At 38.2% G+C, this 69450-nt stretch overlaps 10 protein-coding genes and 1 pseudogene across 13 annotated transcripts; 8 read left to right on the plus strand and 3 right to left on the minus strand.

Annotated features, from left to right (window-relative positions):
* Positions 1 to 8375: 8375 nt before the first annotated feature.
* Positions 8376 to 10733, plus strand: LOC126595236 (uncharacterized; the record flags this gene model as incomplete). Its single annotated transcript, XM_050261602.1, has 1 exon — positions 8376 to 10733. A coding segment is annotated over one exon (2262 nt), but the record flags the coding sequence as incomplete, so codon positions are not given.
* Positions 10734 to 11533: 800 nt separating this feature from the next.
* Positions 11534 to 13109, plus strand: LOC126594739 (F-box protein At5g49610-like). The gene has a single exon (XM_050260997.1). It carries the CDS (start codon positions 11856 to 11858, stop codon positions 12933 to 12935), a length of 1080 nt encoding a protein of 359 aa, XP_050116954.1. The 5' UTR covers positions 11534 to 11855; the 3' UTR covers positions 12936 to 13109.
* A 660-nt stretch (positions 13110 to 13769) lies between these two features.
* LOC126596457 (uncharacterized) lies at positions 13770 to 19742 on the plus strand. Of its 3 annotated transcripts, XM_050263046.1 has the most exons (11): positions 13770 to 14007; positions 15269 to 16178; positions 16501 to 16630; positions 16729 to 17180; positions 17455 to 17535; positions 17634 to 17732; positions 18072 to 18230; positions 18381 to 18467; positions 18675 to 18746; positions 18888 to 19204; positions 19329 to 19742. In XM_050263046.1, coding segments are annotated over exons 2-11 (2223 nt in total). In that variant the 5' UTR covers positions 13770 to 14007; positions 15269 to 15353; the 3' UTR covers positions 19330 to 19742. The 3 variants fall into 3 exon arrangements, with proteins under 3 accessions (XP_050119003.1, XP_050119001.1, XP_050119002.1); XM_050263044.1 differs by having other exon boundaries at positions 18888 to 19475; XM_050263045.1 differs by having other exon boundaries at positions 15333 to 16178; positions 18888 to 19475.
* Positions 19743 to 20944: 1202 nt separating this feature from the next.
* Positions 20945 to 23359, plus strand: LOC126596459 (protein REGULATOR OF FATTY ACID COMPOSITION 3, chloroplastic-like). Its single transcript, XM_050263047.1, has 5 exons — positions 20945 to 21296; positions 21686 to 21740; positions 21861 to 21917; positions 22092 to 22169; positions 22857 to 23359. The coding sequence occupies exons 1-5, from the start codon at positions 20991 to 20993 to the stop codon at positions 23240 to 23242; spliced, it is 882 nt and encodes a 293-aa protein (XP_050119004.1). The 5' UTR covers positions 20945 to 20990; the 3' UTR covers positions 23243 to 23359.
* Positions 23360 to 24940: 1581 nt separating this feature from the next.
* On the plus strand, positions 24941 to 29840 carry LOC126597192 (desiccation-related protein PCC13-62-like; annotated as a pseudogene).
* LOC126597191 (desiccation-related protein PCC13-62-like) lies at positions 28465 to 29913 on the plus strand. The gene is made up of 3 exons (XM_050263960.1): positions 28465 to 28790; positions 29048 to 29273; positions 29517 to 29913. Exons 1-3 carry the CDS (start codon positions 28465 to 28467, stop codon positions 29892 to 29894), a joined length of 930 nt encoding a protein of 309 aa, XP_050119917.1. The 3' UTR covers positions 29895 to 29913.
* A 191-nt stretch (positions 29914 to 30104) lies between these two features.
* Positions 30105 to 32840, minus strand: LOC126596426 (pentatricopeptide repeat-containing protein At3g48810). Its single transcript, XM_050263014.1, has one exon. It carries the CDS (start codon positions 32620 to 32622, stop codon positions 30619 to 30621), a length of 2004 nt encoding a protein of 667 aa, XP_050118971.1. The 5' UTR covers positions 32623 to 32840; the 3' UTR covers positions 30105 to 30618.
* Positions 32841 to 32896: 56 nt separating this feature from the next.
* Positions 32897 to 35115, plus strand: LOC126596428 (uncharacterized). The gene is made up of 3 exons (XM_050263017.1): positions 32897 to 33054; positions 34085 to 34215; positions 34555 to 35115. The coding sequence occupies exons 2-3, from the start codon at positions 34118 to 34120 to the stop codon at positions 34799 to 34801; spliced, it is 345 nt and encodes a 114-aa protein (XP_050118974.1). The 5' UTR covers positions 32897 to 33054; positions 34085 to 34117; the 3' UTR covers positions 34802 to 35115.
* A 432-nt stretch (positions 35116 to 35547) lies between these two features.
* On the minus strand, positions 35548 to 39916 carry LOC126596427 (protein REDUCED WALL ACETYLATION 2-like). 2 transcript variants are annotated; one of them, XM_050263016.1, is made up of 16 exons: positions 39632 to 39916; positions 39387 to 39478; positions 39077 to 39214; positions 38938 to 38994; positions 38771 to 38843; positions 38365 to 38523; positions 38029 to 38178; positions 37683 to 37938; positions 37482 to 37597; positions 37231 to 37317; positions 37072 to 37160; positions 36919 to 36981; positions 36640 to 36696; positions 36341 to 36437; positions 36108 to 36266; positions 35548 to 35953 (listed from the first exon to the last, which is right to left on the minus strand). In XM_050263016.1, the coding sequence occupies exons 1-16, from the start codon at positions 39662 to 39664 to the stop codon at positions 35948 to 35950; spliced, it is 1632 nt and encodes a 543-aa protein (XP_050118973.1). In that variant the 5' UTR covers positions 39665 to 39916; the 3' UTR covers positions 35548 to 35947. The 2 variants fall into 2 exon arrangements, with proteins under 2 accessions (XP_050118973.1, XP_050118972.1); XM_050263015.1 differs by having other exon boundaries at positions 39077 to 39217.
* Positions 39917 to 42738: 2822 nt separating this feature from the next.
* On the minus strand, positions 42739 to 45254 carry LOC126597085 (acidic leucine-rich nuclear phosphoprotein 32-related protein 1-like). The gene is made up of 2 exons (XM_050263851.1): positions 44653 to 45254; positions 42739 to 43437 (listed from the first exon to the last, which is right to left on the minus strand). Exons 1-2 carry the CDS (start codon positions 45040 to 45042, stop codon positions 43198 to 43200), a joined length of 630 nt encoding a protein of 209 aa, XP_050119808.1. The 5' UTR covers positions 45043 to 45254; the 3' UTR covers positions 42739 to 43197.
* Positions 45255 to 64864: 19610 nt separating this feature from the next.
* On the plus strand, positions 64865 to 65314 carry LOC126595237 (cell wall / vacuolar inhibitor of fructosidase 1-like). Its single transcript, XM_050261603.1, has one exon. The coding sequence runs from the start codon at positions 64865 to 64867 to the stop codon at positions 65312 to 65314; it is 450 nt and encodes a 149-aa protein (XP_050117560.1).
* Positions 65315 to 69450: the final 4136 nt, after the last annotated feature.

Below are 69450 nucleotides of genomic sequence, written 5' to 3' on the forward strand. Positions count from 1 at the left end.
GAACTTTCATATAAATTTCTGTATCAAGATCCCCTTAGAGATACGCGGTTACTACGTCCATCAACTGCATATCCAGTTTTTCGGAAACTACCAAACTGATAAGGTATCGAAAAGTAATCACATCCATAACGGGTGAGTAAGTTTCGTCATAGTCAATCCCGGGGCGTTGTGAGAAACCTTTTGCTACAAGACGAGCTTTGCAACGCATAATTTCGTTCTTCTCATTACGCTTCCAAACGAAAACCCACTTGTAGCCAACGGGCTTCACATGTGGACGAGTAGGAACTACAGGTCCAAACACCTTACGTTTCGCAAGTGAATCAAGTTCGACTTGGATTGTTTGTTTCCAGTTTGACCAATCAGCTCTACGTCGACATTCATCAACGGAATGCGGTTCAATGTCATCGCTCAACATGATCTCAGTAGCTACTGCAAATGCTAATGCATCGTCGACAATCATCTCATTTCTACGCCACACATCATCTAAGCTAGCATAATAGACCGAAATCTCACGATTCTCGGGAGGAGGATTCGTCTCTTCAAGGACGCTTCCATAATCTAGAATTTCCTCATGAGTTGGGTAAAATGAGTAAGCGATAGTCGGATTCACGGTAGGCTCTTCAGGAACTTGTGCCGTGGTTTTCCCCTTCCGGGGGTGTGAATCCTTTGAACCAATGGGTCTGCCACGCTTTTGTGTAGGGGCAGATGATTGGCTAGCCGCTAATGTACGTGGATCACCAGAATTGGCGTCCCAGGCTTCCAGGAGGGTAGTCCGTCGTACATTTGGTACATCTATCTTTGCAGGCGTATTCACAGCTGGAATATGTGATCTTGTCACGCGCGCTAGATCGGTGAAAGCATCTGGCATGCTCTGAGCTATGCTTTGGAGATCTAATATGCGCTGCACTTCAGCTTCAGACTGAGCGGTGCGGGGATCTAAATGAGACAAAGTGGGAGTCGTCCACGATAATTCGCGTCGTTCATTCGGAACGTTGACGTTCTTATCTCCCCCTAACGGCGGGAAGACTGTCTCATAGAAGTGACAATCCGCGAAACGAGCGGTAAACAGATCGCCTGTTAAAGGTTCTAAGTAACGAATAATTGAAGGAGAATCATATCCGAAATAGATTCCCATCCTTCGCTGAGGCCCCATTTTTGTACGTAAAGGCGGCGAAATAGGCACATAGACCGCACAACCAAAAACGCGCAGATGCGATATGTCGGGTTCGCATCCCGTGACCAACTGAAGGGCACTAAATGGTTGTGTCGCAACAGGCCTTAGGCGGACCAACTTTGCTGCGTGCAATATTGCATGGCCCTAAGCAGCGATCGGGAGCTTGGTACGTATGACCAATGATCGAGCAATCATTTGTAAACGCTTAATGAAAGCCTCTACCAGGCCGTTCTGGGTGTGAACATGGGGTACAAAATGTTCAACTTCAACCCCAACCGACATGCAATAGTCATCAAAAGTTTTAGATGTGAATTCTCCATCATTATCCAATCGAATAGATTTGATAGGATAATCAGGGTGGTGAGCCCTGAGCTTGATAACCTGAGCCAACAGTTTGGAGAATGCAGCATTCCTTGTGGACAACAAGCACACGTGTGACCAACGTGTAGAAGCGTCAACCAAAACCATAAAATATCTAAATGGTCCGCATAGAGGTTGAATCGGTCCACAAATGTCCCCCTGAATCCGTTGTAGAAAAATGGGAGGATTCAAACGAATCTTGTCATAAGAAGGCTTAGTAATAAGCTTTCCCATAGAACATGTTTGACATGCGATTTCATGGATCGAACCTAAGATTCGGGTTAGTGGATGCCCGTGTGAAGTTTTGAGGATACGACGCATCGCTATTCGTCCAGGATGTCCCAAACGATCATGCCAAAGTGTAATTTCGTGCGCGGTCCCTGTGGTAGGGCCGGCCACATAGTGGCATTCGATGGGGCATATGGTCGTAGTATACAGACCACTCGGGTTACGCTTCATCTTCTCTAGAATACGCTTCTGGCCATATTCGTAGGAAGTTACGCACATAAATTCAACTCCGTTTTCTACGTGGGTTTCAGCGTGGTAATTGTTATCTCTAATGTCCTTGAAACTTAGTAACGTTCTTCCGGAACGTGGAGAATAGAGTGCCTCAGCAATGGTCAAGATTGTACCATTGGACCACATTATACATGCCTTACCGTATCCTTCTATCAGGTTGGATGGGCCTGAGAGGGTTGTCAGAGGTGCATTCTTAGGTACGAAGTTAGTGAAATAGATGCATTCACGCAAAACAGTATGCGTGGTTGCACTATCTGCCAGACAACTAACTTTCCCACTAGTCATACCTAGAATGAAAAATTAATTTGAATTGGTCACATGCATAAAAGTTTATAAAAACAAGTATCAATTCAAAATAATTTCATTTATTCAAGGATTAAAACTGAATATCCAAAATAAATCGCCAACTAAGAATCCAAAACATGAAGGAAAGTTGTTCAAAATCAACCAAAAAACAAGGTGGGGTGCGGCCACTATGTGGAATTCGGCCCCAATTGTCTTATTTCAACTAAAAAAAAGTCTATGTCTAAGATTCTAATCTTCCATAGGAGTGGTATCCTCCTGAAAGTCAGAAACCTCCATCTTTGTAGTCTCCGGTTCGTCCACTTGCATGAAGTTTGATTCAAACTTTTTACGACGAGAATGATATTCATCTACAACCTTCTTGGGAGCACGGCAAATACGGGACCAATGGTCCTTTGAACCACAACAATAGCACATATCGTCATTCATTGTGGCAAGTACTTTGCCTTTATTCTTGAAGTTCGGGGCCTTATGAGCGAGGTTTGGGCGCTTCTAGGCTTTGTTTCCTCCCTTGGATAAGCCTTGACTCTGTTGACCTTGATGGGATGGCTTCTGGCCGCCCTTACCATGCCTCTTTTGGCGTTTTGGGTGCTGATTAGTGCTATAATGTGCTTCAGGCACAGCAGTAGCCCTAGTAGGTCGAGCTTGATGATTCTTCATCAACAGCTGGTTCTGCTTTTCAGCAAGAAGTTAAACAGAGATCAAATCCGAGAACTTAGTGAACTTCTAAGCTCTATATTGTTGCTGCAGGACAATATTAGAAGCAGAGAAGGTCGAGTAGGTATTCTCCAGGAGATCCTCTTCAGTCAAAGTTTCATTGCAAAACTTGAGAAGTGATCGGATTCGACAAACTTCAGAATTATATTCATTCACATACTTAAAGTCTTGGAAGCACAAGTGCTGCCAGTCGTGTCTTGCTTCAGGCAAGAATATGTCCTTTTGGTGATTTAAACGATCAGCCAAAGCGACCCATAATGCACGTGGATCCTCCTCAGCAAGGTACTCAGTTTGCAGAGCGTCATGAATATGTCTTCGGATGAAGATAATAGCAGTGGCTTTTTCAGCTTCGCCAACAGGTTCAGTTGTTGCTTCTTCAATAGCAGGACGCAAGTTCTTGGCAGTGAAGTGGAGCTTCACATCTTGAACCCACTTGAGGTAGTTCCTTCCAGAGACCTCCAAAGCGGTGAAGTCGAGTTTGTTCAAATTCGACATGTTCCTATCACAAATAGATGGATAAGATGTGGTTAGTGTAATGGAGAAAAATCAATCCATTCACATAGGAGTAGAACATACAGGTTCTAATAGACATGTATTGGTTTAATTTTGCATGAAAAACTTCGGGTTTTCATGGGTGATATGTGTAAGAGAAAACTTCAGGTTTTCAAACAAGGCATGTTTATAAGAAACTTCGGGTTTCAAAGTAATTATGAAATTCAGGTTCATATATTCCTGCAGGCAAACACAAATATATATGCAAACAAATATGCAACAAATATATGCAAAAATATTGTATAATGATAATTGAATTAATTTATTTGGTCTTCAGGGCCAAATTAAAGTGTGGGTGAAAATATAAAAACCCATATTATTTAAAAATATTAAATAATAAAATCTCGGGGCCTAAAAATATAGGCAAAGGCCACAAGTGGCACATGGAGCTCACAGGGAGACATGGGTAAGGGGAATGGGCTGCTGTGTGCAGCCCCAAAAAAAAATTTCTTTTTTTTTCTCACGGGTCGCTTCAGGCGAGCCAAAAAAAATTTGTTTTTTTTTTCTTTTCCCGCACGGGCTGGGCCGTGACATCTCAGAGCAGCAGCAAGCCCAAAGGGCGCTGATGCAGGCCGAGGGACAGGAGCCCACTAGGGCTCGGGTTTTTGGGATCAAACACCCCAGCGAGTGCTGGGTGTGTGTCGCCGGAGAAGAACACCAGACCTGGCGCTTCTGGCGTCGGTCGGGGTGTTGTTTAAGACTCGATTTGAGTCATGGTGACCATGGGGGTGAACGGAGATTTGAAAAAATCTCAATATTCATTGTAAAACCCTAGAAATTCGATTGTAATTTAAAAAAAAAATCGAATTTTCAGACAAAAATTCGTCGGGGACGACTGCAGGTCGTCAGGGGTAACTGGGCATGGCTGCAGGCCATGTTGGTTGACGATTTCATGGGTGGCGACGCCTTCTGGGCGTCGGGTCTGGGTGTTGGACCTGGAGCCGTGGCTCCAGGATTGATTCTCGGCTCGGGAAAGCATGGGGGATGAGTTGGGCCATCGCAAGATGCGGGCTTGGTGGCTTGTGGCTTGCATGGTGCAAGTGCACGGGTTCAAACAGAACCCTAATTCCCCAATCGCAAAAAAAAAAAAAAAAAAAATTATTTTATTTTTAATTCAATTATATTATATGCATGTATAATTCTAATGAATCACATATTTACGTTGATGCATATGCAAATAATAGTTTCAATGCATGTACATATGTAAGATTCAATTCATGGCAAATATCAAATTCACATAATTGTAGCAATTTTGGTTATGAAGCATACACAATTTATGTAGAATCTAAAATACGTTAAACGTAAAGTTGGGTCATGCATCATGGTGAATGTTCATGCTATCAGGGCTTGCAAAATATCGAGTTAAAAGCCGTTGTTTGGAAAGAACCTGATTGCGTGATGATATGGATGAACTGGTCTGATGCAGAAAAAAATCTCCAACGTCAGATTCCTAAGCGCAGCGGTAGGAGCGTGCTGATAACGTGTTGTGGTCTATTTTTATCTAACAAAATAGAAACGGCCGGTGGCAGTGGGAGAGAGAAGAGAGATTTGTGTTTGTAGAATTGTAGGGGAATGTGTGTGTGTTGTTATCCCTCCTACATTGTGTCTTTATTTATAGTAGTAAAAGGAGAGAAGATATTCCTTCTCCTCCAAGTAATACAAGTTGTAATAGGAAAGGATAACTAGAATTAAATCTAATCTAGGATTTACACAATCATACTTATTCTAGGAATGTTTACAACAATTTTTGTAGTTTCTGTGGAATTTTAGTTGTTATTTCTGTGCATGTAGTATAATTCCTATAGTGAAATTTCCAAATTCTATTTTCTCAAACAAATTAGGTTATAATGCAATTATCTATTAGGAGAAAATGGCAGACTAAACTATGATGATATGGGAGAAGAAAATGACTCCAATGCATAAAAAATTGAAATATTTGTCAATATCCAAAAGAGTTCAAATCAGGTGATTTGACCAAGTAACCAACTCCATATAAGATGTTAAATCCTAAGTGAGATGTCATGTAATTAAATTTAAAGGCAGAAATGAATTCTAACCAATATGTCAATCCTATGTGAATTGATATATGAGAAAATGTCATGTCAAATAATTTTTTAATTATATTATTGTGTGGGTTTCATTAATGCACCTATAGATCTTGAAATTTTATTTTAATTGATTTAAAAAAAAATTTGGTCCTACAAATATCATTTAAAACAATATAACATATGGGTTGGAGGAGGAGAAAATTTGACATTGCCACATCAGCCATCAAATTAATATTTGACTTTTTTTTTTTTGACATCTCCATTGGAAATGCTCTAACTAAAGGTATGAAAGATTTTCTCTATCTAATATTAAAGGAATATCTCTAGTTTGAATTTTCATTTTACTTCTCTTGTCAATTAAATCATGATCTAGTTAGCAGTATTTCTCATTCTAGTATCAAAAGAATTTTCAAGTTCGGATTCTCTATATGTTGAAAAAGACATAGCACTTCTCAATTCTCACAACTCATTTTGAGTTTAATTTGCAATCTTGCATAAGAGAGAAATCAATAATCAGAAAGTATGAGGAACATTCTTAATTCTACTTCTTGCTCAATTCAATTCCAAACTCCTATTCAATCACTCTTACTTCTTTTGACTATGATTCTAAATACGCAAACACGCCCTTATGGTTTATTTACGTTTCTTTGCATGTAGTCTAATATCTTATAGGGTGTTGTGTTTCTACCTATGTATCCCGGGTTTAAAACTCTCCCCCTCCTCTAAATTATTATAATAGTTTCGAACTCTTCTCCTCCCTCTAATAATAGTAAATTTAAAAGAAGGATTACGCTTCTTTTAAGTGACATCCAAGCAAATATAAGTAAGAAAAAAGCTAAAAACTAAACAAAAAGTAGTTGAACAAATGAGCATGACATTGACATAACTAAAATGATAAATGAAATTGAATTTGGCCAAGGAAGTGATGCATTTAGATTTGAACAAGCAAATTTGGTAGTAATTGTTGGTTGGCATAGTTTTTTACGTGCTATAAGGAGGGTCAGAGGGATGGTGGAGACTTGTAGTACAAAATGATGGTGTCCACAAGTGGAAATTGAAAAGCTAAATTGCTTTTTAATCTTCTACAGACTTATTAGAGAAGAGTGTGAGTGAGTAAGAAGAAAACTTGGTAGAAGCAAATCTCATCATTTCCTTCATATCCCACTAGAGACTCCCTGTGTTGGTTTTCACCAGCATGGGGTCCATTTCTTTCAAACTTTTTTCCTCCATTGGGTGACATGCTAATTAACATGCATGGCTCTTCCTATCGAGGGTTTTATTTTTTTCCTACTTCCTCTCATATCGTATCTGTGAAGACAAGTGAAAAGTATTACATATCAAGTTAGTCTAGTAGCACTCGGTTTTTATTTGGTTGGAGGTTCTTCTCACATAACTACGTTACTGCAAGAATGTTATATGTTTTTAGTGAATCGACACTAAATTTTGTGCCGATTTATTCTATCTTATTATGCGTGGCTTATACCTAATTTATCATATGTAATGGTCCTCGACCATGATCACTAATGTCATTGTTTGGTTGTCAGGAGCATTCACTGCGTGTCTTGAATCATAAAATGCAGGAAAGTTCAGGTGATTTGTAGCTACACATGTGGTTTATGCAGAGATGAAGATGCAGGAAACTATACCAAAGTCCAGTCGGGTAACAAAGACTTGGGAATGTCTTCAAGAATGGAGCTACCATGGGCTTAGGGGGGCGGATGCCCCCACTGAGATTTTTCTGACGCTGGCATGTTGCTCAAACTGAGCTGGGTTTGCAGCAGCAGAGCCCCCACTGAACTGATTTGGTTCTGCTCCGACCTGGTTCTTATATTTTTTTTTTTAAATCCAGACCAAAACGACGTCGTTTTGGTCCTGGTACAAAAAAAAAAAAAAACGAAACGGCGTCGTTTCGTATATGTTAACAAAAAAAAAGTATGTTAAAGGGGGGACCGCTTGTCCCCAGTCCACCCCCATTCCCTGATTCCCATCTCCCCGTTTCCTTTTTATTTCCCTTGCCAATCAGAGAGCAGCGTGGTGCTGCTCTCTTTCCCCAAATTCCCAACATCTTGAAACGGAACGGAACAGGAGCAAGGTGATGTTCCCAGCCACGCCAACAGCCAGCCACTCCAGCCAGCTACTCTCTAGCCGACATATATATATTTAGGGTAAAATTTTTAATTCCTAAATCTATAATCCATAACCCTAATTAATTATTTAAGACGAATTTTTGTTTAATTGGTATAGAAATATAGAATCATATGGTAATTGGTTATTGATTATTGATATGAATTCTATGATTATTGATGAATGAAATTATGAAATTACGAATTCTATGAATATGGGTATACATTTATTCATATGATTAGTTGAATTAAATGTTTATTTGTTGAAGAATTTGTATGCTTATTGGTATTGCCATATTGGTTAATTGAATTGTTGCCTAGGTTAGGTTGGATATGGATTAGTTATTAGGCATATTAGCATAGTATACTCTAGGACTAAGAGTCTAAGAATTTTATTGAGATTTTTATTCTATAAATTCTACAAATTACGTATGAACCTTATATGTTATTGGTATCAATATGATTGACTTTGCAGACTAAAACATCATGGAGAGGTTTTTCAAAAAAATATCAGTGCCGCCATCCCAAGTTATTGAGAAAAATGATGATACTCAAGGACAACATAGTACATAATTTATTTTATCAAATCTTCCATCAGATCCTGGTAAGCGAATTCAAATTTTGGATTACAATCCTAATATTCGAGATCAAGTACGAAGAGCGTATGTGCTAGCTGGTCCTCAACAACCTAAAACCCATAATTTTCCTTACAAGAAATATGGAGACACGCAAAGACGATTCAACCCTGCTTGGTTTGATGATTTTCCTACTTGGTTGGAATATAGTGTAGAAAAAGATGTTGCCTTTTGTCTGTGTTGCTACCTTTTTAAACCAAACATTGGAGAACAAGCAGGTGGTGATTTCTTTGTTGGAGAAGGATTTTCTAACTGGAAGAAGAAAGAAAGACTTCTAACTCATATTGGAGGCGTCAATAGTGCACACAATCAAGCATGGAGTAATTTTGAAGCTTTAAGGAGTCAAAAGCAACATATCCAATCTTTTTTCTCTAAAACTCATGATGAAGCTCGAATTCAATATAGAGCTCGGTTGAATGCATCAATTGATTGTTGTCGATTTCTTTTGAGACAAGGGCTTGCATTTCGTGGTAATGATGAATCTGAACATTCAAGCAACCATGGAAACTTTCTTGAGCTTCTACAGTTTCTTGCCGACCACAATGAGGATGTGAAAGTCGTTACTTTGAAAAATGCTCCGGAGAATCACAAATTGACATCACCAGATATTCAAAAAGACATTGTAAATGCTTGTGCAACTGAGACCATCAAGACTATTATTAAAGACATTGGCACTTCGTTGTTCTCTATTTTGATTGATGAATCTCGCGACGTATCAACGAAGGAACAAATGGCTATTGTATTGCGTTATGTGGACAAGAATGGGCATGTCGTTGAGCGTTTTATTGGCATTGAGCATGTTACTAGTACTGCTGCTCTTTTACTCAAGGAAACCATTGATGAGGTATTTTCTAGGCATAAATTGAGCATGTCTAGGTTGCGTGGGCAAGGTTACGATGGGGCCAGCAATATGCAAGGTGAGTTCAATGGTCTTAAAGCTCTTATTATGAAAGACAGTGGTTGTGCCTATTATATTCATTGCTTTGCACATCAACTTCAATTAGCTCTTGTAGCTGTGGCAAAGAAGAACATCCAAATTGAGTCTCTTTTTAGTATAGTTACTATTTTGGTAAATGTTGTTGGAGCTTCATCGAAGCGTTGTGATCTTCTTCGAGAGAATCAATCTATTGCAGTTATTGAAGCACTTAACAGTGGTGAGTTTACAAGTGGGAAAGGCAAAAATCAAGAAACTACTTTGAAACGTGCTGGAGAAACACGTTGGGGTTCACACTTTGGTACTTTAGTAAGTATCATGACTATGTTTTCATCCATATTTGATGTACTTGAAGTAATAGCAGATGATGGAGTAAGCTCTCAACAAAGATGTGAAGCGAATAATTTATTGGATTCCATGCAATCATTTAATTTTGTGTTTAATCTACACTTGATGAAAGATATACTAGGAATAACCAATGAATTGTCACAAGCATTGCAAAGGAAGGATCAGGATATTGTAAATGCAATGAAGTTGGTTGGAGTTTGTAAGCAAAGGTTGGAGATAATGAGGAAAAGTGGTTGGGATTCTTTACTTAGTGAAGTCTCAGAATTTTGTCTTAAACATGATATTGATGTGCCTAATATGGATGATATGTTTCTTTCTCGAAGGCGAGGGCAACGAAAAGCACAAGCAGTCACAAATATGCATCATTATTGTGTTGGGATATTTTATGTTGTTTTGGATTGGCAGCTTCAAGAACTAAATAATCGTTTCAATGAGACCAACACTGAGTTACTTCTTTGTTTGGCATGTTTATGTCCAACCGACTCCTTCTCTGCTTTTGATAGCCAAAAGCTATTGCGTCTTGCCCAGTTTTATCCTAAAGACTTCTCTATGAATGAGCTGGTGATACTTAAGATTCAACTTGAGACTTACATTATGGATATGCGGTCTAGCATTGAGTTTTCAGGTTTAAAAGAGATTGGAGATCTTGCAAAAAAAATGGTTCAATGTAAAAAACACAAGGTGTATTCGCTGGTTTACTTGCTTGTGACATTAGCACTAACTCTTCCAGTTGCTACTGCAACCGTTGAAAGAGCATTTTCGGCCATGAAAATTCTGAAGAATCGATTGAGAAATCGAATGGGAGATCAATGGATGAATGATAACATGGTTATTTTTATAGAGAGAGAGATATTTGATGGTATTGGTAATGATGTTGTCATGCAACGCTTTCAGAACATGAAAACGCGTCGAGGGATATTGTAAGGGACTGTTGTATGAAAAACTTTTTGGATTAATATATAAGTATTGTGTTTAGTAAATTCTTGAGCTTTTTAATTATGACTTTGTTGTTTGAAGATGCCCCCATTCACACAAATCTCTGGCTTCGTCCCTTAATGTCTTGTATGCTTGACTGCTTGTAACCCCATGGTAGTACCAAATTTCTTTCCGGCTATTGTAATACGTGGCTGTTATGCTCAACTTACATGTCACGGGTGCTACTGTGGCATCTTGTGTCTTTCATAAAGCATTGTATTATTGACACGAGACATCACGATGGTACTCGTAACATGTAAAGTGTAGGCCTAAGAGGGAAGAACAAAAAAAGTGGAATGCCTAAAGGGATTGAAGGGTCATGTGAGACCCTCATAGACAGTGTGTAGCTCCCTTGCTGGTGAGGTCAGTTGGCAAGAATAACATGCATGTTTTCTTGCACTAAATTTTTTTCGTATACATTAGTGTAGCTTTAAATAATCATAATAAAAATCAGTAACTGTCAGGCTAACATCCACTTAGAAGGAAACTCTCTTACAACTGGTGACACGATGTGATGCGTATAACAATTTTAAAACACATGACAATTATATATTGGAAACTTTAACAAAAAGTTTCTGGTACTGTTCATATTTTTACACTAAAAAATCAATCTTGATACTATTTATTTTAACCTTTATTTTATTCTTATCACTAAAACTCAAAGTTTTGGAATCATTTTCTTTGATTTTCGTTTAGCGGTAACACCACTTAAACAATATATTAGTTGCAAAATTCCGCCGATTGGCGCGAATCTCTTTTTCTCGGATAACTTCCTCAGTGCTCAACATCTGTGGCCCATTCTCATTGGCCGACTTGGTTGGAGCCCACAAAGGCCATCATCCAATCAAATTCGATCAATTCTTTCTTTCCCGATTCTCAAAATCCCTAATTTACAAACAATCCCCATCTTTTTGCCCCAAATTAAGGATCAAAGATGCACCTTTTATCAACCTTTACGTTTCGGTTGCTCGTAACTCCTCTTTGAAAGTAAAAGAATGGCGAACTGTGAAACTCAGAAGTGAAATCCCACTTCATCTCGATGCATCAAACTGCGTTCGATCGAACACCCATCTCGAATTCTTCACCTGGTAAGCGATTTCCACACCCTTTTCGTAATTTAGGCATCTGGGTAATTTGAATTCTGTTCATATTTATTAGAATTTGATAATGGATTCCCAAAGACGTGTTTTTTTCCCGGACGAAGTCGTCCTCCAAATCCTCTCAAAACTGCCCATTAAGTCTCTTTTCAGGAGCAAAACTGTTTGTAAACTTTGGTACAGATTGGTTTCTGATGAGTATTTCATTCAATTGTACAATGAAACTTCTGCCAAGAACCCTATGCTATTGGTTGAGGTTTCCGACTCGTTAGGATCGAAATCTGATTTGATTGTTGTGGACAATCGGAGGGGTGTTTCCGTATTTTCGTTAGATTTCTTGAGGGATAGGGTTAAGGTCAGAGTCTCCTGTAATGGCTTGTTGTGTTGCTCTAGCATTCCTGATAAGGATGTTTACTATCTCTGTAATCCCATGACTCGGGAGTTCAAGTTGCTTCCGAAGAGTAGGGAGCGGCATGTCACCCGATTTTATCCTGATGGTGAGGCAACCCTGGTGGGATTAGCTTGCAATTTGTCTACTCAGAAGTTTAATGTTGTTTTAGCGGGTTATCATCGTACTTTTGGTCATAGGTCAGATGGAACTTTTGTATGTATGATATTTGATTCTGAGTCGAACAAATGGAGGAAGTTTGTTTCGTTTCACGGTGATCAATTCACCCATATGAATAAGAACCAAGTCGTGTTTGTTAATGGTGCACTACATTGGTTGACTGGTAGTTCCTGTATTCTCACGCTCAATTTGGAGTATGATGTTTGGAGGAAGATGTCATTGCCGGAACAAGTGACTTGTGTGTCTGGAAATAGGTTTTACTTGTTGGAGTCGGATGGTTGCCTGTCGGTGATCCAGATTTCAGATGCTTGGATGAAAATTTGGGTGTTGAAAGAGTACGAGAGTGAGGAATGGCATTTGGTGGATACGGTGAGTCTTCGATGTATCAAAGGACTTGTCCCAGGCATCTTCCCCATATGTCAGACTGGTGAATGTGTTTTCTTGGCAACCCACAAGCAGATATTGGTGTTTTATCGGAAGACTCGTGTGTGGAAAGAGATGTACTCTGTGAAGAACAGCTCCACACTCCCATTGTGGTACTCGGCACATGCATTTCGGGGCACAATTTTTTCTTGTCAGTAAGGTGTGAAACTACATGTAATGAACTTCTTCTGTACATAGATTTCTAAAGTTATTTATCTGTATATGTTTTGCCTGATTGGGGCCTGTCAACAGCTATCAACATTTGACTTATGCTGTACAAATTGTAATCTTGTGTTTTTGGCTTTGGAATATATCTGCTACTTCCTTTGCTCACATCAATTACTCTTAAAATGCCTTTTATCATGTAATTCCTAGTTTCTGGATAGTAGAAAGAGGATTGTGGCCGTGACGGCCGCCGTTCCTATCAAAGGAGTGTTGGCCGAGAGCGGGCGGTCCGGCCACACGGCTGGCAGCTCATCTTATCACTTGGTGAATTTGAATCACATTATTGCTAGCTCATTGTGAGGTTAAATCAATCATCTCACCCTTAGTGTAGATTATATCGTTTGTTCCAAAAAAAAAAAAAAAAAACTTCTTTACTGAAGAAACTTGCATTCAATTGGAAATATATTCACATGAAAAGTATATTATTGTGAAAATTAAGAGAAAATTAAGAATTTCCCTTCCCGCTGCCATTGAAAAAACAGACCTCGTTAATCAAACGGTACAAAATGTTAAAAAGAGTTTGTTTGGAATTGCTTTTCCATAAAGCACTTCTCGTAAGAAATTCTGCTAAAAGAAGCTAGAGGTGCTTACTAGGCTCACACCACACCAAAAGAAAACTTTATGGGCTTTTTATTTTTTGGGCTTTAGACAAAAAGAAAATCTGAAGATAAAGGACACGTGGGACCCGGAGCCCTGCGTAGTCCAGCGAAGCGACAATTGTTGTTATTCAGCGGCGAAGCCCAATCCGGAGACGGAACGAGGAAATCCAGTCAGCCAAACAGACCCCATTCAACAGAAAAACTCCTACGGAGCTTCTTCACGAGTGCTTCTCTGACCTTTTCTTGCAGACCCAAATAAAAACTGTGACATTGGGATTGCATGCTGATTGCTGATTGCTCAGCTCCTCCATTTCCAGAACAACTCAATTCGCCGAACAGAGAAATTTGATGCTCTCTGGTTTCTGTTTCTTCTCTCAGTGATCCCTCTGTGTGTCTCCGAGCTCCAGGTATGTCCGCACCAATCGGTCAATGTTAATTACTAATTTTCCTGTGATTTTATGATGTTGGTTCTGCTCAATTTTATTGCTTTCATCGAATTTTTGTTCGGTGTGTTGGAATGCTGAATGATTAAAACTGGGTTCTAATCATTTTTTCTGACATTTGGGGCTTTTAATCTCAAGTGGGGTTTTGCGATTTTTACTTTTATATTGAAATTTATATCGATTCGTGGGTGATAAGTTGATAACAATACAGTGTAATATGTATTTCTTCCTGAGAATTTTGTTTCTTGCGAAATGAACAATGTAAGTTTGTTTTTGCATGAGGTTTTGGTTATTTGTTAGATTGAAATTCTTGGGTTTTTGTTGTACTTCACACCTCAAAAGTTATGCAGGTTGCCCAATATTGATATGGGGTCCATGACCCTTTTTCGATTCCTAAGTCTACTCTTTAGTAATTCTCTAACTAAAGGCCTGTTATCAGTAAAGTTGGGAAGTTTAGAGCCTGTTTGGTATCCTATTTGAAATTTTTTATCATTTCTCAAAACATTTCTTGAAAATAATTTTATTTTAAAACTAAAAAACTTGATTGGTTTGCAATTTAAAACTTTTAAATCTTACGATTTAAACTAGATAAAGATATCTAAAAAGAGGGGGTCGCAGGAGAGGAAGAAAGAGGAGAGAGGAGGAAAGAAAGTAAGAGATGATTGAAGAGAGAAACAAGAGAGGGGATCGAACGAGATAGAGAGGAACGAGTGAGAGAAAGAACCGAGAGAATGAAGAGAGCGGATTGAAGGAGAGACGAAAAAGGTAATAAAAAATAAATTTAAAAAAAAAAAAAAAAAGAGAAGAGAGAAAGAAGAAAAGAGATAGATTTGGAGTGAGAGGGGAGAGGGAGAGAAAAGAAATGAGTGAGTTTGAGTTTAAAAACTCACTTTTTATGTTTTTAGAGAATAGACTATATTCTTGAGTTAGTCTTGAGTTCAGTTTTTGAAAATAGTCAAACCAAACAAGTTTTTAAGGCCTAAAACTTGAAAATTGTTTTTGAGTTTAAAAAGTTGGATTCAAGTAGAGTACCATACAAGTCCTTAGATTTTCACTTATATATGACTGTCATTGGCAATTTTCAGTTCGGTAATCAATTTATCAAAACAAATGCTAGTATGATTTTCGATGATTTATGGATGGTTGTATTTTTGCGGAAGTACTTCATAAAAAGTTTTGATTTTAAGTATACATGCATCCTTGTGACTGTGTTGTTTATTTTCAGATTGTATTTCTGGAATGGCTGCTTTGAATCGATTGTAAGTCATCTTGCTTGACTTAATTTTCAGTACGTCAAGGTCTTTTACCCTATGGCTCGGAAGGGTAATCAACAGAAGAATGCTGTCGATCGGCAGACATCAAGGCACAGAAAGAAGGGTTCGGATTCAGGGTGTACACTGGGAGAAACAAAAGGGAATGGGAAGGCAAGTGAAGTGAAAGTTTTTCCTGGAGAAGAACTGCCAAATGGTGACCAGCCAAGCAGTCCTCTTTCAGCCAGTGGAAGTAAAACCAATCATCCTGAAGATGAGAATAAAAACAGACAAAAGTCTGGAAAGTCTTTGAGGAAAGAGAAGCAAGGTATGGATGCAGGGCAGGGTCCAGAGGAGTCAAGTTCTCTAGGGAGTGATTTAGGAGATCACAATGGGAATAATGAAGCTCCAAGCAGGAGAGAAGAAAACGGAACATTACCTCCGAGCCACTTACGCCGAAAACACACAAAAAGAAAATCTGGTTCCTCCCTGAATAGATGGCATATGAGAACTTTGATGGCTCGATTAGAGTTTTCAGATACCCTATTGTTTAGAAACTTGAAGGCATCAGCATTGCCGCTTTTGAAGATGGCTAGTGAATGGCTACAGAGGCACGAGCCATTCTTTCTTACCATAAAAAGTAAGGGACTGTATGCCCGTGATTATGTCAAAACAAAGTTTGAGCAGGCATATCCATTCGTTTTGAAGTGGCTTATGCAGTTTGGGAGTATATTGTTTCTTTTATCAATGGCCTGGTTGGATTGCACCTTAAGGGGCTTTGATAGCTTAGTTCGGATGGGGACAACTTCCTTCTTTTTAGTTATATGGTGCAGTATTCTCTCAGTAGTTGCTATGGCCGGGATGTTCAAGTTTCTGATTGTGTTGGTAAGCCCTAGTATTACTATGTCGCTACTGAACACTCACTTCATTATAATTTATAGTTGCTGTGGCTGGGATGTTTATTATTATAGTTGGCCTTATTTTTTTCTACTTGTTTTGTTTTCAATAAAATGCCCCTGTTTTGAGTCCCTTGTCCTTTTAAACCTCCCTGGTTCCTTCTGTTTATTTCTCACTTGTTGAACATCCAGACCTTATGAATAATTACTTTTTTTTTTTTTTTGCAATGGGTGAGGCAGATGGGTGAGTTTAAGAGTAACTGTTAAGTTTTGCATTAGTATGCTCTCATACCTATTGAATAAATTCCCAGGTCTTTGCTGCTTTGATTGGACTTTTCATTGGGTTCATGCTCTCGATTTTGGTGGTTTCTTTTTGTGGTGCTCTTTTCTTGTGGTTCTATGGAAGCTTTTGGACAACAGGATTTATAATCTTCTTAGGAGGTGATTATTTTACCTTCTTACAAGTGCAGATCATCTATTTATAGTATGCATATTTCTTCATCACAGCTTGATGAGGTTTGACATTCTTCAACATTCAGGTTTGGCATTCACACTGAGCCATGAGCGTATTGCCCTGTCAATTGCCACTTTGTATTCCATTTATTGTGCTTGGACATCTGTTGGATGGCTGGGTTTGCTTTTGGGGCTGAATTTATCTTTTATCTCAAGTGATTATCTGATATATTTCCTAAAGAACAATGTAAGTCAGCAGAGAAGACCCAACGGATCATCTGAGCAAACATCAGGAATGCCAGGTCAACCAGACTTCTTTAACAGTGAGCAGGCGCATGCTTCATCCTCCGGAAATGGCCCATGGTTTTCTGCTGATCGTAGCCCTGGAGTACCTTCAACCAGTGGCACTGATTCTGAGATAACCTCTGAAGATGAAGTAGTCCGGCTGTTAAACTGTACAGATCACTATTCTGCGTTGGGATTTTCTCGGTACGAGAATGTAGATGTTTCTTTACTGAAGCGGGAGTACAAGAAAAAGGTAAGTGCCATTATTTGTTTGCTCTAATAGGCATGAAAAGGGATCCTTTCCAACTTCTTTGTTTCTTGCTATGTTATTCTCTTGGAAGTTTCAAGATTTGTATGGCCAAACATTGAGTCTGAGATCTAACTTTGTTTTACTATGGTGAATGATGACTTTTATCTTTCCAGAGATTCGGTTACACATATAGAAGTACTGCTCCTGGATGACATGCTATACTGCTCTGTTAAAATGTTTCTTTTTCTTTAAACAAGTTTGTTATATTTCTTATCAGGCAATGTTGGTCCATCCTGATAAAAATATGGGAAATGAAAAAGCTGCTGAAGCTTTCAAGAAACTTCAAAATGCATATGAGGTTATCATTTGATATGCATTGAAATTTTTTCTATGGTCTATTTGATTTTGATTCTGATTCTGATTGTATGTTGGCCCTTTTTGCTCCATCTTTTCTAGATTTTACTTGATTCCCTGAAGCGAAAAACATATGACGACGAATTAAGGAGAGAGGAACTGCTGGACATTTTCTGTAGATTTCAAAGTGCTTCACAAAAGGTAGTATATATCTAATTTGTATGTTTTCTTGTAATTGGTTTTATAATATGATATCTTTTGACTAATTTCTTCCATATCCATGAGGAATGTGACAAGAGGTTGAAGCTTGATAGTGAAACCTGTCAGTCAGTTCCCGAAATTCAATGGGGTCGTATCATTCAACTTTGTGATTAACTTTGGAATTGTTAGTAGAAACTTGTGTTGTTTTGGGTACATACCATTGCCGTGAATTATTTGTTCATTTACTGAATATAGCTCTGAGTGAAGTCACTTATTATGTGTTCTTAGTCTTTTTGTCTATCCACCTTACCTAAGCTTTTATTGCAATATGTTTCTTAGAATGGAGGGCACAGTGTCTTTCCCCGTGGCTTTCCACACCCTGAAGCTGATGGCGAGGACCCATTTGGGGATTCAAGGAGAATCGCCTGCAATAAGTGCAGCAATTTGCATGTTTGGATGCTCACCAGGAAATCAAAATCCCAATCACGATGGTGCCAGGTTTTCATTTACCTTTAAAGCTTTTAATGTTGTTCTATTAGTTTGCATCTGTCAAAGAGTTTACAGGTTTTGCATCCTTAAAGTGTGATGCTGCTAGAGATTTTTGCACCTGGTGCTGCTGTTTTCATTGTGGAATTTCTCTTTTGAAAGGATTGCAAAGATTTTCATCAAGCAAAAGATGGTGATGGGTGGGTTGAACAATCTTCCCAACCCTTCTTCTTTGGAATGTTGCAGAAGGTACGTGCATTTATATATGCTGGAGAAAGGTTGTTTTAGAATTTTGCGTCTTGATAGTTTGCTCATTGTTTGCGAGTAGGAACTGAAAGAAAAGAACCTTAGAGAATGAAAAGAATTATCATCAGTATGACTAAAGGCTTTGTCTATTAGTACCTGAAATGTGTCTAATGAGAGATTATCCCTTTTTAAATAATGTTGTATGTGCAGTTAGATGCTCCATCCGCATTTATTTGTGCCGATAGTAAGATATACAATGCTACCGAGTGGTATATTTGCCAGGTAATTCAGTTTGAATTGTTCTTATAAGTTTATCATGGATATTCTTTTTCCTTTTGAAAAACACGCATGCCGGCTTCAACACCTACACACAATTATTGTCACATTGAAAGCAGATGTGCATGAAGCTAAGTTTTGTTGCAGGGAATGAGATGTCCAGCCAACACTCACAAGCCAAGTTTTCATGTGAACACTAGTGTGACCTCTAATAAGCATAATACCGGAAAGGGAGCAAGTTCAGGGCAAAGAGGAGGTCGTATGCCAACATCGAATATGGAAGAGAACATGACAGAGGAAGAATTCTTCGAGTGGTTACAGAATGCAGTGCAAACTGGCATGTTTGAAAATTCTGGTGCCGGCACCTCCACTGAGAGCCCGTCTGCCAAATCTGGACCTGGTACCAAGAGCGGTGGCAGCACCAGTGGCAGTGCTAACAAGAGAAAGAAAAAGGGAAAGAAATGGTGAGTGTCCAATTTGTCCCCGTTTGTTTCGTACTAATCTTAGTGATACTGATTCCTGATAAGAAAGTTCATATGTTCAATGTCGGCCTGTTGTCTTTTTTTTTTTTTTTTTTTTTTTTATCAGAAGAGAAGGCCTGAGGAAAGTTTGACATCATTAATCATAAGTATAGAATCTAATCACCATTAGCCTGCAATACTACGGAGTTTGTATACCGTCTCATCATTAATCATAAGTTCAAAATGATAAACCCGCGACGGAGTCGATTTAATCCTTGTTATGCTCCCAATAGGATCGCTTTGGTGGTTCAGCTTTGAACTTGTGGTATCGAAATGGTTTCTCAATCTCCAGTGGCTCGATTTGAATTTGATTCTTGACAGGGTACCCTAATTAGGTGCCATTGGGGATTGAAATGTCTTGATACTAATCCACCCTTGTTGCTAGTTAAATTTTGTACAAAAACAACCCATTTTGTACCCCTTTTTGGACATACATAAATTGTGTTAATTCTTATGAAGGAAACTATGGAACTTAAGGTTAGTTTGGGGTTGATGTGCTGTGAAGAAAAAAAATGATGTTTTCGAAAGCAAGGGTAGAGCTGCTTCTACTTTCTCTTTTGGGGCCATGATTTTGACAGAGCTGCTTCTGTCTTTTGTTTGACACATGATTTTGACAAATTTATTTTTCATTTATCGAGCACAATTTTAGCCCTAGTTGCTTTTAAAATAATTTCAGCAAGGCTAAACTAGCCTTTAGCCTATCTCACCAAGCAAAATTAGTTCATTTTATCCAAACAATTAACAACTCTCAAAACAAAGTCACTTAGTCACCTGCATATAATAGAGGTTATCCACACATCCCTCTCAATTTTCTGTTGTCGAGTCGAATGAATTGAAAAAGATTAATAATTAAAATTAACAAGAATTTGTGGTATGTAAAATGGGTGTGTGAATAGCACTATTTTAGTAGACGGAGGAAAAAGAACAATGGAATTGAATACAAAATTTGTTGTTTTTAAACTCTTAATCATAGAAATTGGAAAATGACACCTATTTATATGGAATTTAAACTTGGGAATTGGAGGTTCCAAATTCCAAGTTTTTTTCCATGCGGAAATTCTAAATTTCTATATTTATGAATTCAAACAAGAGAATTGGTGCATGTCAATTTATAAATTCTGTTTTTAATCCAAATTCCAAATTTATTTTCTTCGTCTAAACATAGTGTTACATTCCTCCTCAGTGGAAATTTCAAGTTCCGCCGTTGGGGTTAGTTATGTCATCATGTAATTAGGGTTTCATTTTATTTCAAGATTAATACGATATTTTTATGGCCCATGGTATTTATCGAGCAATAGTCAGTTGGCTAAATCATATGTCAACATATAAATTTTTTTTCAAATAAATTCTATAAATTATAGGAGTTTAGAGTGTCGTTAAAAAAAAAGTAATCGGGAACTCGAACTTTTTTTTTAATACATCGATACTTTTACATTAAGATTCAAAAAATAAAAAAAAATTAAAATAAATTTGATGGCGTAGAAAAACCAGTTAACTAGGAGACCGTTGGATATCTACCACGAAGAACTAGACGGATCAAACGGACGGTGGGCCAGAATCCACTTATAATTAGACGAATCAAACGGACGGTGAGCCAGAATCCACTTATAGACGGACAGGATTTTACCGTTGTGATATAACTCTACGGAAATTACGAAACCACCCCTCCCCCTTTACTGGTACCGCAAATCGGATATCCTCGCCGAGTCTCGGCTCCAAAACTGCTTGAATGGGGGCACTCACATACTCCTTCTCTGGCGTTTCTCTCACTCCAACGGCTCTAAAACCGGTCGGCACAAATGGGTCCTCCTCCAGAAACCAAAATTCGGGCTTGAAATTGTCAAATGGGTACTCGTCGTTTTCTTCTCGCCGGCCATTTCCCGCTCAGAAGCTCTCAGTCGGAGTGAGAAGGTCGGTGATTGTTGGTGCGAGGAAGAACAGCAACAAGGAGAAGAATAAGGAAGACAATCACAGCTTTGCATCGAAACCGGATGAGGCCACTGGGCCTTTCCCTGAATCTGTGCTGCTTAGACAGGTTCCCATTAATTAAATTTCTACACAAACTCTTCTCTCTTTTTTGACTTGTTTATTTTGGGTTTATTGATTTTTTGACTTGTGTAACTTTGGCTTCTGAAAAATTGGGACTTTTGAGTCCGACCCTTTAATTTTTGGCTGCTGTAGAATGCACAAAGTTTGTTATGGGGGATTTAAACTAAGTAAATTATTGTTTCTGATACATTCAAATTGTGGGTTTGTTCTGTTTCTTTGGGTTATTGTCTTTTACCACTCAAGTGTGAGCCTTGCGTCGAAAGAGATTTTATTTTTCTTGAAAAACTAAATGAATGTGGATAAGATAAGATTTTTTTGGGTTGCTTATGTTTAATTATGGTGGATTTTGGGATGAGACTTTGTTATGAATTGCAGAAGAAAGTTCAGGAAGATGGTAATCTTGTCCCCGAGTTTGCTGATGCCGAAGAAGGCGAGTCATCATGATTCAAAAGTGATTGCTGCTTTTAGAAAAAAGGAGTAGCGATTGCCCTTTTTTCGAAGAATGATTTGGGGTGTTGCAGTTATTAATTTTGTTTTCGTCACTATGCAGAGAAGGTGTATGAATTTTTGAAGCTTCAGCTGCAAAGCGATTTGAATGAGGAACGAAGTAAGTGTTATTCATGCTCATTTTTCTTGCTAGTAGGTTTGTCTCTTGGTTTGACTTGTGTGATCTAAATGGTGAAAGAAATTGTCTTTCCGATAATTCATAAAACAAGTGGAAAATGTTATTGAGTTTTAACCGCAATGGGCTGGTTATGACTTACTGTTTCCGTTGTTACAGTGCGCCACTATGAACTGGTTTATCTGATTCATGAGAAGCATGCGAAAGAGGTTGGGAGTGTCAAGGAGAAAATTGAAGGTTAGATTTTTTTTTTTTTCTTCCAACTCTCTTAGTAATGCCTCTGTTAATACTGAATCGTAGATTCACCATGATTTTGATGTATGCAAAATTTTCCCTTCTAACTCTCGTAGTAATGTCTCCGTTATTACTGAACCGAATATGATAGGTTCACCATGATCTATTTAAATTTTTGTCTTCCAAATCTCTTAGTACTGTCTCTACAATAAAGAGACAAACAGAAGTAGAGTTCGAAATAAGGTTACAGTCTTACAGATACTGTGATGATGTCTGGATGTTTCGGTGTAAATGTTTTCCTTGCTGAAAGGTTGATCTCTCACATTTAGCTTGGCCTTGAAATAATGTCAGCGCTGGCCCTTGAAAAATCTGTAGCAATTTAACTTTAAGTATCATATTTGAAGAATTTTTTGAGGAGTGGTGATGAACTTGGATGGATAGCTTTTCTTGTTTTTAACGTTAGAATTTAGCTTTTCACCTAACATGGCAAGTGAGCTTGTAATTGGTATAATTTCATCTACCTATAAGTATTGCTTAGATTGAACATTCATATAGCAACATGCTAACGTTCTACTGAAGGGGCATATACTTATCGGAATTCTTGTAGAATGAAGTTCCCTTACCCTTGTGAGTTGCAGTTGAAATATATCGACAAATGTTTATTGATGTTTATATTTGAATTGCTTGCAGAGTTTCTAGGGCAGAAAAAAGCCAGGATATGGAGAGTGAGTGATTGGGGAATGCGAAGACTAGCATACCAAATAAAGAAAGCGAAGAACGCTTACTATGTTTTGATGAACTTTGAGATGGAAGCCAAATGGATAAATGACTTCAAGACCATGCTAGACAAGGATGAGAGAGTCATTCGGCATCTTGTGATCAAGAGGGACGAGGCAATCACAGAAGACTGCCCTCCTCCTCCTGAGTTTCACACCCTCGGTGGAGGTACAGATTCTGATGAAGAAGAAGAGGATGATATGGAGTATGATGACGAAGAATATGAAGATGAAGATGGGATTATCATTGTCGACGCTGACAATGATGATATAGAAGAAAGGGTAGAACAACTAGTGTAGGAAAAACAGGAATGATAAGAAAACTGAGGGCAGAGAAATTGACAAATGTTTTTGTATAAATTTGTGTAAAACGTTTAAATTTGTAGAAATCTTTTACATTGTGTTTGGATGAGGAAATTTAAGATTACTAAGGAATTTTAAAGTAAGTATATATAGAAATGACAGAATTTTTTTTCTTTCTAAAATTTGTGAATTTTCTTGTTTGGCTAACTAAAATAAAATGGAATTTGAAAACGGATTTTATTTTTAAGCTCTCACTCATAGAAATTTGGAAATGACATCTATTTACATGAAATTTAAACTTGGGAAGAGTTTCCAAACTCCAAGTTTTTTTTTTTTCTAAACAGAAATTCTAAATTTGTATGTTTATGAATCCAAACATGAGAATTAGTGTATGCTAATTTCTAAATTCTGACTTTTGTCAAAATTCTCAAGTTTATTTCCACTTATCATCTATTTGTATCATTTTTCTAATAGAGGTAAGGTCCACTAACACAAGTGGTTAAATTTTTAGGTAAACTGCGATTTGACCCCCCCCCCAAACTATTACTGCAGTTTTACACAACGAACCATTTCACATTGTCATTACACTTTTTTTTAGTACAATAAACTTTATTATGTGTCCACACATCATAATTTTATTGGTAGTTATAAGTGACATGTAAGAATTAATGATAAAAAGACTAATTTGCCCATGAATTTGATAGAATAGTGGACGAAATCTAATGGCAAGGGGAAATTGGCTTGTTTCAAACATCCAGGGGTTAATTACCATTTAGGGGTCAATTTCAACTGGAGTAAGAGTTCAAAAGATCAAACGATAATTTACCCTTAATTTTATGTTTAAGATATGAAAAAGGGATAAATGAAAACATTGTGTACAACTTAAAGATAAAAGATGAATTAATCATAAAAATACCTTTCAATTCCAATTCTCCTCAAATAGTAAAACTAAAACGATAAGTTTCATTATTATCTAATCCACCTATCAAGGGGATATTTGGAAATATAGCCATTTTTTAAATCACTTGTTGAAATATAACCTAAATTTTCCAATTTTATAAAACTAACCAAAATTACAATTAAAAAGACATAATTACCCTTAACCTTCTCTTAACACTCCTGTGCTGTCTTCAGACTCCTCATCTCCATTGAAACACCACCACCAAACTTCTCTTTACCCAAATGTGATTGAACCAAAGTGATCCCGCCAAGCAGTAACTACAATACTAGATGAAGAAACAGTCAAAACTAACAAAAGTTTTCTGAATGAAAAATCAAATATAATGAGTTGTCCATTCTAATCTGATTCTTGAGCCAAAATAACATTACTTGAAATAAACTTATATTTATCTATTTGACTTCCTATTCGTATAAAAACCAAATATTTATATTTGTTAATATTCTATCCATACGATTTCGAACATAAAATATTACTTAAGGAAGTAATTTGTAGCTAATATTTTAACATGAAATCCTTGCTATTTCTTATGGATCATGAATCCCCCCCCCCCCCCGATCATCAGCCACGTACACCCACCATGCAAGCAAAGACAGACGTTCTCATGAGATTTTTCTTTCTTTTTTTTTCTTTTTATTATTAAATGTGCATTGAACTCATGAGCTCAACGGAATGCTATATAAATGAACAAGTCCATCACTTACTGAGACACACTAGGGCTCAAAGCTGTATCAAACATGTCTACATTTGTTTGTGCCACCATCGCCATTGCTGCCTTCCTCATCCTCCTCCCACTATCTTGCTCTTCCGAATCGATATTGGGCCACCACCACCATCACGATCGATAGATCCTCCAGTGTCCCACAATCGGATGTCGATCTTCTGGAGTTTCCATTGAATTTAGAGTATTTGGAAGCTGAGTTCTTTTGTATGGTGCTTTCGGGCAAGGCTTGGATACAGTTGATCCGAGCCCAACCCTAGGAGGTCCAACTCCCATTGGTGCTAAAAGGGCACATTTGGACCAGTTCACCAGGGATGTCATCGAGCAATTTGGATGGCAAGAAGTAGACACTTGAGGTTCAATCTTCTATTCATATTTTCCCCCGTAATTTTCATAATTTACGAGAGAAGTGATTTCCACACACTTCTTTTTAACTTTTGTATATCCAACCATGTTTATTTTTAGCATTTAGATCCGATGGATAAAAAAATAATTAGGAAACAAAAATAACAAAATGTATATAGAAGGAGAAATGAGCGTGCATAAATCATTTTTCTTTTACAAATGCTACATAATTAGAAAGCTTTTCTAACATAATTATATGCTTTTTATTGTGCAGAGCCATTAAGAAAACTGTTGAGGGTTTCCCAAGGCCATTGTTGAATTTAAGTGCAGAATCATTTGCTCATGTGTTTGATTCTGCATTTGGGAGTCCCTTAAATCCACCACTTGACCAATTCAATCAACTATCTCCTTGCATCCTATTTGATTCCTTAAGTTGGTCTCACTGGCTATGTTGGTGCAAGCCCTAAGCTCCAAGGGGCTACTTCCAAAAGGGTAAGCTTCAAACACAATACCATGAATTGAAAGTATTGTGTTAGATAATTATCGTGTTTTTAGAATGTGAATCTCGACCTCACATTATGACAAGAATCAACATGATTCATCCTCCAGATTTATAGTCTTGACATTTGTCCAGAAAAATAAGTCTGGCGAGAGAACATTACCTTAAAAGCATAACCTAATTTGTTACTCTTCACATACTATCGTGAACTGAATGTGCATGTTGGTTCTGTTCATCTAGTTGCAGGTCTTTTGGGCGTGGAATCAGGGCAAGATGCAGTGATTCGAACATTGCTATACGAGCACGCGAACCTGATAGTGAAACCGTATGGTATTACAGTGGCTGAGTTCACAAATCGTATTTCGGTTCTAAGGAATAAGCTAGGACGCACAGGTTTGAAAGATGAAGGCCTTGTGGTTCACGAATACATAGGTGCTGAGGGAAGAAGTAGCGGCAACATTCTCGCCGGAGACAAGTACTCAGTTGCATATGACAGGACTCCAGAGGAGATATTAAGGATTGTATATGGTAGTGGCGATGAAGGTGTCACTGGCGGTATCTACCCTAAGGGAGCTGACGGCCGGATTGCTAAATCTTATTTGAAAAAGGAATAGAACTAGTTTGATTCCCATTCAGTTTACCCTGTTCAGAAAGTTTTTTTTTCCTAGCTAGACAGAATAAATCGTGTTCTTAAATAATTTGATCTAAGGAATTGTTTCAGGCTTCATTTTGTTCGCATAATATCAGATTACAAGGGAACTTGACAAAATAGATACGGCAGAAAACGCAGTAAGAAAACACTCTAAGACGAGAAATTTTTTATTGTGATTGGAACACAGATGATAATAGAGATGTTAAATTTTAAACATAAATTTACAATTTGACACGTTACGTAGTACTTTGACATCTTTTAAAGTTTTGGTCTCTACCCGATATGTCAAATTAAAGTATTATTTTATTACATTGTTTTCTTTTCTTAATTTCTGTTTTATATTTTAAGTTTTAAATATAAATAATCCATTACTAAAACTAATCGCCTTCTATTGATGTCAAGAACACAGTATCCATGATGGACATTCACACCTTTCATCTTGCTTCAAGATGTGATATTAATCCAGATTAAACCAATAAAAATTTAATAAAAATTATTTATTAATTAATTAAAAATTATTTGAAGTAATTTGACAACAACTCTGTCTGCTGCTATTCTACGTCATGCCACATAAGAATTGGCATTTCATTTGAAAAACGTATTTTTTTTTTCAGTTTGTGGGCACCATCCTCCCTATTATTCTTACACAATTAATGCCTTCAACGGAGTGTTACAACTTACAAGTATACACATTTGGCTCCATCCCATCGTTGTTCATATTGCTATATATCGGATTAATCATCTGACAATGATGATAGAGAAGAAGATAGGGAACAAGGAAGGGTAGAACAACCAGTGCAGGAAAAACAGGATGGATAAGAAAACTGTGGGCAGAGAAAGTGAGAAATGCTTTTGTATAAATTTGTGTAATGTTTAAAACCATAGATTAAATGTAAATAGATGGTAGCATATAAAATCTTTGTTTGGATTTGTCTTTTAGGTTATTTTATTTATTCAAAATGTTTTAGCTAAAACTGTTGATTTGATTCCCATTTAAGAGGCTCGCATACAAGCAGATATTGTTTTACTGTAGCAGCGAAAAAAATCATGCTTATGTGCTCTGTGTGGGTTAGATCCTCATTGATTCATCTCCCGCCTAAGAACTAACTATTAAACCTATTAACGCGTGAAAAATAGTCATGTCTATGTACCCTGATATGGGTTCGATGTTGTGACCTAAAACTTAGGTAGAGAAACGATAGAGAGAGATATATTTCTCATGTCTAGTGCCTTTATCACAATCACACTATGTGAAATTTTAATTACAACATGGCATATAATATCACTAACTCTGGATATTAAGTCATTCTACAAATCTTTAAATCCTATTCATAAAATCTTGTTTATTGTGTATCATAAAATATTTTATGATACAACCTCATTAAGTTTAGACACAAAATTAAGCTGACACTCTCTAACTAAGTTTGGTCATACAATATATGTGGAACATACCTGCATTAGTGAATGTCAAAGGTGTGGTTAAATTTTATGTGTATAAGGCTTTGTTTGGTGTCCAGTTGGATTGGAATAGAAAACCTACAATCCTATTACATATAACGTACACCGAAGTGAAAAATGAAAACATTGTGTACAACTGGAAGGAGAAAATAAATTACTCATAAAAAATAAAAATAAAGCCTTTACAATTCCATTTCTCCTAAAAAAGTAGAACTAAAATGATAAGTTTCCTTAATGTCTAATCCACCTTTCAATTTTCTCTAAATAAAAAATCGAATATAATGAATTGTCCATACTAATCATACAAAATCTAAATATTTATATTTGTTAATATTCATTCCAAACGATGTCGAACATAAAATATTGCAACATGAAATCGTTGTTATCTCTTATGGATCATGAATCATCCCCGATCGTCGTCCACGTACACCCAGCAGGCATGCAAAAAAAGACGTTCTCATCAGATTTTTCTTTCTTATTTTTCTTATTGTTTTTAAATGTGCATTAAACTCATGAGCTCGTCAGAATGCTATATAAGATGAACAAGTCCATCACTTGCTAAGACACACTCAAAGCTGTAACAAACATGGCTACATTTGCTTATGCCACAGCCATTGCTGCCTTCCTCATCCTCCTTCCACTATCTTGCTATTCCGAATCGATATTGGACCACCATCACGACTCCTCCTCCATCCCGCAATCGGATGTCGATCTTTTGGAGTTTCCTTTGAATTTAGAGTATTTGGAAGCTGAGTTCTTTTTGTATGGTGCTTTCGGGCATGGATTGGATACAGTTGATCCGAGCTTAACCCTAGGAGGTCCAACTCCCATTGGTGCTAAAAGGGCACAGTTGGACCACTTCACTAGGGATGTCATCGAGCAATTTGGATGGCAAGAAGTTGGACATTTGAGGTTCAATTTTCTATATATTTTTCCTCGTAATTTTCTTAATTTACTAGAGAAGTGATTTCCGCACATTTCATTTTAACTTCTGTATATCCGACATATTTTATTTTTAGCATTTGAATCCAATGAATCAAAGAAGAATTAGGAAACAAAAATGAACATGATGTTTGAAGGAGAAAATGAGCGTGCACAAATCATTTCTTGTTTACAAATGCTACATAATAGAAAGTTTTTCTAACGTAATTATGTGTTTTCTTGTGCAGAGCCATTAAGAAAACAGTGAAGGGTTTCCCAAGGCCATTGTTGAATTTAAGTGCAGAATCATTTGCTCATGTGTTTGATTCTGCATTTGGGAGTCCCTTAAATCCACCATTTGACCCTTATGCCAATTCAATCAACTATCTCCTTGCATCCTATTTGATTCCTTATGTTGGTCTCACTGGCTATGTTGGTGCAAGCCCTAAGCTCCAAGGTGCTACTTCCAAAAGGGTAAGCTTCAAACACAATACCAAGAACTGAAAGTATTATGTTATATAAGTGTTTTAGAATGTGATCAATCTCGACCGCATATTGTGACAAGAATCAACATGATTCATCGTCCAAATTTATAGTCCTGGCATTTATCCAGAAAATAAGTTTGGCGAGAGAACGTTACCTTAAAAGCATAACCAAATTTGTTACTCTCTATCACATACTATTGTGAACCTGAATGTGCATGTTGGTCCTGTTCAGCTAGTTGCAGGTCTTTTGGGCGTGGAATCAGGCCAAGATGCAGTGATTCGAGCACTGCTATACGAGCACGCGAACCTGATAGTGAAACCGTATGGCATTACAGTGGCCGAGTTCACAAATCGTCTTTCGGATCTAAGGAATAAGCTAGGACGCACAGGTTTGAAAGATGAAGGCCTTGTGGTTCACGAATACATAGGCGCTGAGGGAAAAATTAGCGGCAACATTCTCGCCGGAGACAAGTACTCAGTTGCATATGACAGGACTCCAGAGGAGATCCTAAGGATCGTATATGGTAGCGGCGATGAACGTATCACTGGCGGTATCTACCCTAAAGGAGCTGACGGCCGGATTGCTAAATCTTATTTGAAAAAGGAATAGAACATGAACAAATAGGACTTGTTTGGTTGACATTTAATTTACCCTGTTCAGAATGTCTTCTTTTTTTTTAAATAAAAAATAAATCACGTTCTTAAATAATTTGATCTAAGGAATCGTTACAGGTTTCATTTTGTTCGCATAAATTCTTCGATTTTTGTTCGCATAAAAACGGGTTACACGGGAACTTGACAAAGTAGACAGCAGGGAAAATGAAGAAAACACTCTTATGATATGTTGCAATACTTGCATCTGCAGCCAAAATTTTCTATTCACAACTCACGAACATGATTCATACATAAGTGAGCAAAAACACGGATTACATTTTCGACCAAAAAAGAGTACGAAACTATGGAGATTACATGCAGAAAAACACTAGCACATTGCGACAACAAGAGCGCAAAGCGACATGTCATAAGAAAAAGAGTTAAAGATCAGTGACATCTTGCAGCATTTCTGGGGAGCATGGTGCGTTGGCTTTTGCCTCCATCAGGTTCCAAGCAGTGCAATAGTTCCAGTGCAGACCGAAAATTGCTGCTGCATCATTTTTCCATGGCCTCCAAGGTGTACAACTGCACTAACAGCTTGCTCAGACTTCTGGAAGCAAGGGATGAGTGTATGAGCTACTTTAGATATTCACAGGTAACCGGACTTTGATGTGTAAGCATGTCTGTAGGCTCATCGCAGAAATAGATGATTCTCCATAAGAGCATCTAACTCAGTTTTCTTATCGATTGCGAACTATATTGTCCAGCATGTAGATTGGCCCCAAATGACCTAAACTGCTAAAGAAACACCGCACCAACGCATTCCATGTGCCCGTGTTGGGGCAGATCCCTTCACTTACCATCTTATTTAGATAAATCATGGCCTCATCTAAACCTACCCAATTACAAATCCCCCACACAAGACTAGTATAAGCTACTACATCTGGTCGCCACTCCTTTTCTGCACCAATTCTGTCGAAAAGCTGAATCGCAGTGCTTATCGTACCTTCCTTACAATTGGCATATATAATCGTGTTATATGTGATCGCATCAGGGTTCGTTCCCCTTACCAGCATCTTTCCTAAAAGCTGCATAGCCTCCTTGGTCATTCCTGCATGACAAAAACCATTCAAAATGGTATTGTAAGTTACCAAATTCATTATCATCCCTCTTTCTTCTATCTCCCTAACAATTCCATAAGCTTCTTCAAATCTGTTCACCTTGAAGAGACCGTCCAGTAACTCATTATATGTTGTAATGTTAGGCAAACACCCATTTTTCTCCATTTTATCGAGCATGTTGACAGCCCAATCTACCTTTCCATCAGCACATAACCCTTTGATAAATGTGTTAAATGTAACTGTATTCGGAGGACAACCTTCAGCAGCCATATTTTCTACAAGACTACGAGCTTGATGAAACATAAAATTCCTACAGAGAACATCCACCATGCAAGTATATGCTATAACATTAGGGCGGCAACCACGGTTCATCATATTGTTCCAAGTGTCAGATGCACCAACAAGGTCACCAACTTTGGCAAAGCCATCAATCAGAGTGCTATATGTGGTCACATTTGGAGGGCAACCATTTTGGTCCATCTCATGGCAAACAGATACAGCATCCCCCATTTTTCCATTAGTGCAGAGACCATGTACCAGAGTAGTGTATGCAATAATATTTGGCTTAAATTCCTCGAGAATCATCCGATTCCACAAGTCAAGAGCTTCGTGTACTCTCCCTTCCACAAAATAGCCCTTTATCAAGGAAGTAAAGGTGTGAACATTAGGGCTACATCCTCTCACAATCATTTGAGCCAAAACTGCAAGAGCAGACTCAACATTCCTCGTATCAGAAAGTGAATTAATAATCGTTGAGTATGTGATAACATTAGGGTTTATACCCTTATCCACCATTTCAACCAACAACTTCAAAGCCGCCTCAATTTTGTTCTCCTTGCACACCCCATTCACCAAAGCATTATAAACAGGCACAATGGGTTCAAACCTACCAGCAAGCTCCCTAGCTTCCTCTACCTTCCCAAGTCTACATAATGCAGACACTACAGTGGTATAGCTCACTGCGTCCGGCAAACACCCCTTCTTAGACATTTCAACAAGCAGTTTGTGAGCACCATCAACCCTATCATTCTTACACAATGCCTTCAACAGAATGTTATAAGTATATACATTTGGCTCCATCCCATCTTTCTTCATATTGCTATATATCGGGTTAATCATCTGAAACCGATTTTCGCTAAGCAGAGCATCCAAGAGGTGATTGTAAATCTTGACAGTGGATTTGCACCCAAATTCCCTAATCCTATAGAACATCTTCAAGGCCTGCTCAGCCAACCCAGCTCGCCGATACGAGCTGATCACACATATAAACAGCTCCTCAGAGCACCCAACTCCCTCCAATTTCATCTGGTTCAACAAGTACTGCACACCATCCATCTCACATTGCCTCCCAAGCTTCTCAATCATGGCATGGTACGTCAATGGGGTGTGCTCAAAAGCTCTGGAATTGGCAATTGACCTGAAATACTCTAACGCAGAGCCCAAATGGTGCTCGGATTTCAACCTCTTCAACACATCAGACTCTTTGAGAAAGGGTTGATCTTGATTGGGTTCGATTTGGGGTTTAGGGTTTGAACCGAGAATTGGGTTTGTTGTATTGAGCACAAATGGGACTGATGGTTTGTGAACTTTCAGCAGCAAGGAGCGTCCTTCCTTCAAATACATCGGAAAACCAGCTCAAATTTTGCTCATCAAATTAGAGATTTCAAAACCCTAGCTGAAGCAAATTTCAAAACCTAATCAATGAAAGATCAATTTTTTGTGTTCTGGGACGCTTGATATCCAATCAAAGTTGAAGAATTTGAAGGTTTTTTAGGGTTTGTGTTGCAGAGAAATTACAGTCCGAGTAAAAGAAAGTACAGTCCAAGTGAAGAAGGGGAGGACAGAATTGGGTTTTCAGGTTCAGGATAGGGGCAAAAATGTGAAAATAATTAAACTTTCGGGGCGAAATACAAACATTTGGTAAACTGGATCGGCGGGTTGGGTACTTCGACTCGGACTAGGTTTCCTTCTAAGACCCATAAACCCAATTACGCACAAACAAAGCTCATTCGCTCTGCAGACTGGAAGAGCAGAGGCCTCCGATCGCTCCTCACTGTAAGTTCATCCCTGCAATTTCTTCAATTTCTTTGTTTTGGATTTCATCGAGCTTTATGATATATTTCCAAATTACAGATCTTGTACTACTAGATTTCCGATGATTACACTGAATCTGAAATTTGCGGGGCAAGATTTTAATTTTTTTTGTAAATTTTAATTCTTCCAGAAAAGGGGTGTGGTTTTTGAATTTGTAGAAGTTCAGGGTAATGGTTTGGAGTTTGTATAATTCTGTTTGTGTTGGTATGTAATTTTCATGATGTGAGATGTGTTAGTGATAGACTTGTTTGTAGTCAGGTTACTCTACTGTGCCCATACAATGAAAAACCTTAGACCTAGAAATCTTCAGGACACTGATAGCTCGTTTACTAATCCGTAATCACTATAAGGAGGAATTAGGGTGGATCCCGCCCGTGTATCGTTTCCTACCCATTAGTAAACACCTGAATCCGTGAACAGCGTGCTGTTCCATTTTTTACCCATTCCATTCCTCCTTAGTAAACACGCCATTATAAGAACCCAGTTCAGTTTCTGCTGAGTGATAAATATCAAGCGTGTGATTTGGATTTCAGACGCGAAGGTTGGCAATTTGTGTGACTTGTTTTAGCCGGTCATGTGCTGTTTATACATTGAAATCTCGATAATTTAGTTCATCGTAATTTCTTAAAGCAGAAACGAGTCTTCTATGTGATTGTAGAACTTCATGCAAAGTTGCAAACCCATTTGAGTCTTTCACCTTGTACTCTATAGATTTCCCCTCTGGTGGAAATTTCAGATATGCCATATGACTATGAGTCTAGTGAATGCCTAGGAGTTCCATTCACTGTGTTCTGAAAGTTTTGTGTATATTTGCTTCCTCCACAGCTTTACCTGTTTGATTTCCTGTTCTTTTTCCCTATTACGCTATGGTTTGCCTTTTTTTGGACTAGCTGCCTGATTGAACTTGCATTAGTTATTTAGTCCAATGACATTAGGGTGATGTTTTATACAAAACTGAGGGACTGTCGGTTTGTTTTTTCTTTTTCTTCAGGAATTATTTCTCAGCTCATAGAAAGAAAAAGGTATGGGTGTGTCTGAGAAGAAATCTAGCGAGGCCGCATTTGATGTGCCAACCCTCAACGCTGAGAATTTGCAAAGTAACATGAAAGTTATATATTACAGGTTTGTTTTGACAACCTCATGGCCCATCATGAAAACTTATTCTATGTTTCCCATGTGTTCTTATGTGGACTTGTCGATCCTCCTGTAATCGATGATAAATTATCTTGCTAAATGTTGGGAGGGATCACAGTTCCATGTATTTACTCATGTCGGTTACTATATCACACATCAGGCTAGCTTAACTGTCGCGTAATGACCTTTTGGATGAATCATAATATAGCATGCGGGAAGATGTCACACCAAATGATTTGATATCTTCAAAATGTTTTCATGCTAGAAATTACGTTCTTATAACTTTCTGGCTTAATACTAAAATGTCTGCATTTGTCCTTTGTGCAGCCGAACATTCATGTCTATCATCGGTGGTGTCATTGCTGGAATTTTGGGGTTCACTGGCCTCACCGGATTTATTTTTTATTTTCTTATCATGACCGTCACTTCAGTTGGACTCATTGCCAAGACGGGGTTTACAGTTTATTCATATTTTGATAGCTGGAGCCAGATTATACTCGACGGCTTTCTGGGTGGGCTTTTGTCATTCGTGCTGTTCTGGACATTCGCATATGACCTTGTGCATATATTCTGAGGGATTATCTGCTACGTCTCGAATGAAAGGGAGCCTTTGGTGCTGCTAACTATTTACTATTTCAAGAAAGGTCTGAACCCGTTGCTGCTTCCTGCAATGTAGTCTTTTGCTGCCGATTTGAAACCAAACGAATGTCGTCGTTGGCTTTGTCCACCGCTATTTTTTTCCGATGAATACTGCTTAGCTGAAAGGATAACATACATAGGCTTGTTGGCGGTATCCGGAGCTGTTTTGCTCTTTGGATTACTGTCGCACTTGTTTTTTTCTTAACCAATTTGAATGTTGGACAGAGGTAATGAAATCATTTTTTTATATAGTGAGGTTGAGGCAGCGATGTTGAGAGTACAGCAGTAACCTTTCACGGGTGAGATATCGGTGACAGCATGCCAAAGTGCAATTTATGAATTCTTTAGGACTAAGGGTTTGTTTGAGATTTTTGCGCTTTTTGCTAATAAAAAATGTTTTTTACTTCAGCAGAAAAGATGAAAAACTACTTTTATGAGTTATAGAAGTGAGTTCATAAAGCACATGAGTTTTTAATAGAAATTTTGACTTGTTTATAATGAAAGGTAAAAGTGCTTACATAGTTAACGAGGGTTGGTTGAGTTTGGTAAGAATTGTCATCTTCGATAGACTAAGGCTTAGGTTCAAGTTTTGTTGTCGACAATTTATCTTGGTGGACGATCTATAAAAATAAAAAAAAGAAGCTACAACCCCCTATGTAGTCTTCAAAGAAGCTTGTGGTATGCTCTGGTCTTGAGATGGCGTAGCCTCCTCTCTCCATAAACTTTAATAACAAAAAAAAGTACTTACATGAGCAATTCCAAACAGGGCCTAATTAGTTTGCAGTTGTTTAAAATCTTTAAAACACCAAATATTTAGTATGTAATGCTAAGTACCCACCCTTCCCTATACAACGTACGTCCCGACACCTAATGCTAATACAATGTTGACAAAAGAACTAATACAATGATCTACAATTCGATTAATAACCGAGTGATTTGTGATGAGCAGCAGATGATTCGATATCCCAATTGGGTTACGGAGACAAGATTTCTTGCAGTGGAACAGTATTCTCCGGTGTCGCATAAACTTTGACAAGCAACTGGCCTTGTTGTGTTCTATATCTTCTACATATTTGAATTCTCAAGCCTGTGGAGTATTAAGAGTATCGACAAAATTGCAGAGTGAGATGAGAACCATGTGAACAGATGAGGCAGGGAAATGCCCGAAGTCACTACTCATTTTTGAACAATGTGAAACGGACTCGGACTTTAACTAACCAATTCAGATGCATTAAACTTACCATCATTTGGGGGACTTTTAGGAAGACAAAAGAGATGAAGTATAATCCACATGAAACTGCTGTGGCTGTAACTATGTTGGAGACGAGGCGCTTGTTATCTTTACTGGGTACAAATGCTATTTTCAATGTATTTGTCAGGTCGAAAAGCCTGCAAGAGATCTGCAATATAGCAAAGTTTCAACAATGAGAAAAAGAGTATCTTCGGATTACAGCAATTAACGTCCTTTACTTACAGCAACGTATATGGCAGAAGTGAGCATGAAGTTCAACATTGGGTAATCCGGGATCATAGAAAGCAACAACTTCGGCTGAGCATCAGGGGTACTTGACCTGCAAATTCTCACAGAAACCAGAGTAAGAAAGGTATCTGAATACATGTGTAATATGTACGTAATCAGGAAATACGTATACAATGTGCCACCAGTTCTCATTGACCAAATATTTGCTAACAGAAGAAGGTGCTTAAAAAATTTGCAAAGCCGGTCTTATTAGTGAAACCTTAAACGTGCTGCAGGAACAACTATAAGCTTACCTTAACCAGACGTGGAATTGCAAGATGTAAGTCTCCAGTGTGATCTTTCCAAGCCACCTGGTAAACCAAAGACAATGTAAGGAGGGGGAAAAAAATGTTTTCAATATCAAAGAATCTTTAAGAATTACAGATAAAGCATAACTTTTAATCAAAACTAAAACAACTACAGCTACCACAATCTTTCAAAGTTAAACCGAATGCTGTCCGAAGCAAATGATACAACTCTAACATGTGAGATTAGATAGATTAAAACAGAGATATCACAAGACGGCCACTCACGCAAAAAGGGTTAAAGAGTAGCTGCGGAATTGTTGTGTGACATTTCGCAAACATATGTAGACCCTGGTAAACCAGAACAAGATGCTATATTAGTCAATAGGATAAGTTACATACAGTCCAATTTGTTAAAGCATTCAAGGAGAGATACCATACGTTATTGGAATCCATGAGGTATAGGGATGATATTTATTGTAAGTAAGCTTGTCCATCTTGTATATATACTCAAACCATAGATATCCCACCTGGAAATTCAGACTGTCAGAGATCAATGTTTAAGAAGCGGGATTTTCCTGAATATGATAGTCATAATACCGTTAAGGCTATCAAGGAAACTGCTGATTTGATTGATGTTTTACGCTTCCATTCTGATTCCTCAAGTTTCTCCATCCATCTTTCAACCTATAAAGATATATGCCACTTGGTTAGCTACTGACTCAAAAGAATGACAAAACCTAAACAGAAGCTCTCATATTAAATCCACCAGTCAAGTACAAAAAATACACCAAAGACAAAACTGGACTGGAAAATGGATGTAAATGGATGGGATTTTTATCAAGCCTTACAGTTGGATGATAATAAGCATAAATCATTCCAATTATCCATATATATCGATCCAGGCCTGAGCGGAAACGCCATTCATGCAAGAGGGGTAAACCAGGTTTCGCAGGATCTGTGTAGCCTGCAAATTTGTTTAGCAATTTGGCAATTTGGGTCAGTAGTCTGCAATGTTTGACATGGTAAATAAAGCTGTACCAGTTACTTACCAAGGAGGAATGTAAATGGCCACCAAAGCAATTCAAACACTCCAGGTATTTCCCACACCAAGATAACAACCAAGAAGCAACCAGCGATTTTCACAGCTATCACTGACCCAGTTTCATTGTATTTGTTCATAATACCAAGTGCCCCATAAACCATAAGAGTGAATAGAGTGTGCATTGGACAGATGTAGTACAGCACGTAACTGTTGTTAAGGATAACACAGCAAAAAAGTACCAAGAAATTAAGCCGCCACATCATCTACACATAAAAAGGAATGAGTTGAGTTATATATACACTAAATATGGCAAACTTACCCACGCAATCTTAGAGATCTAGGAAACCCCATACCTGTGCAAACCTTGCTAGGCTGAAATCTTTGCGGACATAATAATAAGAAAAGTTTCCAAATCCAGTCATCCAGACATATGCAGCAATAAATACTCGAATTGCATTATAAATTTCTGTTGCAGCAAAATAGTGGTACAACAAAAATAACACCTGTAACATAAAGCAAAGAAGAGTAAGACCTCAATGGAAAGCCAGATGCCTTGTATTATTATTCTTTATGACAGAAGCATGGATTGTGAGCATACTTAAAGACCTAACGGTTTATACATTGAACATTGGTACCAATGAAATGCACATAGACAAGCATACGTCATAAAAGATTGCAAAATGACCAACCTGCATCCAGCCTTTCCACTCCTCAGTTTGATGCCTATTCAAATAAAGTATGGCTTTCCCGGTTAACGGAGACTTCTCATTATGTATCGTGAAAGAAGTCATTGCTGAAACTATGATGAGAAGGAAGTATAGAAATATGAAAAGATCCCGATTGTAACTCTGCACAAACAGATGACGTTCAAGAATATAAGGCTCTCAATATAGAAAGATATAAAAAAAATTAAATGAAAAAATAGATGGACTTCCCTATTACTTTCTTTGTTATTTTGTTTTCGTGTTTTACCATTTAAATTCTAGTGTTTTTCAATCAAATACTTGTGCAGTGACATTGCTTCGTCAAACACTAAACATTGCTAATAATGAAGACCGAAATGTAAATATACTATGACTAAGTTATCAATACCACCTTTGTTGATGCATTGAAGAAATCCGTACGATCGCATAAGTATAAGTACGATAACAGGATACTAAATTCAGATCTGTAAGAGAGACACAAAGAGAGGCAAAGGTCATCATTCTGATACACTAAAAATGAATACACATTTTATTCAACCCATGAAAAAATTCACTTACATTGCCCTAAGCGTCAGCCGATTATCAAGCAAGAAAGACGAATCCATCAACATGAACCTAAACACATATTAACCGTAAGCACATGGCTTAAGCAATCATTAACCAACAACTCAGAGCCCAAAGAGTATCATTTAGAAACCTGAAAATAGGCGAATAGCCAGATGGAATTCGAGCTTTCGGGGAGGCGGATTGTAGACCTCCTCCCTCCAACAAAACAGCTCTATCATCCTCTTTAACCACCTCTTTTTCCAATTCAACCAAATTCACCTCGGAGTACCTGCTAATGTCAAAAACCAATCTCACTCAGCACAAACCCGAACAAGCTCATTTCTATCACTCACATACGCAAATACTTACACATAGATATACATACGAAGTTCGAGCTTTCAGTGTTGCAATGGTTCAATACATATAAATTAACTGAGCTAAAGTGAAATTGTTCAACTCACAATTTGGAAGAAAGTGAATTCTTCTTGTACTCCAAGAACTCGGCATAAATCCAAGCTGCGATTATCGGAATAACTCCGAGCAAGAATGAAACCTGAAACCACAAGGAACTAAATCCTCACTATCTTTCAACAAAATTCACCACTTTATACCAAAATCATTGACAAAATTACACAAATTCGGGAAGCAAGGGCCCGAATTCGAGCAAGATCTGGAAGAAAACAGTAGAAGCTGACGAATCGAGTACCTGGGCGGCAGTTACAGGGCTAAAGATCATCATCTTTGGAAAGCAGCGGATCGGACTGAGAGGAGGGATCAATGAGCAAGCATTTCACAGATCGGATTCGATCAGCTGCTGAATCTGGAGGACGAAATGCAATGTCTGTGTGGTAATATACGCCGCACTGCAGAGTATTCAATTTAGAGAGAGAAAGCGAGAGGAGAGAGGAGAGAGAGAGAGAGAGAGAGAGAGAGAGAGAGCGTCGGAGGGAAGGAGAAGGTAAGGTGGGAAACGAGTGGGGAACAGAGACGCCGTGAGAGAGAGACAACCATATATGGTTAGAATTGTTTTTTTTTTTTTTTTTTTTTCCATTTTTTGTGATAGCGCCATTTCTTTTAACTGTTATTTAAATCGTGTCATTAATTTCAACTTAATGGGGATAGACCTTCGTTTTTTATGGGGCGTTGGATTTGGATCCGACGGTGTGGATGTGGATCCACGGTTCTCAGTTCTGATTTTTATGGATTCTGCCTAAACGTGTAATAATAATGTTAAAAGTGATGGAAGTGTTCATTGTTGTAAGATCATGCGAGAGATGAAAACTCTTATCATGCAAGAAATAAAAACTCTTAAAACAATCATGATATGAAAAACGTCATGCTTCTGTACAAACATTGTACACAAGTATATCATGGCTGCAAATTATCTCACAAACATTGTTTTATAACACAAACATTGTTTAGTAGTAGGTGTACCAAACTCGATCCACTCACCTTCATTACTCTGGTGGAGAACTACCAAATCGACCTCATATTGACCAAACTCACCTAGAATGAGGCCGAACAACTCGTATTGAGCTTCTATAATTCCTGCAAACTACAACAATAACTAAACAACAAACAAAAATTAACAATGCACAACTTAAATCAATAAAATCCACCCCATTAATCTTCGATTATTAAACCACACCAGAAACATACTGGTTGACGTAGTCTATCAAATTTGATCTAGATTTGATTTTAAATTGCATCGAACGAGCTAGGAGAGAATTTTCGAACGGATCAGATTGAAAACAAGATTTTCAAACTCACCCTAAATTTCATTCTTTTGTATTGGTTGTCTTATTTGGAATAAATGAGATAATATATGTCTTCAATTTAAAATAGAGAGAGAGAGAGAGAGAGAGAGAGAGAGATGCAACACCAAACTTGTAACATCCAATCTTGTAAATTGGGCAATATCCATCAAATTCTATTATCTATTTAGTTTGAGAATGACACTTGATGCAAGTAAATGGAATAGTTGTGGGACCTTATTGCTTATAATAAATATTTCCAATTTTGGGGTCTACCCCCACCTATCAATTTTGGGGTCTACGCCCACCTATCAAAATTTTCCTATCATTTTCTTTTTATATAGTCTATCCTATTTTTATACTTTTATAAATCAGAGAGAGGTTTTTTAAGCAATATGATCTAAAATAACATTGTTAAAACACATTTTAATACAAATTTGATTGTATGATTCTCGAAAGGGGTCCTCTTTGGATCCCTTTCTCTTAATCTACCAAATTAGAGGATCCGTGTCGTTGAAATTTGATCCAACGATTACAAACAAGGTTCATTTTAAAAGTTATAATAACTTCAGTCGATTGATCAATTTTCAACGGCACGGATTCCCTGATTTGGTGGATTAGAAAGAAATAATCTGGAGAGAATCCCTTTCCTATGATTCTAACAACTGACCATCCTAAATCTTCGTTTCCATTCGAGAAGTAGTAAGCAATGCTTGTGTAAGCAATAAAAATAATGTGTAGATAACACCGTGTTTTTATTACTTTGCATTTTTCTATTTTATTTGGTCTGATAAATTTTGTCGGCAGATTTTGAAGAGTTTGCTTCGTCCAGAGTTTGCTGATGCAAAGGCCCTCACCACGCCCAACAATTAATCTACCAAAATAAAGTAGAACGTGTTATTGATGCTCCAACAATTTAAATCTGCATTTAAAAATTATTTAGCATTTTGAAATGAGTGGACGAAGAGGTCGCACCAGAGATAGACGCCAGTATTTTCTGTTCATTGATTTTCCATTTTTTTTATTTAAAAGTGAAGTGCAAAAACTTGAGAGTGCATGAATTAGGTGGGGATTGATCCTTCAATTTCACAAAAAAAATTTGGTGCTCTGGAGTATTAAGATAGTTCAGATGTTTTATGTCATATCCTGGTCTGGGCCTCCATCACATTCATGGTCCAACTTCACAGTAGCACGATATTATCTACTTTGGGCCTCAACCATGCTCTTACGGTTTTGTTTCTGGGAACTCACATGAAAACTTCCCAGTGAATCACCCATCCTAGGATTGCTCTCGGACGAACTCACTTAACTTCGGAGTTTCGATAGAACCCGAAGCCAATAAGCTCCCAAAAGGTTTCGTGCTAAATAGAGATGAAAATATATATATAAGGCTTAGAGGATTCACTCCCTTGGACGATGTGGAATGTTACAATATACTCCTCTTATGGGCCTGATATTCTCGTCAGCACATTTCTGACCAGAGATTAGCTCCGATACCAAATTGTCACATCCGACACGGCCCCCCATCACATCCCAGGCCCGACTCCGCTGTAGCACGATATTGTCCGCTTTGGGCCACAACTTTGCCCTGACGGTTTTGTTTCTAGGAACTCACACAAGAACTTCCCAGTGAACCTGATGTTCTCATCAGCATACTTCCCGCTAGGGATTGACTCTGATACCAAACTGTCACATCCCGACCCGAGCCCCCATCACATCCCGAGTCTGATTCTGCTGTAGCACGATATTGTCCGCTTTGGGCAACAACCACGCCCTCACGGTTTTATTTTTGGGAACTCACACAAGAACATCCCAATGGATCACCCATCGTAGGATTGCTCTCGTGAGAACTCACTTAACTCCGAATTCCGATGAAACCCTAAGCCAGTGAACTCCCAAAAGACTTCGTGCTAGGTAGAGATAGGAATATACATATAAAACTTAAAAGATCAACTCCCCTAAACGATGTGGAATGTTACATTTTAACCTTTAAATATTAAATTTTATATTTTTAGAATAATCCAATAGTCAAAATATCCAGAGTCCCGAATACTCCGAGTACCCAAGAAAGTATCTCATTCCATTCCACCATTATATAAAATAGAATCAATCATCATCGGATGTTGATTTACCAAACTTCCGAGTTTTCAACCAACCAAAATTGAATTGTTCAAAGGGTCCTACCCTAGTAATCCTGCAACCAACCCTACCAGATAACCAAAGGAGAATACTGAAAAGGCTACAAGCTTAATCAAGTTCCTTAAAACTTACATTAACTTCTCTAAAACCAACCTCTTTCAAGTTCCTCAACACATTGACTGACTGACATCAACTAAGCATTAACAAGATATGACAAGCTTCTTGTAAACCTACGAAATTTACTCCACCTTCATACTACTACAGCAAGAACAACAGCGCCACAGAATTCCGAAATGATCCTATCCTTCTTTCTACAAACGGGACGATGAGTTTATGAGAAAGCGAATGACCTATTTGTTAATGGTCGGTACTCTAACCCCTATCGTTTGGAGGGTCTCTCGTCATCCTCTCCTCCATCATCATCGTCATCGTCTGAGTCATCTTTGTCCGATCTCTTTCTCTTTGGGGGAGCCTCCACCTTCCCACCAGCGTCATCGCCCTCGTCTTCATCTTCAACATCTTCATCATCTCCATTCTCTTCAGGCTCAAAATCACTCGCATCTTCCTCATCCTCAGCACGACCTACCGGGCGGACAAGGTACTCAGTTCCTAGCTCATCCTACAGATTTTCAAAATATGTCAGCCACGGTTTAACCATCAGATACCATAACAAAACAGAACCATCCACAATGAACAAATGAATTGATAACATAAGCCACCATTCAAACAATCGCAATAAAGGAATAACAATTAAAGAAGACGTAAACACAGCTCAGAGATCCGTAAGGCTTGTCGCTGTCAAATGCAGACACCGGGTAACTACAAAAAGTAGACGTCAGGGGAAACCTCATGGCTATAAGGCTCCTCGCTTTGCAAGGGTCTGGTGAACATCTATTATACGCAACATTACCCTTTTCTTTACAAAGAGACTGTTTCCACGGACCAAGATCCTCTCCTGAGCTAAGGATGAGGATCCTCTTAATCAAGGAATATGGGCCGTTGGATGAAAATCCAACGGCTACAATTATTATAACTTTAAAGGGACCTCCTGTTTGTAGTCATTGGATTTTCATCCAACGGCCCCCACCAATTGATGAGGAGAATGCTCATCCTTAGCTCAGGAGAGGATCCTGGTCCTGTTTCCACGACTCAAACTCATTAACATTTCTGTTACGTTCAACGCTCGCCCTCAACATATGTCAGCGAAGAAAAGTAATCACAGACGGGGTTTAGGCCGAAAATCTTTTCGATTTAAAAGTAAACAGTAGCCACATCAACAAGAAACTACATGCCAAATTTACAGAAGGGAAAAAGGAAAACCTCAAAGCAGCCGGCTTTAATCTAATCAAAATAAAGGATGAAATCAACAAACAACAAAGAAACCAAATTAATAAAAGGTTTAAAGAATAATTTCAAAAAGTTTTATGACAAGTCTAGCAGAGGCATAAATGAAAAAGCTAAAAGAAAATCCGATGGAGGACTTTTCTCTAAATTTTGCTACATGAAAAATAAAAAGTAATAAACACTATAGCTACGTGCTTGACTGCAAATTATAAATGCGAACTGCAAATCTACAGACTAACAGATCACAGAAAAATATTTCAAATCTAATTACAATTAAAAAAAATATAGAAAAAAACCAGAAGAAAATTCAAATCTACCTTGAATTCCGGGACCAGAACGCTAGGAAAATCAGACTAAATAATATCAAAAATTATTTCTTCACATAAACACAACAAAAACATATAAAAATGACCAGATCTGTTGAATCCACACCAAAACTAAATAATAAAAAATAGAAAATCCGGGAAAAGGTAAAGTTTGAGTTGATTACCTCTTCATCAGGCTCGCCCTCATCATCGTCGTCGTCGTCATCTCCCTCGCCATCGTCATCGTCATCACCGCCTTCACCGCCTTCGTCGTCCTCGTCCTCATCGTCTTCGTCGTCTACCGAGTGAATCGGAGGGCCACCAGACGACTGTACGACCTCCTGAACATCGTCGTCGTCGTCCTCTTCTTCGTCATCGTCGTCCTCTTCGTCGTCATCCGCATCGTCGTCGTCGTCGTCGTCCTCATCCTCGTCGGCGTCCTCCTCCTTTTCGTCTACGCTGTCGTCGGACTCGGACTCGGACTCAGACTCGGACTGCGACTCGTAGAGCTCCAATTGCTCGGCGCTCAAAGGCTTAACCTCGTTTTCCTCCACAACTTCCTCCATAGCCTTCATCCTCTCCAAGCTCACACAAATTTGCAGAGAAAATCTCCCCTTTCTGTTCTCAAGGAAACGAATTGGGATTGGATTTGGGAGAGGGAGTGAGATAGAGGGAGGGAGGGACGAGAGAGGAGCTGCTTGGTTCGCTCTAGCAGTAGCTCTGCAACCAGCGATCTGAGCCGCTGAAACGCGGTTTCACGCGGACAGGTGACGTGGCGGAAAATCGGACGGTCCTGGTGAGCCAACTTGTACTTCTGTTCTAATAGGGTTTCCTGCGGCGCTTCATATTCGCTTAGGTAATTAGATGATTTGTCACGTGCAAGGGAGGGCGTAGTCTGAGGTCACTAGGGTTAGGGTTTCTCTTCGGGTTCTCCAGATTCTGGGCCCATGTTATTGGGCCAGGTTGGATCGAGGTTCTTGATTGATGTGTGAAGACCCAAAAATACGGCCCATTATTTTCAGTGGATCATAAGATGTGTAGGCCCCACCTTCTTCTCGTTGTTTCTTTTTAGGGGCCGGAATTGGGGGACTGGCGGAGTGTGTACATTAACCGACATAGGGTAATAATTTTGTTGACCACAACTTCGTAGTTGAGGAAGCTTTTTGGCAGCGGTATTTTATTGATCATCATAAATAAACACAAAGATGTCAATTAGATATATTATTTTAGTGACCAACGTATTGATTTGAAGTGAATTTATACAAATAAGCAACAACAACAACAACAACAAAGCATTTTCCCACTAAGTAGGGTCGGCTATATGAATCCTAGAACGTCATTGCGCCCGGTTTTGTGTCATGTCCTCCGTTAGATCCAAGTACTCAAGTCTTTTCTTAGGGTCTCTTCCCAAGTTTTCCTAGGTCTTCCTCTACCCCTTCGGCCCTGAACCTCTGTCCCGTAGTCACTCGAACCGGAGCGTCAGTAGGCCTTCTTTGCACATGTCCAAACCACTGGAACCGATTTTCTCTCATATTTCCTTCAATTTTGGCTACTCCTACTTTACCTCGGATATCCTCATTCCCAATCTTATCTTTTATCGTGTGCCCATACATCCCACAAAGCATCCTCATATCCGCTACACCCATTTTGTGTACGTGTTGATGCTTCACCGCCCAACATTCTGTGCCATACAACATCGCTGGCCTTATTGCCGTCCTATAAAATTTTCCCTTGAGCTTCAGTGGCCTACGACGGTCACACAACACGCCGGATGCACTCTTACACTTCATCCATCCAGCTTGTATTCTATGGTTGAGATCTCCATCTACTTCTCCGTTCTCTTGCAAGATAGATCCTAGGTAGCAAAAACGGTCACTTTTTGTGATCTTCGCTAGATTGCTCCGGTCATTAGTGTGGATAAGTATATAAATGGATAAAGATAGGAAAGCAAACACAAGATGTACGTGGTTCACCCAGATTGGCTACGTCCACGGAATAGAGGAGTTCTCATTAATTGTGAAGGGTTTACACAAGTACATAGGTTCAAGCTCTCCTTTAGTGAGTACAAGTGAATGATTTAGTACAAATGACATTAGGAAATATTGTGGGAGAATGATCTCGTAACCACGAAACTTCTAAGTACCGGAGTGTGGTATCGTCTTGACTTGCCTTATCTGTCTCATAGGTAGATGTGGCATCTTCTCTGGAAGTACTCTTCCTCCATCCAGGGGTGGTATCTGTAACTGGTGGAGATGCACAAGGTAATGTATCAATTTCACTTGAAGCTTACTTGTAGTTTCAGGCTTGGTCAAACGCGATACAAACCATGTAGTAGGAGTCCCCCAAGTCGTCGGGCTAGGGGATATGCTGAAAGAGGTGACAGACAAGGTAAGCAATCAGAGCTCCGGCTGATTGTTCACATTCTCCCTATCTTGCAGGCAGCATGAAGGATAAAGAGAAGAAAAATGAGAAGAGATGATATGGGATACTTTTGCTTTTGAAGAAGTAACTTTCCACAGGCTTATTCTTGAACCGGGCTGGAGGGTTTTCTGGTTTCCTCCAGAGTATAAGGCCGACTGAAGAATTTGAGGGTCAAAACAAGTCCATCAAATCTAGAGTACGTTCGACCCTGCTGATATGGGATACTTTTGCTTTTGACAGAGTAGTGGATGTATCGGCACGTGTGCTGTTACGCTTGTCTCCACATGCTTCCTTGTATCCTTCTCACTTGCCCTATCTGTTCCTCAGGCAGATACGGTATCTTCCCTGGAAGCATAAGATGTTGAAGATGAGTACTCGAGAGCAATGCCAGGTAAGTAATCAGGTAAGGGGTTCCAGGCAGTCAGTTCCTGGCTGGAAGCTTGATTCTAAGTGCTGATTGATTGCTCTCTTTCTCCTTGTCTTGCAGGTAAGACCAAGGCCAAAGGAAAAGATAGGGAAAAAGCATGATATGAGATACTCTTGCTTTTAACCCTGATGATATGAGATATTCTTGCTCTAGTATAGCTTGTTTACAGAGGTATTATCGGGGGGAAAGAAAGCTGAATATTTCGAAAGGCTTCGTTGGGAGTGCCCTCTCAGATAAGAGAAAGGGTTGAGCATTTTTGCAGGTCTGCATGTCCGTTAGGGATGGAGGTCGACATATATAGGAGTCTCCCTAACATCAAGTAATAATGCTATTCATTTACCCTGCTTGGTCATAGCACGGTAGTGGGAGCTGCCAGCTTCACATGTTTTAACTCTATCAGAGCACTTTGAAAAAGTGGTATGTGGTATCTGGAAAGCTGATGTTGCGTGTGAAGATTACAGACAAGCTTTATCCAAGGAGATCCAGCTCTTGAAGTTGGGAAAGTGGTGCCTCTTCGGTTTTCGAACAAGCAATCCTGTCGGGGGTCTGGCTCTCGAGATTCGGAGAACGATGCCTCTTCGATTTTTGAGAAAGCAATCCTGCTGGGGGTCTGGCTCTCGAGATTCGGAGAGCGGTGTCTCTTCGATTTTTGAGAAAGTAATCATGTTGGGAGTCTGGCTCTCGAGATTCGAAGGGCGGTGCCTCTTCGATTTTGGAGCAAGCAATCTTGTTGGGAGTGTTTTCTCGAATGTGAGTAAAGGTTGGGCATGTTTGCTAGTCTACCTTGCCACGAAGCACAGAGGTTGACACACAGGGACTTTCCAATTATCCAGCAGTGGTACTGTTCCTTTACCTTCTCTTCGATTTTTGAGAAAGTAATCATGTTGGGAGTCTGGCTCTCGAGATTTGGAGGGCGGTGCCTCTTCGATTTTGGAGCAAGCAATCTTGTTGGGAGTGTTTTCTCGAATGTGAGTAAAGGTTGGGCATGTTTGCTAGTCTACCTTGCCACGAAGCACAAAGGTTGACACACAGGGACTTTCCAATTATCCAGCAGTGGTACTGTTCCTTTACCCTCTCTTCGATTTTTGAGAAAGTAATCATGTTGGGAGTCTGGCTCTCGAGATTCGGAGGGCGGTGCCTCTTCGATTTTGGAGCAAGCAATCCTGTTGGGAGTGTTTTCTCGAATGTGAGTAAAGGTTGGGCATGTTTGCTAGTCTACCTTGCCATGAAGCACAGAGGTTGACACACCGGGACTTTCCAATTATCCAGCAGTGGTACTGTTCCTTTACCCTTATGGGTAATAATATGGTAGCTAGACCTTCAAAATTTATGTGTCTAAACTTTGTTAGTGTTGTTTCTTTGCAATTCTTTTACCCTTCTTGGTCAGAGCGATGTAGCGGGAGCTGTAAGCTTCACGTGTCTCAACTTTGTCAGAGAACTTTGGCAAAGTTATATGTGGTACCCATGAGTTACTGTTGCGTATGAGAAGTGGGTGATTGAACAGTACGATTCATGTGCTTTCTACTTCGCCAGAAATCTTCGACAGAATGCCCATAATTTCCGCAAAACTGAGTGTGCGTGTGACAAGTGCTGACAAGGCTGGAAAAGTAGGTGCCTCTTCGATTTCTGAGATCGGCCCTCGTGGTCTCTTAGCAGCCAAGCTTTTGAGAAAGCAAGCCTCTTTGATTTCTGAGATCGGCCTTCGTGGTCTTTGAGCAGCCCAGCTTTTGAGAAAGCAAACGCCTCTTCGATTTCTGAGATCGACCCTCGTGGTCTCTGAGCAGCCCAGCTTTTGAGAAAGCAAACGCCTCTTCGATTTCTGAGCAGGCGCCTCTTCGATTTCTGAAGCTTCGTCGAGTGCAGATTTTTATAGGGGCTGACATTAAGTTCCAAAGCACACTTGAATATCCACCAGTAGAAGCTCCATTCTTGCACTTCTAAGATCTTGATTTGTCCGACCTCTTCTCTCTTCAACACCTTTGAAAATGTCTGGCCCCTCCGACCGTCGTTTTGACTTGAACCTTGTTGAAGAGGCAGCCTCGCCTTCTCCAGACAACATATGGCGCCCATCATTCGTCTCCCCTACTGGTCCTCTTACCGTTGGAGATTCCGTGATGAAGAATGATATGACCGCTGCGGTAGTGGCCAGGAACCTTCTCACTCCCAAAGATAACAGACTACTTTCCAAACGGTCTGATGAGTTGGCTGTTAAGGATTCTCTGGCTCTCAGTGTTCAGTGTGCAGGTTCTGTGTCTAATATGGCCCAACGCCTATTTGCTCGAACCCGCCAAGTTGAATCATTGGCGGCTGAAGTGATGAGTCTCAAACAGGAGATTAGAGGGCTCAAGCATGAGAATAAACAGTTGCACCGGCTCGCACATGACTATGCTACAAACATGAAGAGGAAGCTTGACCAGATGAAAGAATCTGATGGTCAGATTTTACTTGATCATCAGAGATTTGTGGGTTTGTTCCAAAGGCATTTATTGCCTTCGTCTTCTGGGGCTGTACCGCGTAATGAAGCTCCAAATGATCAACCTCTGATGCCTCCTCCTTCTAGGGTTTTGTCCAGTAATGAGGCTCCGAATGATCCCCCTCTGGTGCCTTCTCTTTCTGGGGCTCTACCGACTGCTGAGACTTCTCCTAAGCAACATTTGTGAAGGCTCCCTCTTGTTTGTTTATTTTGACTCAAGTATATGTACATATTTGTAACTTATCGGGGATATCAATAAATAAGCTTTCCTTCATTTCAACGTATTGTGTTAAATACACCAAAGCCTTCTTCGCTAAGTTCTTTGAATTTTCTTTTGTTGAAGCTTGTATGTTGAAGCTTTGTGAGTGGAGAATGTAGGTTGAGATAGTGTTCCCTTAATTTCCCGAGTGAGGAAAACTTCTCGGTTTGAGACTTGGAAAATCCAAGTCACTGAGTGGGATCGGCTATATGAATCTTAGAACACCATTGTGTTCTGTCCTGTGTCATGTCCTCCGTTAGATCCAAGTACTCTAAATCTTTTCTTATGGTCTCTTCCAAAATTTTCCTAGGTCTTCCTCTACCCCTTCGGCTCTGAACCTCTGTCCTATAGTCACATCTTCTAATCGGAGCGTCAGTAGGCCTTTTTTGCACATGTCCAAACCACCGTAACCGATTTTCTCTCATCTTTCCTTCAATTTCGGCTACTCCTACTTTACCCCGGATATCCTCATTCCTAATCTTATCCTTTCTCGTGTGCCCACACATCCAACAAAGCATCCTCATCTCCGCTACACTGATAGGAGCATATTTATGCGACTTAATTGGCTTGTTCTTGTGCGTTTACGTTGTGTTTCTTTAGTTATTTTAGTGTTTAAAGCCATTTTCATTTGTTTGTAGGTCTTAATAACAACCTTGGCAAGAAAAGTGCATTTTGGTGCATGTTGGATCAATATTGGGCTCAAATGGATTGCATGCATGAGGATGGACGTTTTGGGCATATGTGTGTGCAAGTGTGTGTGTGTAATTGCAAGGATAAACAATGACAACTCATACACATGCAAAGAAGCCCACATGCAAAGTGAAAGACTCTAAGTACAAAGTATGCAAGAAGATGCATTTTGGAGGCCTTTGGAGCATGTTTCGGGCTTGGAATGGATAGCAAATGCATGGGCCAAAGTGGATGGACGAATTTGAGAACTAAAGAGGCCAAGAATGTGAAGAATTAGTGTCCAAAAGATAAAGAATTCAGCCCAAAAATGTCACTCCAAGTTGCACACTCCTTGCCATGCAAAACACATAGAATTCCCTTTGGATTCCCATGCCATGCTTGATCACTCTTGTCCCCTACATAATTTCTGATTTCATGCTTTAATTCATTTAATTATTTCACTCAATTGCTTGATACCTCTTGTTCCCTTCACCCATTAGATTTTAGACAATCTTTACATCCATTACATGCACCAATTGATGCTCCATCATTCACATTTGGAATCCAATGGCATGTGTCACACATGTTGTTGCACCTTTGACCCATTTGTTGACACATTTCACCTCCCTTTCCATCTCTATGCAATGTACACAATCATTCATGCTCCCTAGCTACAACACCACTCCATTTTACCCTTCACACTTTGCATCATCACTTCATTTTCACCCTTGGACCATTGCACACCACACACACCAACTTGCCATGCATTTCATCCCTAGCCTAACCTGATTTTCTAAGGTTTTTGGGGCCTATAAATACATGTTTACACCCCTTGGCCAAAGGACAATCTCCCATATTCATCATTTTATCACAGAAATTCGTCCATACACACCCTAGGAAGCAAAACACCCCAAAAACACCATTCTAGTGCCTAGAAAACATAACAGCCACTCCGCCTTCTTCCACCCTCTTTGCCTAGTTCTCCACCACCTTCCAACCATTAAACACTCCTCCACACTTACCCTAAACCTTTCCATACCATTCCCCATCCATTCTACATCATAAAACTACCCAAAAATCCGTCCACAAAGCAATCTGTCGCAAGCAAGCAAAGGAGAATTCTTGGATGCACTTGCTACCAAGTTGGAGCATTTTTAGGTGTTTTCTTTCTTTGGATTTTAATGTCTAATTCATGTAATCCTTGTTTTGCTTTAAGTATGATTGGCTAATTTCATTTTGGCTAAGGGTGTATTCAAAACCATGATTTTATATGTGAAATAAGTTGATCAATTCCAGTTATCGTTACATAAGTTGTGAATATAATTTGCTTAACCGTTTGATTTAGAACTTATTCTTGTACGTTAATTGAGAGTGCACGCTTAATTGGCATGCTTGAATTTGGTGCTAGAATATAAGTTTGTTTCACCTAATTGTTATGAAATTATATTCACAAGTAGTGAAGGTCACTAGTCACGATCATGTTAAGTAGATTCTTGGCAAGAGTATCATGCTTTTCATAGTTACAATTGCCTTGTCGATGCTTATGATTTCCAAGGAACGTAATGCTTCTAACTTGTGTCTTTATCATGCTGTTCATATAGAGAACTTGTTAGAAAGAATTTGGTTGCGATGCATATTCATCCAATTTAATGATTCTAGGGAAATCTGAAGGTTAATTTAAGCGGACCTAATTAACTTGGAGTGTCGAGGTTCATAACTTATTAAATTGATAACTGGAATTTGATTTACATTGCATATATTTCATGTGTGGAGAAGAACCCCTTAGCTATTCCATCATCTATTGATTCATCACAATCTTGTTTTACAATTTGTTTCCTTACAATCTGCCCATTAAATTTATTTTCGTTCAAACTCAATTCCCCCACATTTTGTTGAGTCTTAGTCATTCAAATCTTGTTATTTTGTGTTTTTAAGCATTTGGAGTTATAAACACTTGAGATTTCGTCCAAAACAAGTTCTAGTTTCTTTTTGAGTCAAATTGATTGTCTTAGGTAATTTTGAATGCTTTATTTCCGTTTTGAGTCATAGTAGTTTTGTTAGAATCTTTAAGTTTAGTTTTTGTGTTTTTGAATCAATTTATATTAGATTAGCACCCCTAGTTAATCCCCGGTTAGAACGATCCCTACTTACATCATTACTACAATTGTCACAAATAGGGTTTAATTTGTGTGTTTAGTTATTTTACGCATCATACACCCATTTTGTGTACGTGTTGATGCTTCACCGCCCAACATTCTGTGCCATACAGCATCGCCGGCCTTATTGCCGTCCTATAAAATTTTCCCTTGAGCTTCAGTGGCATACGGCGGTCACACAACACGCCGGATGCACTCTTCCACTTCATCCATCCAGCTTGTATTCTATGGTTGAGATCTCCATCTAATTCTCCGTTCTTTTGCAAGATAGATCCTAGGTAACGAAAACGGTCGCTCTTTGGTATTTCTTGATCTCCGATCCTCACCCCTAACTCGTTTTGGCCTCCATTTGCACTGAACTTGCACTCCATATATTCTGTCTTTGATTGGCTTAGGCGAAGACCTTTAGATTCCAACACTTCTCTCCAAAGGTTAAGCTTTGCATTTACCCCTTCCTGAGTTTCATCTATCAACACTATATCGTCTGCGAAAAGCATACACCAAGGAATATCATCTTGAATATGTCCTGTTAACTCATCCATTACCAACGCAAAAAGGTAAGGACTTAAGGATGAGCCTTGATGTAATCCTACAGTTATGGGAAAGCTTTCGGTTTGTCCTTCATGAGTTCTTACGGCAGTCTTTGCTCCTTCATACATATCCTGTATAGCTTGGATATATGCTACTCATACTCTTTTTTTCTCTAAAATCCTCCAAATAATGTCTCTTGGGACCCTATCATACGCTTTTTCCAAATATATAAAGACCATGTGTAAATCCTTTTTCCCATCTCTATATCTTTCCATCAATCTTCGTAAGAGATAGATTGCCTCCATGGTTGAGCGCCCTGGCATGAACCCGAATTGGTTGTCCGAAACCCGTGTCTCTTGCCTCAATCTATGCTCAATGACTCTCTCCCAAAGCTTCATTGTATGACTCATTAGCTTAATACCCCTATAGTTCATGCAATTTTGTACATCGCCCTTATTCTTGTAGATAGGCACCAAAGTGCTCATTCGCCACTCATTTGGCATCTTCTTCGTTTTCAAAATCCTATTGAAAAGGTCAGTGAGCCATGTTATACATGTCTCTCCCAAAACTTTCCACACTTCGATTGGTATATCGTCTGGGCCTACTGCTTTTCTATGCTTCATCTTCTTCAAAGCTACAACCACTTCTTCCTTCCGGATTCTACGATAAAAAGAGTAGTTTCTACACTCTTCTGAGTTACTCAACTCCCCTAAAGAAGCACTCATTTCATGTCCTTCATTGAAAAGATTATGAAAATAACCTTTCCATTTGTCTTTAACCGCGTTCTCTGTAGCAAGAACATTTCCATCCTCATCCTTGATGCACCTCACTTGGTTTAGGTCCCTTGTCTTCTTTTCCCTTGCTCTAGCTAGTTTATAGATATCCAACTCTCCTTCTTTGGTATCTAGTCGTTTATACATATCGTCATAAGCCGCTAACTTAGCTTCTCTCACAGCTTTCTTCGCCTCTTGCTTCGCTTTTCTATACCTTTCACCATTTTCATCGGTCCTATCATTGTATAAGGCTTTACAATATTCCTTCTTAGCCTTCACCTTTGTTTGTACCTCCTCATTCCACCACCAAGATTCCTTTTGGTGTGGGGCAAAGCCCTTGGACTCTCTTAATACCTCTTTTGCTACTTTTCGGATACAACTAGCCATGGAATCCCACATTTGGTTAGCTTCCCCCTCTCTATCCCACACACACTGGGTGATTACTTTCTCTTTGAAAATGGCTTGTTTTTCTTCTTTTAGATTCCACCATCTAGTCCTTGGGCACTTCCAAGTCTTGTTCTTTTTTCTCACTCTTTTGATATGTACATCCATCACCAACAAGCGATGTTGATTAGCCACGCTCTCTCTTAGTATAACTTTGCAATCCTTACAAGTTATACGATCTCCTTTCCTCATTAGAAGAAAATCTATTTGTGTTTTTTACGACCCACTCTTGTAGGTGATCACATGTTCTTCTCTCTTCTTAAAGAAGGTGTTGGCTAAGAAGAGATCATATGTCATTGCAAAATCCAAGATAGCTTCCCCATCCTCGTTTCTCTCCCCAAAACCATGGCCACCATGAAAACCTCCATAGTTGCCTGTCTCCCTGCCCACGTGTCCATTTAAATCTCCTCCTATAAATAACTTCTCCGTCTGAGCAATTCCTTGCACCAAGTCTCCAAGGTCTTCCCAAAATTTCTCCTTCGAACTCGTATCCAACCCTACTTGAGGTGCGTACGCACTAATCACATTGATAAGTTCTTGTCCTATTACAATCTTGATTGCCATGATTCTATCTCCTACCCTCTTGACATCTACAACATCTTGTGTCAAGGTCTTGTCCACGATGATGCCAACACCGTTTCTCGTTCTATTTGTGCCCGAATACCATAGTTTAAACCCTGAGTTTTCTAGATCCTTTGCCTTACGACCAACCCACTTAGTTTCTTGTAGGCACATAATATTTATCCTTCTCCTCACCATAACTTCTACTACTTCCATAGATTTTCCCGTCAAGGTTCCTATATTCCACGTTCCTAAACGCATTTTGCTCTCTTGAACTCTACCCTTCTGTCCTATCTTCTTCACCCTTCCCCGTCTAATAGGATCAAGTCATAACCGGAGAGCGAGATCACATAAAATCACAGGTAAAAAAAGAGACCACAAAATCATCTCTTGAAGACGAGACCACTTCATCAACCAAACGCGGCACACACAAAACCAACACTAATTCAAGAATAGAATCCACCGATCTCCTAATCTCAATGGAGGACTAGAACACTCTAGGCAAGACCACCTGCAACTACACTATAGCTTTAGTCAACTCAACATAGGTGGAGTTATATATGAATGACACTTGGTCTTCATGTTGTTGTTTATGAAAAATCATATACTATCGTTTGGCTAATAATTGCAAATTACATTTTGGGCATTTACATTATATCACTCAATGTTTTTCATGTGTTATTGAACTTTTGGTAAACTTTGGTGGATGATGTCGCTTGTTAGTCTCTTTAGGTTTACACCTTACTAGACATAGAGGCCCAACGAGGCACATGTTGGTGTCCTTTTTCTAACTTGCAAAATCATGCCAAACTAATTAATAATTGCATAATTTGGCTTTTTTGTGGAAACATGGCCAAAATTTTAATTGTTGCTTTGGTCATAGCCACATAAACACACGACGAAAAGACTAAACACTAGAATAATTAATAGTGAAGATATTATGACAGGAAATGCTTCTTTTTTTTTTTTTAAATATCATTGCTCTTTGGTAATTTTAACATTTGTTATTAAATTGTTTTACAAGCGTTTTTGGTTGTTTGAAAAAAAAAAAAATTAACCATCAAAGTTTAAAATCAATGAGATTGGTTTCTTTATAAGGGAAGGTTTTTGGATAAAATGTCCCCGGCCATTCAAACCCGATCAAGGGGGAATTTCAAATTTCTTTGTCAAGTAAAGAAAAAAAAATTAAAATAAATAGACTAAAATAAAATAAAAGTTAGGTGGAATACTGTTGAGACTGAGAATGACAGGGTATGGTGGATAAAGAATGGATTCAAATTGTATAGTATATTCTTCGGTTTATTTGAAGAAAAAACAATAAAATAAAACTCACCGTAAAACTTCTTTTATTTAAAAATAATAAATAATTATTAGTTTATTACAAGGTTAAACTCATTTATTTTTGTAGTTAAACTCACGTCCGTCCATGCAAAATTTCATGTAGCATACCGTGAGAGCATTTACCGTGTATGGCTAGAACTCTTTTCATTTTATTTCTTTGAAAACGATGCAAATGAAAACTACATTCCCGGGCATTTAGAACACAAGCGTAGAATCTATGTAACTATATGTTAAGATCGGTACGTATGTAACGTAACCCCACATCAAATGCTTGTCACCACCCGAACCCGGATTCTCACCGACTCCTCTTTGTGAGGATCTCGGAAATCCATTAATCATATCCGTTCATCGTACATCGTATAGTAAGAAATTATTTTAAATATTTTTATTTAAAATTAAACACAAACAGTACCTAACAAAAACTAACTATATAATGTACGATGAACGAACATAATTCACTGATCATGTTGGGACACCACCCAATTAATCTAGTCAGCTAATCATAGCTGGAACACGTGTACTTGATAGATATTTACCCAATTAACCATATTTCCCTTGACCCAGATAAATAAATAATTATATATAAAAAGCATCTAATATATGATATATGTCCCATTTACTATTCCTCCAAGTCCAACTTTGTGTTATTGAATGTGCCAGAAAGCTCTCCGCCAGCACAAAGAAATACTTGAGAGATCATATATTGATTCCTCATGTGCGCAGCGAGGTGGTACTCCTCGGCTTTCAGCTGGCTGGATTTCGATTTCTCCATGCCCTGGTTAGGAATATTCCGGTGGTCGTGGACCGGAATATTCGACCTCTCGTACTTCACTTCTGGGTGGAGTTTGAACTTGCAGAGCGTCGGAGGGTTCAGCTTCTCGATACTCGATGATGTGGTGTGGACGTTGATAACTGTGGTGGAGTCTTTTGCCTTGGCCTGTATGCTTTGCTTCTTCTTTCTCTTTTGTGGTTGTACCCTTTGATTAATATCCATATTAATTTCTTGATTATTTCTTAGATATAAAGATATCAGATATGTAGGTTGTGAATATGTTAGTATATATAATTAACTTGTTGGAATTTGCAGAGATATGTTGGGTTCGTCGGCGAAATTAAGTTGATTAATCGATAAAATTTTGTGATATTTGGTTGATATGAGTTAATTGTGGAATTTGATTTTACATTTCTTAATTCCTAGCTAAGATAAACTTCCTGTAAACTCAAATTCTGAGTCCATTACGTGGTTAGGGTTAACTCAAGCGATTAGAGGTCGGATAATGCGTTAGGATTAAGATAGTTTCAAGTTCGATTCCGTCTACTGTAACCAAAAATCATATATCAAGCTGCCATCAGCGATTTTGGTACTATATAAATTTTGATGACTATTTCTGTATGTTCCATAGCCTTCTGGTGATATGCGGTGGTGTGGTTAAGTTAGCTGTAATGCAGATCACCAAGTTGCCATCAAGTATCTCACTTTTTTTATTTTTTATTTTTTGTGAAAAATATCTCGAAAGTTAAAAGTTCAAAAACAGGGGAAAAAAGAAAAATTACTTTTCCCTGTTAATGCTATGGCGGCCTACTGGCAGTAAAATCACGATACTTCCCTAGGGCTACTTGACGAAAAGAACTCTTCCGTAGGATTAACGTGAGGGACAAGGATTGTCTGCCCTCCATCTAAGTATTTCTATGTGAACTCATAAGTTGATAAATTAACTCACCCTTCATATGGTATTGGGAAGGGGATAAATCAAACCTATTCTTAGATTCGAAAGAATACTCTTTTTTTTTAAATGAAAACTAATGAAAAATATTTGAAAATTTTGAGTTTTAACAAAAATGATAAAATTAATGGTAAAGTGAATATTACTATGATTGACTTTTTAATGTAAAAATATGGTTTTTCATTAAAGTGAACAGTACCGAGAGCTTTTCGTTAAAGTTTTCTTTTTGAAATCATAAGAACAACATTACGACATTAGGATCACATATTTGATAAACATATATTACAATAAAACCAATTATAGTTTACTTATTTGTAGAATACGAAAGACTTAATGTGGATGCAAATTTCTTCCTCCTTAATCTTGGACAAAATTGCACCTACAAAACAATTAACACCTTAAGTCAAGGCCAAGAGCCTCGCGCGCCCACGATGAATGGGGGGCTTTAGTTGAAGAACCTCCGATGCCAAAGTTAGAATTTAGAGAGAAAAAGTGTTTAGAGAGTTTTTGGAATTTTGCAAGTGTGTTAGAATGATCTTTTGGTGAAAATGAGAGTCTATTTATAGGGATAGGCCGGTCCTCTTTGGAGAAAGAGTGGCCGGCCATTAGGTAAGGTTTTTGGGTTTAATTTTGGTTTAATTAGCCAATTTATTATGATTAATTGGCTAATTAAACATAAAGGGAATGTTTTGGTGGTTATGAAATTAATTAGTTAGCTAATTAGTGTAATTAAAAGGGAGAAATTATTAAAAAAAAAAAGGGTAGAAAGTATGGTGGACTCCTTTTTGAATGGGGATGGCCGGCCTTTGACTTGTTTTTGTGGTTGAATGGGTGATTTAATTGACAATTAGGGGATTGATTAGGCAATTAATCCCTTAATTAGTCAATTATTATGTTTTTAAAGGAAGATTTTAGGAAATATGAAAGGAATATATTATTTAGCTAATTGATTAGCTAAATAATGAAATAGAAAATATATGGAATAAATTAGGTTTTGGGAATTACCTTATAGAAATGATTTGATGAAATAGGCTTTAAATTGTTACCTATTTTGGGCACTTTTGACTTGGTTGAAGGAGGGTTGCCCGCTACTCATGCGGAGGAATCCCGTTGTACTGCAAGGTATTTTTGTCATTTTTTGTCCAAAAATTCACATGTCGTCTTGTGATTATTTTTGGCTCCACACTTAACACTTACAGATGACAAATGAGTCTTCTACTTTCAGCAAGCGGAAATGTTTCAGCAATAATAGGGTTTGCTCAGAATGGAAGGTGTATTTTGTGAAAGCAGGGACACTCTTAATACAGTGATTAGGGTTCCTCTAAAACAACCTATTATAGTTAATAGAGAGAGACACATAATCACTATTAAATCAAAATGTTTGCCCACACATATACAATATGTCTTATTTAATTAGGGTTTCAAATCTTGGTTTCATGATTCTTGCAAACCAATATTGTATCACGTCAAAAGTCAAATATCTTGAAGATCAAGTTATTCACCTTTTAAGTAATTCGATTCATAATAATTGACAACTCAATATGAGTCTTACATTAATCTCAACATGAGTCTTACATTAATTACTTGAGCTACAAATTTATTGCAATAAAAAACAATAGCATAACAAATGATCGATGCACATGGTTTGTACAAAATCTGCTTCCCAGAAAATACGTCGCCAAGAAATAAGATTAAACTTTCATCCGCTTCCTGACATCTTCATTCAGCGTCTTTCAAGGCATGGGACACTGTTTAAGTTTGCATTCAATACCCAATTTGATTCTCTTTCGACCAAATATTATACATTTGCGAAGCAGTCCTGCTACCATCTCTAAGAGCCATGGTTATGCCAATCATATTATTTACTTTGTACTCCTTAGAGCAATTTCACCAGTTGGAGAAGGGTAACGGCAAAGCTCTGTAAATTGCTCTCTGAAAAACAATTGCCTTTGTGCAACTCGACCCGTTGGGCAAGAGGAAGGGCAAAAGAAGAGTGATTACAATTCACAACGTACTTTTTTATGTCTTGTAAGTGTGTTTAAGTGTGAACTTTGTAAATTTTTTCTTTGAAAACAATAAAACTCCATGTAACTCCAATAATTTAATTTCAAATACAATACAAAGCAACTAGCGTTACAACCTAAGAGATTGTAGTAAAACTAAATATTGAGTTATGGTGCGGGCAATGAAGAAGATGGTTAGGTATTTATTGAATTAAAAAAATCCTTTATTTTTATTTTTTGGCTTTGGGTTAATCTTGGCCATTGATTTCCCTACTCATCTCAAATTAGACGCACCACAACGTACCACTAGGTTGAGAAGAATTTCATGCAAATTATTAGCCTCTATATTTAGTAGTGACCATATTAGTAGGACCTTTTGTTAATTAGTAGTGACCATTAAATCTTTTTTTTTGGTCAACTAAAGGCATGAACCTTTATTAAACACACAACATAAATTTACAAACTATTGGCCTACAGACAAAATATACATATAAAAAAGAACCAGCCCAAAAAACAGAAAAAGCCCAACCATAGGTTGAGCTTGAGCCCAAACCAGAAAAAACCAAGAACAACTAGATCTCTGCTGCAGCCATTTCCACACCAAAAAATCCCATCCAGCAGCCTGCTTCTCGCCTTCGTTAGTTGAGAATAGCTCTTCAATCGCAACCACAAGCTGGGAAAAACCAGCCATGAAGCCTGTGAAGATCCAAATGCAAAGCTGCCAAAGGAAGAGAGAGAAAGTGGTCGTGTAGATAACACCCGAACCAGTGAGAACACCGGAATACGATACACCAACTTGATAAAGGCTCTCAAGCATATAGAAAGGAAAGTAGCGTGTAAATCTTTCTATTAAAGCAGTTCATGTTCTTAGGAGAAGGCTAAATTAACATCCCACTTGCCTTTAAAATTATAAAAAAATAATATGAAGATTAACATTTTGGGTGGCTTCAAAGTTTTCTTGAAAGCAAGTCGCCGCGCAAGCTCACCATTTGGTACTACGATCTAGTGTATTCTTCTTTATTTGTATGTGAGAAGTATTAGATTTGATTCTCACCAAACATGAATTTGAACCATGTTATTGCTAGCCCATTGTGTGGCTAAGCCTACCCCCTCCCCTTAAACCATTTCCAATCATGACCTAAAACCTAAAAATATTTAGCCCAGAAAATTTAAGTTTTAGCCCATAAACAGTTTTTCTACTTCAACCCTTTTGGCCTAAAATTTTAGCCTCAGATTATCAAAAAATGAATTAAGGCTAATTTGTTTTTAAATTAACTTATTTTTTAAATTATGTAGACTATCCTAAATTAATTTTATGAACATTTTAACCTAAAAATATTTAAATTCCGATAAATTTTGAGTTTTGTGTGGATATTTGAACAAATACATAGGTATTTATAGAGTTTTTGGTTGAATTTTAAGTTAAATAATTTTTTTTAATTATTTTAGCCGTTGGATTTAAATTTGGACCGTTAGATGTTTTTTTTACCGTTAGATTTGATTATATTCGATCTAAGCCGTTTGATTCAATATATATACATAAAAAACTAAAAAAAAAAATTGAACTTGGATGATATAAAGTAGCCAACGACTATTTTTTGCATTGGGCTGATGATATAAAATAGCCAACAACTACTTTTTGCATTGAAAGCTAGGGGAACACCCCCAGGTGGGGTTGCTTTTCTTCAGCAGAAATGTGGGGCCCATTTTACTTTGTGGCTTAAAATGTGACCGGAATTTGGCTCCCATTTGGGTTTTAGGTTTTAGGTTTATTTTAGGTCATGGGTTGGAGTGGGTTTTAGGGGGGGGGGGAAGCGGAATTTTAGGTTATAAGTCATGGTTTGAGTTGGTCTTAATGTAAATAATATCGTTTGTTAAAAAAAAAAAAAAAAAGTCACCATTCATGCTCAAATCTTTTTAAAATTTTGTTTTTGACATAACTGGAGCTTCTCCGACAAAGGGGATGTTATTGTATCCCAAACCAAAGGAACTGCCGTGTTGGAAAAGGAAAGTTTTTCTCCTATATACTCAATGACAATCTGTGTACTTCTGTTTTCAACCATTCTAAGACAGAAATTATTGCTCACCAAGCAATTTCCGGGACACAGAAAGTTCACCAAAGAAAGCATGGTTCATACATATAAGGTATAGTATTTACTATTTAGCCGAAATCTGCAAGATTTTAAGAGCCTGATATTTTTCTATGTTCTGCCAATATTTGCATTGTCTCTGTACAAAACTAAATAGCCAACAAATCTGTCACTCCCGGACAGAGGACTCGCACCTATGCATTTTATGTGTAGAACGCATTGATCTCTATAAAAAACATCTGCCCGAATTCTCACAAACTATTTTTCCTGCTCGTGAAGATGACGAGTTTGAAGTTTCACATCTCAAACACTGATCATACTTCTCATTCAAGTTGCCCTTCTTCCAATGTTGCTCCACTGCAGGGTTTTCTTCCCAATGGATGCCAATCTCATCACCCCAAACATGCCAGAAAACCAAAAACCCCAGTCTTTGCGAGGGTTTTTAGTTCGATCAGACAATCCAAGTCTCGATGCAAAAGATGTCACGGAATTAGCCTTCATCATGATCGATATGCCTCAGCTTAAAGCGGGAGAAGGTAAGATACAAATCCAGCTGCTACTTCAGGCCCCAGGAGCGCCAACAGACCAACTAAACTCTTGAGATAAAAACTACCAAAATGTTATAGAAGATACGGAAGCAGCCTCTTCAGCTTTGATCAATGGCGATCCTCGCAGTGCTCACGACCGCTTACTAAACACCATCCACGAGGCTGATTTATGCGACGAACAATTTGCTGGATCCTCCAATCCTCTGCCAGGTTTCTACAAAGCTGTTCATGATTCCGGGACTGTAGGTTCAGAAACTATGTCAACAATTAAATGTAACCACATTAAGAATAATGTTTTCTAAACACATTTTGAGCCCTTTCTTTTCTAATCGAAGCAATCAATGTGGCTGAGGTAATAGTTTCTTTTGTTACAATGAAAATTGGCTTTAGAATTTGAACCAATTTATAGTTATGAAGGTAACATAAGTCACAGGTTTAGCATTGAACATTTCTACATCTGCTTGATTCCTAGTAAAATATATGAATTATTGATTGACTCAACGGGTCGCGGGACATTTGACTCCAACGAAATCAAATCTCAATATCCATCATGCAGTTGTTAGGGAGGGCTCAAAATATGCTAGTGTAGATAAGCCAAAATGGTTCTACATATCTCAACTAAGATTAGTTAATCAAATGAAGTAAAAGATTAGGCACGACACCAAATAAGAAACTTAGTAATGCTAGGAAGACTAAATTTTGTAGATAAAACTTGTAAATAAAATGATATGCCACCAATAAAAAATGAGCACGTTTATCAATACTTAAGTAATAATCTAATCATCAACTTCTATATCATTTAATTTACAAAATTTTATCTACAAATTTAGTCTCTTTAGCATTACTCATAAACTTAATCGAATTTGTGGGAATGGAGATTGAATTCCAACTTGAGAGCTAAAAGGTGGGTGAATCGTATTGTCAAATATTAAGCTGCCCGATTACTTCGAGGGGAGCTTCTAGTCTTACCTAATTTTTTTTGGGGTGTGATATCCACACACCCATTTTACTTCTCACAAATCTTTTTAATTTTCGACCGTCGGATCGAATGAATTGAAGAAGATCAATGGAAAAAAATTATTAAGGGGTGTGTGAGAAGTAAAATAAGGTATGTGGATAGCACACCTTTTTTTTTTCTATGGACAACCAGCAGATTACTGACATTCTTATTTCCAATTATGCGCTCATATGAAAGGACAATAAAAACAACTTCAATTGTTTCAAAATACGAAAATATATATATAAAAAAAAAACTTTTAAACAAAAAATTCTTACCAGCCATTGCTGACATTAAATCCTAAGGGGTGAGGTGAGATTCTTTTTTATCTTGGTTATATATACTTCTTACCCTTAAGTTCATCAAAATCTCTCTTCCCTTAAAATCCTAGCAAATCTCTAGAATTTTCACTACACCTAAACTTGTGTTGACTTTTTTAAAATCATAATCAACTACCTTAGGATTTTAATTTGGATGGATTCTTTAAAATCCTTTAAAATCCTAATTTGACTATATTATTATTTCAAAATTTTCATTTAAAATCGTAATTGACTACAATCGGATTTTAAAGCCTATTAAAATCCTATCATATCTTAATTTGACTACACACTCTTGTTAATTTTTGGCCTTGGATCTTCTTCAATTCATTTGATTCGACGGCTGAAAATTAAAAGAATTGTGTGAGAAGTAAGAATTGGTGTGTGAACAGTAACTAGCTTTCCAACATAAATGGTAAGAAAATCAAATCCTACGAAGTTTTCCGAAAAGATCCCCTAAAAACCAAGTTAGTTTGACCCTTAATTACTCCCATCATATAAAAGGTACATGTAGGGTTCAGTTTCTCCCATCTAGCCCCAACCTTCAACCTACTTGTCCAGCTTTCAGCTTTAAAGATGAAGAAATCTTTGATATCTCTAACCCTGATCTTCGTCGTTCAAATTATCCTTCTTCCAATAATCCATTGCAGGATCATCTTCCCAATGGATGCTGCCCTCGTGGACCAAACATGCAAGCAAACACCAAACTTCGATCTCTGCGAGACTCTTCTCCGATCCGACCCTCGGAGTCTCAACGCCGAAGATGCCAAAGGGCTAGCCTCCATTATGGTCGACATAGTTCAGGCCAAGGCAACCAAAAGCATGGACAAAATCAACGATCTGCTTAATAAGAGCCCCGTAAAAAACCAGGCCTTGTTCACCTCTTGCATTGACAATTACAACACTATCATAGATGATGATATTCCTCAAGCCTCCGAAGCTTTCAGTAATGATGATAATATTACCGCAGAAGACCGGTTGAAGGACGTTACGTTTGAGGTTGACTTGTGTGACAAGCAATTTTCAGGGCTCTCTAACCCTCTCAAAGATGTCAATAAAGATGTTCATGATGCTGCAAGTATAGCTGCAGCAATCGCAGATAAGTTGCCGTGAAGGTCAAGGAAAAACTAGTTTAAGAAGAATTTTGATGGAAATTATTAGCCTTTATATTAGTAGCACTTTTTGTTTATGAGTTGATGTTACGCAGCGGAAGAGTACTTAGGAGATGTATGGCCATTATGAATATACATACACTCTCAATTTTTTTTAATAAATTAATCTTCCCTCTTAATGTTGTTTTCTCTTCTATAATTCTGCTTTTGCTTGGGCTTTTTGTGTTGTGTGTAATTTCCCTTCTTATTATAATGAAACTTTCTTTCTGACCAAAAAAGAAAGCTAAGATAATCTGGCTTATTTATTTTCTGTTCAAATTCACATTCAACAACGCTTGCTTTTAAAGTAATGACGAAATAATAAGAAGCTTGACATTCCGGGTGGAATTAAGTATTTTTTTGTTAAGTCGCTTCGCAGGCATCAAATCTTTTAAAATTTTGTATTTGACATCTCTCTGAAGCTTCTCCTATCCCAAACCAAACGCACTGCCATGCAGGAAAAGGTAAGTTTCTCTCCTGTCAAGTTTGCTTAGATAGTATATTCCACAATATCATATATATATGACTAAATCGAGAAACCTATACTCGATGGCAATTTCTTTACTGTTTTGAACCATGTTATGGCATGGTTCATATACAGTATTTGCCAGCAGCAAGAATTTGGGAGCCTGCTATTTTTCTTTTCTGTTTTTTTTTTTTCTGCCAATATTTGCATTGCACCAGCTGTACAAACTAAATAGCCAACAAGTCTCACACTCCCTATCTATAATGGGACTCAAACCTTTGCATTTTATGTGTAGAACTCATTGATATATCTCGAGCAAAAACATCAGCCCAAATTCTCGCAAACCCTTTTTCCTGCTCCCGAAGATGACGAGTTTCAGATCTCAAACATTGATCATACTTCTCATTCAAGTTGCCCTTCTTCCAATATTGCTCCATTGCAGGTTTTCTTCCCCTTTTCTCACGACTTTGACACATCCCGACCTGGATTGTCCACTAGGACTTCGAATCGAGTTGTGCTGGCCGACACCTGGAAGGTGACAAAGTCATAAGTATAGTAATGTGGAATATGTGAATAAATTTAAACATAAGAATGCCTAAATACGAGAGTGCGCTGTGAGCAGAAATGAACTCATTTCACACGTGACGTCAGAGCATAAATAAAGTACAGTAGAGTGGATTGAAAATCATACCATCGAAGGTAATCTCTAATACCAAGATTTGCCACGAATCATCGTCGATACGAAAACTCTACTACTAGAACCTGGAGGGATAAAAAAAAAAACAAGAGTGGGTGGGCCTGAAAATAACGCTTTAATAAAAACCTTCTAAATGTTATAATCCCTCGTTGTAATACCTGTATAATTTTCAAGAAATCATACTACGTATAAGTATGAAATCAAATGCAAATCAACAGTAAATTCATGAATATTCCAAATCACTACATATCGGCAGCAGCATAAAAAAAATCAAGTGCTTATCAATCTATGATAACACATGAGTCGGAGTTGCCTAACGCAACCTGTACGACTCATAAATCAATCTATGATAACACATGAGTCGGAGTTGTCTAATGCAACATGTACGACTTATAGGTAACTTGTACGACAGTGTCAGAGTTACCTATTGCAACCTGTACGACAATGTCGGAGTTGTCTAGTATTGCAACCTGTACGACAGTGTCGACGTTGCCTAGTATTGCAACTTGTACGACAATGTCGGAGTTGCCTATTATTAAAACACAAATATAGTCATACCATATCTCAATCATTTCAAATAACACCATAAACTCACCTGAACTTACCTGCACGTCCCGCGTTCACTTTAGCACTTCAAAGGATTCACAACAATTATATATAGGTAATATGCATATGGATATGCCATGATGCAATCTAAAACTCAACCATATTATAGTGTTTTAGAATATATAAAGGGAATTGCTATTGGCATAAAATGCATAAATCAATTTAAAAACGTTTGTGAAACTATCAGTTATATATATACGATAAAAAGGAAAAGACCCATTCACCAGAGATCCGAGCTATGACTCCCTAGCACAAATATCGAGACGTCACGAACGATCATCACCTAGAACAAATATTCAATCACGTCTCAGAACTCTTATCAATATAACACATAACTTACATAAAATGCATCCCAAGGACATTCTAGAATGATTTGAGACCCATTGACCAAAAGTCAACAGTCGGTCAAAGATCAACGGTAGGGTCCACAACTCTAAATAACTCAATCTAGAAGATCTACATCTCGGATTTCTGATCTGTAACTTCTAAAGATACACATTATACTTCTAGAACATCATACTAAAGTTTCATTACGATCCAACGGTTGGATCTCCGCCAATTGCTTATTCAAGTGGCAGTCAACGTTTTATTTTACAAACTTACAAATCTACTTTGGGAAGATCCGTACGTCAGATTCCCAATTCGTAAGTTTCTAATATCCTCAAATATTACATACTATAATGTATTAAAGTTTGGTGACGATCAAACGGTCGGATCGTCAATTCACATAATGTTCAAGTAGTAGTCTTTAACAAAACTATATTCAAACGATGAGATTTCATCAATCATACTTCGCCTATGGAATTGGGGTGTCAAACTTAGCTTAGGAAGATCAGGGGGTGACTCGGCTCATGCGCCGCTGCACACAGCGGTCAGCCTCCCGATTAGCCGGAAAATTCAACTATCTCCAAAAATTCTCAAATTCTATAGAAATGAAGATCTCCAAGAGTAGAGCAAGTTTTATACATGTGGCCTGGAAATGCTCCAATTTCACTCAAACCCGCTAGAACCCTAAAATGGGTGAACTTCGATTCTCCTTCCTCGGTGTTCCAACATCTTTACCACTTGTTGGGTCTTGTTCCTGGGTTAAAGGGAAGTTGATTAAGGGTAGTTTTAGGTGATGGAACTCACCGGATTGGGGGAATCACCGTCAAGCACCTCCGGTGCTCCGGTGTAGTTCCTCACGGTTTAGGCCTTAAAAACCCTTGATCTTTGGTGGAGATGGAAGAAGAGAGGTTGAGGAAGAAGTCACAGGTGGAGAATGGATGCAAATCGCTTGAAAAATGGTGGAATTTGGCCGGAACAACTTGGATCCCCATCGGGTTTGGTGTGCACGTTCACGGGAAGGAAGAGCTGAGGCTTATCTCCCCTCTCCTAATTGGTTGACTTCTTTTCTAAATTTTTTTATTGGTCACTCCTTTCTTCCCTTAAAACTGATTGGTTACCACTCCCACATGGTGGGAGTTTGAATTAATTTATAACTAAACTTTAAATAACCAATTTCAAACATCTGTAACTATATCGTTATAATTCGGACTCGCAAACAGCTTTCGTCTATACGTTCATAGTGACGAGTACTACAAGGATATGCTAAAAAAAAAAAATATGTTCCACGTCTCTCTAACCGATGGTCAACGAAGGTCAAAATCTTTGCCTCAAAGGGGTATTTTCATAAAATCACTAATTTAAAATTTATAAAACTTAAAATTAGGGACGAGTTGCCACAACTTTCTCCGCCTCCTTCTTCGCTTTTTTATACCTCTCATTACATATTAATTTGATAACCAAAATTGCATTCCAGGGCATTCAAATTGTTAGAAAGTCAATGTTCTTTAGTTAGGAAGTTTTTATGCAACTGATTATGTATCTACTATATTATTATTCCTAAATTATCGGATTTCTTATTGTTCAAAGGAAAACTCTTGTACATATCATTGACAAATCAATGGAATTATTCAGTTGTGCCAAATACAATTTTCTAAACACATAACTTTATGTTAGAATGTGAGCATCCAATTAAAACTCAAGTGGCAACGAGTTGAATATCCCAACAAGTTTAGGCTCTTATGCTAGACTTCCATTCTTTGATGTGGGATGCTCTCAACATACCTCTTTCAACGTGGATTTGTTATGCCTACATGAAAAATACATTGGTTAGAACATGCTTTTAAACTGTAAAAATATATGATACTGATGAATTGAGTTTATTAAAGAACGGACATATGTTCTATTACTTTAACTAATCCAACTATAGAACAGACATCAATGGATCATCAAAAAAAATATTCCACAAATTATTAATATACTTTTACATGAAAAACAGACATCA

Source organism: Malus sylvestris, chromosome 13, assembly GCF_916048215.2.
Source record: "Malus sylvestris chromosome 13, drMalSylv7.2, whole genome shotgun sequence".
In the NCBI taxonomy this organism is placed as follows: domain Eukaryota; kingdom Viridiplantae; phylum Streptophyta; class Magnoliopsida; order Rosales; family Rosaceae; genus Malus; species Malus sylvestris.

Bases quoted from the DNA above. Each gene is read 5' to 3' on its own strand.
- LOC126597085 (XM_050263851.1), bottom strand. From the start codon at position 45,042: ATGAAGGCTATGGAGGAAGTTGTGGAGGAAAACGAGGTTAAGCCTTTG. The intron at 43,438-44,652 runs GTAATCAACTCA...GAAAATCTGTAG, and splicing joins AGGGCGAGCCTGATGAAGAG to GATGAGCTAGGAACTGAGTA.
- LOC126594739 (XM_050260997.1), top strand. From the start codon at position 11,856: ATGGATTCCCAAAGACGTGTTTTTTTCCCGGACGAAGTCGTCCTCCAA.
- LOC126595237 (XM_050261603.1), top strand. From the start codon at position 64,865: ATGGATGCTGCCCTCGTGGACCAAACATGCAAGCAAACACCAAACTTC.
- LOC126596428 (XM_050263017.1), top strand. From the start codon at position 34,118: ATGGGTGTGTCTGAGAAGAAATCTAGCGAGGCCGCATTTGATGTGCCA. The intron at 34,216-34,554 runs GTTTGTTTTGAC...TCCTTTGTGCAG, and splicing joins ATGAAAGTTATATATTACAG to CCGAACATTCATGTCTATCA.
- LOC126596427 (XM_050263015.1), bottom strand. From the start codon at position 39,664: ATGATGATCTTTAGCCCTGTAACTGCCGCCCAG. The intron at 37,939-38,028 runs GTATGGGGTTTC...TTTTATGTGTAG, and splicing joins GCCTAGCAAGGTTTGCACAG to ATGATGTGGCGGCTTAATTT. The intron at 37,598-37,682 runs GTAAGTAACTGG...ACAAATTTGCAG, and splicing joins GCCATTTACATTCCTCCTTG to GCTACACAGATCCTGCGAAA.
- LOC126597191 (XM_050263960.1), top strand. From the start codon at position 28,465: ATGGCTACATTTGCTTATGCCACAGCCATTGCTGCCTTCCTCATCCTC. The intron at 28,791-29,047 runs GTTCAATTTTCT...TTTCTTGTGCAG, and splicing joins CAAGAAGTTGGACATTTGAG to AGCCATTAAGAAAACAGTGA. The intron at 29,274-29,516 runs GTAAGCTTCAAA...GGTCCTGTTCAG, and splicing joins AAGGTGCTACTTCCAAAAGG to CTAGTTGCAGGTCTTTTGGG.
- LOC126596459 (XM_050263047.1), top strand. From the start codon at position 20,991: ATGGGGGCACTCACATACTCCTTCTCTGGCGTTTCTCTCACTCCAACG. The intron at 21,297-21,685 runs GTTCCCATTAAT...TATGAATTGCAG, and splicing joins AATCTGTGCTGCTTAGACAG to AAGAAAGTTCAGGAAGATGG. The intron at 22,170-22,856 runs GTTAGATTTTTT...AATTGCTTGCAG, and splicing joins TGTCAAGGAGAAAATTGAAG to AGTTTCTAGGGCAGAAAAAA.
- LOC126596426 (XM_050263014.1), bottom strand. From the start codon at position 32,622: ATGTATTTGAAGGAAGGACGCTCCTTGCTGCTGAAAGTTCACAAACCA.
- LOC126596457 (XM_050263044.1), top strand. From the start codon at position 15,354: ATGGCTCGGAAGGGTAATCAACAGAAGAATGCTGTCGATCGGCAGACA. The intron at 17,181-17,454 runs GTAAGTGCCATT...ATTTCTTATCAG, and splicing joins AGCGGGAGTACAAGAAAAAG to GCAATGTTGGTCCATCCTGA. The intron at 18,468-18,674 runs GTACGTGCATTT...TTGTATGTGCAG, and splicing joins TCTTTGGAATGTTGCAGAAG to TTAGATGCTCCATCCGCATT.